We start from the raw sequence: 72,089 nt of genomic DNA on the forward strand, positions 1-72,089 counted from the left end.
TATAGAATCATGATATACAGAAATACATATACAAAATATAGAGTCATGACATACAGAATACAGAATATAGAATACAAAATTACAGTTACAGAATTACAGAATATACAAATATACAGTTACTATAGTCCCCCTTCGGGTCGTGATGACGTCAATCATGTTCATGTAAGGTTTCATAGCCCATTTATTAACATAGAAAAGGTAAAAAAAATGGATGCAAATTTCAGGTCGTTACAATTTTCATATTATTACTATTACTTCCATCATTACCATTTCAATACCACTATTTACTCTTCTACTTTAATATATTACTAGTGGTAGTTCTATCACTACTATTCATTATCATCTATTATGTTGCCAATTAACATTATATACTATTATATTATTACCTCATATTACCGTATTTATTATTATTTATCATTATTACCTCTAGTTTCCCCCTTAGTAGTTGAGAATCAAAACGCAAGTAAAAGGAGAAAACATAAATATATATATCTTCAAAATCTAGAAGATCATAAAGCAATAAGGATGAATAAATCAAGATTGAGATTTCCTTTTTCTTTCCTTTTTATCAACCAATGACATTCCCCAAAATGAAAATTTGACTACATTGACCAAATTGAATTTAATTCCAAAACCCCACATAAAAAAATCCCAAAGAATTTCAAACTTAATGCTATCCTTATCCTTTAGATATTCTTTTCAAATCATTTCCAAAAAAGTATGAAATTATATCGAAGTAGGAGTTGATCCTTCCGTCCTAAATTACATCATTAATAATTTGGGTGATCAAGGGATATAAAACTCCTCTAATAGTGGCCATTTTGAGCCCTTGGGATAACAAGGAAGGTCTTCGGACTACCCTATTTCGTTTCCAAGTCACATCATATGTGATGTTAGGTTTGGTCGTATAAGGGTGATATTCCATCCCTAACTCTATTAAAAATCCACTTTCTAAATAGATTGTCAATCTTGTTTTATTTCAATTACAACTTTTTTTCCCTTTTTTTTTTAATTTCAAATATTAAAAGTTTCAAAATTAAAGGTTGTCTTATCTTATGGGGATTCTGAGACCTCTTTTTCCAATCCTTTCCATTTGAAAATTTAATAAATAAGCTTGTTGTGAAATATAATTTGTTAACCCCCTTCCTTCCCATATCACATCATTAATTGATGTGGATTTAGATTATCAAGGAAGACCGACGCATTCAACTTTGGATAATTGCTTTTCAAGCCTTCAAGCTAACAAGGAAAGTCTTTGACTTCTCTCTTCCATCCCGAAATCATATCATCGGAGGCAACCATTTTAAGTGGATATCTTTGTTTGCCTTACTTGCAATCTTTGTATTATAATTGCTCCAATAAAATAATATGCATAACTTCATTCAATATATATATATATATATATATATATATATATATATATATATATATATATATGTTTATCTTTAATATCCTTAAAGATTGCAAGTTTTAGCATAAGTAAGGGATATATGCCACACACATACATCACACCCACATTTTCTCACACACTTAATCCTATACCCTAGTTTACCCTATTAGGTTAGATAGAGGGATGAGTAATGGTGCCCATGAGGTATCTTGCCCTCGATCATACTCACGAAAGCCTTTGCTCAAATTGGAACTTCCTTCACAAGGAATAGTGATCCTGTGGATTCTTCCTCCGTCATCGCTAGGACTATGAAGAAGGCTCGCTTACCCTCAATGGATGATTAGGGCAGATTTGGGAACAATTTTTATCCATTATATGTGGACATGTTAAACTATTGCTCTATCCAAACCATTAACACATGCTCTAATATCTTGTGTGTTGTGTCTTCTTCTTCGGTTTGCTTCGACCAATTTTATAAAGGATTAATCTAATAGCTTACACTACTACGATTGTTGAAGAAGGAAACTCCTAGCCGCTTGATTGATCTTTCTTGATTCTTATTTTGAAATTTGAACATCAAAGCTTTGACATGGAGGAATAGCAATTTGTTTGAGATATCAATAAATAAAATAAAAAATAATTCAAAATATATTAGCTTAGCAAATTGAATAAATATGCTTATTGAGAGTCAATAAAATTTAAATTGCAGCTGTAAATACATCTATGAAAGTGTCTACAATAGAGTCTGCATAAAAGCCTATGAAAGCGTCCATTTGTGAGTCTACAATAGAGTTTGTGAGTCTGTTCGTGAGTTTGTGACAAAGTCTATGAGAGAGTCTATTTGAGAGTCTATGATAAAGTTTATTTCTAAGTCTATGAGAAAGTTCATGAATCTATTACAAATCCTATTTGTGAGTTAGTGAATACTGAACACCACTTTTTTTATTCATCAAAACCTAACTTAAAGTGTGTTTGCCATATTTGCCCAATCTTGTATTGTTTTGCTTATGGTTTACACGAGTGGGTGGAAAATGGCTTTACTAATAAAGATGACCTTGATATTATAGTTAACATTGAATGTTTAATCAATAAGTCATATAAGAAATGACAAGGAGGAAACAACAAATTTACCCCTAAAGATGTTACAACTCCTAGAATTAGAAAACAAGCAAGAAACACCCCATTAAAATCCCCACTGAAACTATAAATATAGGGCAAAGATAGGGTAAGAGAGAAGTAAGGATACTGGAACTATTGTCTGTAGAAGAAAAGAAAAGGATAATTACTCTAACACAAGAGTATGCTTTATGAGTTCAAGTAAATTTAGGCTACATGAAGGTGATTTAATGATGCATTAAATTTAGTTTTTGACGTTGTGGACAAACAAATTTTGACCCAACATTGTGCCCATTTTCATACAAGTTCTAGAGCTCTAAAATATTCATGTCATCTACAAAATTAAAGTTAAAGAAGTGCTCTTTTTAGTGAGTTGAATAGAAGTTTTAATTGTTTGAATCTTAGAGTGCAGCCTGCTAGTTTAAGATTTTTGTGTATTTATATTCCATATGTAAGAAAACATGCTAAGCTCTTCTTTTGAGTCATCATTTTGTCAAAATCAAATATATTTAGCTAGAAAACGTGAAGTATCATTTTCCTAAGCTTGGAGGGTTTTTCCAAGTCTATAAAAGTATCTAAGGGCACGTATTAACATATGAGAGTGTGATTTTGAATGAAAAATGCATGACTTGGCCTTGCTTGTTTCTCTTCAATTTTGTATCTTTGTTTGGAGTGAACTTTAACTTTTAAATTTTGTATCTCTAAAGTGGTGAGTAATCAATATCTTTTGAGGGTGAGTTCTCTTACTTATACATATCTTTGGTGGATTCCAAAAAGTGATAAGCTACCAATTGTGTGTGTGTGCGCGCACGCGCGTAGATACGCCTAGGTTGAACACCGATATAATATCACATAGCTTGCCACACAATCCTTACTGTAGGCTAGTTAGGAAAAAGATAAAAATGAAGCTTGATATGTTATTAGAAAGCAAAGAAGAGGCTAGAAAGTAGCTTAAGGCAAGATTTTTGGAAGTAAATGCTCAGAGCAAATTGCAAATATAGTTCATATACCTAAAAAGGATACAAAGGATAGTATATGTGTGGATTACAGAGATCTGAATTACGTAAGACCAAAGGACAACTTTCAATTGCCACACATGGATGTTTTGGTTGATAACAAATCAAGAAACACAATATTCTCTATTATGGATGGTTTCTCCAATTACAATCATATAAAATTGGCTCCAAAAGATAGAGAGAAGAATACCTTTATTACCTTGTGAGGCACTTTTTGTCACAAAGCGATGTCATTCCCTAGTAAAGAATGCACCCAAGGGGGGCCAATGTATAGAGTCATGTTGAAGTTTTTCCATGATACAATTCACAAGGAAATAAAGATATATATGTGCATGATATAAGGGATCCCTGCACCTCGTAATAAATTAATGAACTTTTACGAAGGATAAATTACATTTCTTGTTCATTTTACAATTAACTATTATGTTGAAGCTTAGTTTCTAGCTTTTGCAAAAAATAAAAAATAAATAAATAAATAAACAAACAAACTAGGAGGATGGAGCAATAAATGTCGCAAAGATTTTGTGAAGATAAAGTAGTATCTCTTGAATCTACGAATGTCGGTACCATTCAAAATTGGGTGACCCCTAATCTCGTACTTAGCCATATCAAGTACTTCAATGGGTTGTGTTCTGAGACACCGGGATCACTTAGGACATAAAGAACAAGCCATCTACTACCTTAACAAAAAGTTTGAGAATTGTGCAGCCAAGTATTCAACCTTGGGAAAGCCTATTGTGCACTAATATGGGCCACCCACAAATTCAAGCAGTACGTCTTGTATTGCACCACATGATTGTTCTCCAAAATAAATATGATAAGATATATTTTTTAAATCTAGCATGGATAAGACTTGTGTACTCACAAAGTAGGATATAGCCTATGTCACTCAAAAATCTGTAAAAAGAAGTCCAACTACCGATTACTTGATGGATTGAGCCATAAAAGATTATAACCCAAGTTTGACATTCCTGATGAAGACAAAGATGTTGTGAGATAGGTTGAAGAAAATTCAAATAACAAAATGGATGATGCTATTCAATGGGCCATCCAATGCTTTGGGGCATGGTGTTGGGGCCATTTTGATATCTCCATAGGAAAAATACCATCAAGTTTCTAAGCTGTTGTTTCTTTGTACAAAAAATGTGGCAAAATGTAAGGCATCTAATTTGGGATTCCAGGTACCTAAGATAGTTCCTCAAGGATTCTTTGGGTTTTTGTTACATACCAATGTTTATTATTACTCATGAAATGCCCACAAATTGGGCAATGAAACTTCTAGAGGTCGAAATTTCACATGAATTCAACCCCAAATACCAATTTTGAACGAACTTCTTTAGTCTAGCCATAAGATCTGCATGTTGTCATAAGATTCAATGATTGGCATCTAGCCCCAAAGGCAAGTACTCCTCCATTATCTCCTTTATTTTAAAAAGTAATTTAAAAAAAAAAAAAAAAAAAAAGGGCAAATCATTGGAGCAAATCTTTCTGTCATCTTGCACTTCATGAATCAATTCACCACTTGACAAGTTCGCCACCTAAAAAAGTAAAAAGTAAATAAACAAAACAAAAAAGAAACAACGCAAACCTATAACGGCACCAAACGTCCATATGATTATCAACTTATATCTAATGTCCTCAAATCTACTGGAAACTATTAAAAATGGGTAGGAACAGTATTGCACAGCTAAAATAAAGAATGAAAAAATAAGAATCGACACCAAAATTTACATGGAAACCCCCAAATAAATTGTGGAAAAATCACGGGTAGGGTTAGAAGGAATTCACTATAAATAAGGGATGATACAACGTCTCTCTAATTACAAAAAGAGGACAATGATACCTCTTTCTTGAATTAGGAGTATACAAATCTCCAATTACAATAGGAGAAACTAGAAAAATAGAGATGCTTCGAGTTAGGGATTTTTTTTTTTTTCTTTTTTGAACTGCAAACATGCCCTTTCATAGGCATTCGGGCAGATTGTTCAAATAATGGAGACTGAGGATGTGCTAGTTGATATGTGAGACGACTGGCAGCATTCACACGGGTGGTATGGAGCGGCTGCAAGCTTCACATGGCTTTAGGCTTCTCAGTGTGATGAGCTGCATTTGGGCATGGGTGCAGGCAGCAGATGGGCATAGGCTCCTATGACTTCACATGGGTAGGCATACAGTCTCAATGCTGCACACATTCCAACAGTGCTACTCACATTTATTGAATAAAGACAAAAAGGGCTTTACATTTCACATTCTCTCACTTAAAGTCATTTTCAAACATTTTTTCATCCTTTCTAGTCTTACCAATTCCATTCTACTTACGTTTCTGTAAGGTCATAAGAGGATCTACACCATATGAACTTATCAGCATTGATTGGTTTTGTCATGACATCTGCAAGGTTGTCTTTGGTGTGAATCTTTTGCATGTTCACACTTCTTTCCTCACAACTTCTCGAACGAAGTGATACTATACTCCAATGTGTTTTGTCCTGAAATGAAAAGTCGAATTCCTTACAATATGTAAGGCACTCTAACTATCACAATACAAAAGAATCCTCTCTTGCGTGTGCCCGAGGTCTTCCATTAACCTTTTAATCTAGATTGCCTCCTTTCTGTCGTTGACAATGCCACAACAGTCTGCAACTTTGACACCCAGCTTATTGCTCCTCCTGCAAGAGTAAACACATAACCTATAGTGGATTTTTTTTTGTCAAGATCACCTGCAAAATCAGAATCAACATATCCCCTGACAATGAATTTCGATCATCCATAACATAATGTAGCATCTGAGGTCCCTTTGAAGTATCTTAGGACTCTCTTCACAGCTTTCTAATGCTCTCTACCTGGATTCGCCATGAACCGACTGATCGTATCGATTTCTTGAGCAATATCTAGTCTTGTACAAATCATAATGTACATTAGGCTTCCTACTGCTGATGCATACAACACTCGAGATATTTTCATCCTCTCTGCTTCATTTCTAGGACACATACTTGAGGATAATTTATAATTGACAGGAAGTGAAGTAAAAATTGGCTTACAATCTTGCATGTTGAAGCGTCACAAGACTTTCTTCAAATAATTATTTTGAGAAATTCAAATCTTCTTGTCTTTTCTATCTCGGTTAATTTTCATCCCTAAAATCTTGTTTGCTAGTCCCAAATCCTTCATATCAAACTCCCTAACTAATTGTGCCTGCAATTCTTGGACTCTTTATTTGTTGGGGCCTACAACCAACATATCATCCACATACAACGACAAAATAATGAAAACATTATTTACATTTTGCATTGTTTTCTTTATTTTGCATTTCATTTTGCAAAATAATGAAATCATTATTTACATTTTGCATTGTTTCCGAAGTGCTATTGTTTTCTTTATTTTGCATTTCATTTTCTACAAATATCACATCCCTTTTTACTACGACCTTACGAACAGTGGGATCCCACAAGCGATACCCCTTGACTCCGTCAGCATAACCCAAGAATATGCATTTCTTGGACTTTGGGTTCAGTTTAGTTCTTTCCTGGGTATTATACATTACATATGCAAGACAATTAAATATGTGAAGAGAAGAATATTGGGCTGGCTTACTGGTCCACATCTCTATCAGTGTCTTCAAACTAATCGCTATTGATGGTGACCGATTTATCACATAACAAGCAGTTTTAACTGCTTCAACCCATAATGACTTGGCTAAACCTGTAGTCTTCAACATGGCTTTGATCATCTCCAATAGGATTATGTTCATCCGCTTTGCTACGCCATTTGCTGAGGTGTATGTGCAACAGTGAACTATCTTTGAATGCCCTCTTGCTTGCAAAATGAAATAAATTGTCGTCTATATATTCTCCTCTATTATATATCCTTAAACACTTTATTCTTTTTTCAAATTCAAGTTCCACCTACGCTTTGAATTCTTTAAATACTTGAAACACATCAAACTTCTTTCTTAATTGGAAATAGCCATAATCTCCTGGAATAGTCATCAATAAATGGCACAAAATAATTTGCTCCTACTAGGGATGCAACTGATGATTCCCAAACATCTGAGTGAATTAAGTCTAAAATATGTTTGCTTCTGGCATTAAATCTATCAAATTTTAATATATGATGCTTACTTGTAACACAGTGCTCATAGGAAGGTAGACTTACTGATTTGAGCTCGGGAAGAAGATTACGTTCTGAAAGAATCTTCAAATCACGTTCAGACATGTAGCCAAGTCTACGATGCCACATTATTGTTGATTCTTCTTAAGTTGATGCAACTAATGTGTCTCCTTGTTGTACCGTATTTCCCAGCAGCATCTATAGATTTGCCATGATCTTTTCTGTCTTCATTACTACAAGTGCGCCTTTGATAACCTTCAAGATCCTTTTTTTAATATGGGTCTTGCAGCCAAGGTCATCCAACTATCCAAGAGACAGTAAATTTTTCTTTAATTCCTTCACATGTCGCACCCCTTGAATAGTGCGAATCGTACCATCATATATCTTCAGTTTGATAATACTAACACTAGCGATCTCTAAGGCATGATCATTACCCATGAACACAGATCTTCCTGAAACAGGTTTATATGAATGGAACCAGTCTCGACGAGAGGTTATGTGTTAGGTTACTCCTGAATCCATGATCCATACATCAGTGAGTTTTTTATCACCTTTAGAGATAGTTTCCGCTTTGTTGTACAGTATTTCGTCATCACTAAAGGTACTCGCAACGCATCCTTAAGAAGTTTTCTCCTTAGGAGCTTTTCTTGCATTCTTCTTCTTATGCCAATAATCCTTCAAGATGTACCCTCTTTTGCCATAATTGTAGCATTTGAAATTCTTCTTACTCCTTAACTTTGATCTACCATGACTATGACTCCCACTAGAACCACATTTTGTTATCTTCCTTGTTTTTGTGCCTAGACTCCTCTTCTAGAACAGTTGTTGCAACATCATCGAAGACTATATTATCCGACTGAATATTATTTGTTAAGTTGATGACATACAAATCAAATAGACTTTGGTGTAAAAGCTCCGCTAGTTCGGTTGGCTCAATTTTATGGTATAACGTTGTTAGTTAGGAGAACACCGTATTAAGGTTGATGTGATCCATAACCAATGTGAATTCACTCATTCGAAAAGTATAAAGTTGCCTCTTTAAGAAGATTTTATTGTGAAGTGACATAACCTCATAAAACTTTGTCTGTGCATTCCAAATTTCTTTTGCTGATTTCTTCTCCACACCAAATTTATCAATGCTAGATGAATATTGGTCACATCATTGTCATCTATCTCGATCCATTTTTCATTAGTTATCCTTGTTGGTTTGTCTCCAATTGCCGCTAAGCAATTATCTTTTCTCAAGACCGCCTTCATTTTAATTTCCAAAGGGAGAAATTAACTCCATTAAACTTCTTGATTTTGTACTTTGATGCCATTATAGTGGATAATATTTGTTCATCCACTAAACTAGCACTCACTTTTTCACTGTGATCAATACTGTATACGTAAATAGTATCGCAAATAAATGGAACTATATAGTTGAACAAATCTCGTATACCTTCACAATACTGTAAAAGTATCTGATGACACATGTTAATAGTAACCGTAAATAGTAACCCCAACCCAAAGATCATAATTCAAGGCTCTGATACCACTTAGAAAATTAAATGGGTATGAACAGTATTGCACCGCTAAAATAAGGAATGAGAAAATAGGAAGATTTACATGAAAAATCTCAAACAATTTGAAAAAAAAATCATGGGTAAGACTAGAAGAAATCCACTATAAATAAGGGATGATACAACTTCTCTCTAATTATAAGAAGAGAATAATGATATCTTTTTCTTGAATTAGAAGTATATAAATCTCTCTAATTACAATAAAAGAAACTAGAAAAATAGAAATGCTTCGAATTCTATTTTTTTTTTTTGGAACCGCAAACATGTCCTTTTATAGGCATTCGATGGATTGCTCAAATAATGGAGACTGGGGATGCGCTGGTCGATTTGTTAGACCACTGGCAACATTCACATGGGTGGCATGGAGCTGCTGCAAACTTCACATGGCTGCAAGCTTCTTAGCGAGATGGGCTACTACATTTGGGCATGGGAGCAAGCATAGGTGTAGGCAACAGATGGGCATGGGCTCCTGTGACTTCACGTGGTAGGCATGCAGTCCTATGCTGCACACACTCCAATAGGACTGCTCACATTTATTGAATAAAGACAAAAGGGCTTTACATTTCACAGAAACTTCTTTAAAACTCACATAGTAAGACTTCAAGAATGTGCAGACATATGCTATGAACATGTGAAGCCTCGGAAACATTTGTTATGGGCCATAAAAAACATTCCTAATATGCTAGGAACATATGAAGCCTTCGGAGTTTCATTTCTAAGATTTTCAAAAATAGAACGTACTTTTTTCATATGGAGTCAAACACTGACACGGACATCATATATATATATATATACATAGACTTGACAGCCATTCATTATTATATACTTGACATGTGAGTAACCAATATACATAAAGCATAGTTATATTTTCAACATAAAATCTACTAACACTTAACTAAATCCATGCCTTAAAATTTTTAATAATTACAAATTTTAAAAATTTAACACCTAGATAATCAAATAACCAAAATAGTGTAAGGGCATTATAGTATCTAAATATTAATTAATTATTATAACAAGAGAATAATATCATTTTTATTTTATTAATAATGTATTTTTTTAAATATAATAATAGAGTATTATGATATTATGTTATAGGGACATTTTTGTCCAATCCACTAAAATACTAGCTCAAATTTATCCAAATAATAGGATACTCAGGAGAATGAAATGCCCCTGAAACTTACCATAGGGGAGTGTGGGAACAAGATGCACATGTTTCATGTGAACCTTTTCACTCCAAATATTTTCACCACATCAGATTTTCGTATTCAAACCAAATGTGAAAATGCTCTCACGATCTTAGAAGATGCTGCAAGCGAACGCCTATGTACAGCAATCCTTTTGGTTGGTCTTTTAGCAATTCTTTTTTCACATGGGTGCATTGGTGCACCCCTTAAACAGCAACTTCAATGAATTTCTTCTTTTATTAGGAAAAAAAAAAGAGAGAAATAAAGCACACAGGCTGCTAAAAGCTTACTGCGCACAGGGATGCTGAACTTCAATATTGTATTTAGCACAATGAAATGTGAACAGAAGGTTCAAAAATTTTCAGGGCTGTCATCCAATTGTTGCTCATCTTCTATACTTACCTCCAAGATTTCCTACACGGAAAAAAAAAGAAAGGAAAAAAAAAAATTGGCATGCAATTACTAAAGAGGGGGAAATCTACATACCTTTGACAATTGATCTTCAACGCTGATAAACAGAAATATGAAAATTAAGACGTCACTTACAGGTATTCTGCTCTTCAAATAACTGCCAAGTCTGGCCAAAACTAGGGTACGTCTATGCCAAAAACGACCACGGAGACTGATCTTCACAAAGGGTCCATCCAGTTCAGCAAGCTCAGCTTGTCCTTCATTTATTTATTTGTTTCCAGCATTACAATGCATTACAAAATGAATATGAAAGGGGTAAAATCATAAGCATTTCAAGATTTACCAGTTATGCCAACTGAGGTGTCAAATATCTGTGCAAGCTGGAAGCATACAGAAGCAATAGGTCATGTGCGCACCAGAATATTACTAAACATCAGACATATAATGGCATCAAATTTTCTGTCAATTAAGTTCAGTTCAATATAAATAAAATGGTCACTGAATATTATTTCCAAATACTTCATTCATCCCTACATAACATAGGCCACATTTACATATTGTGAAAAATACTTGCATTTTTTAAATACACATGCCTTAAAAATGAGGATGAACTACTTATATTTTAATTCAGAAAGCTATATGGCTTTGAATTCTTAAAAAATGATAAAACATCTTAACATGAAAAGATTTTAAAATTTAGATTCATTTAAGTTAATTATTTGTAAATAAAAAAGAAAAAAAGATTAATTGTCTACTTCAGCCTTTAGGTGTGTGCGTTTTTTTTTTTTTAGGCTTTTTTTCTTAGTAGAAAATCACCAATAACAACAAAAAACCAAACTTTAAGTCCCACTAGGTGGGGTCGGTTATATAAATCATTTTTCGCAAATTTAATGCGATCATGTACAATTTCTTTGACAAATTCAAGACTATTAAATCCGTACTCAACATCTCATTTCAAGTTATTTTATATCTACCCCTACCCTTTCTACTACCTCTCACAGTAACTAATTCACTTTTTCTCATTAGCTACACTATGTAACCTATGTTACAAGTGTCCAAACCGTCTTAGTCATCCCTCTCTTAACGTATCTTTTACAGGAGTTATACCTAACTTATCACAAATATGTTCATTTCTTAATTTATCTTTTAACGTTATACCACACCTTCATCTAAGTATTCTTATTTCACTAAGTTTTACTTTTTGAATATGTTGTTTCTTAGTTGTATCCATATAACATAGTTGATCTTACAGTCGTCATATAAAACTTCGCTTTTAATTTAAAGGTATTCTACGATCAAAAAACACACTTGAAGCACTTATTCATTTTACCCAACCTGCTTTAATTCTAAGCAATGCATCTTTTTCAATTTCTCCTTCAATTTTCATAATAGATCCAAGGTATTGAAATCTACTAGTACTATTGATTTTTTCATCATCAAGTCTAACTTCGTCTCCAATATTCCTCCCACTATTATTGAAATTACATTTCATATATTCTATCTTATTTCTACTTATCCTAAAGTATCTAGATTCTAAAACTTCTCTCTATAATTTTAACTTAAATTCTACTCCATCCTAATTTCATCAATCAAGACAATATCATCTACAAATAACACACACCATGGAACCTCATTTTGGATACTTCTAATCAATTCATCCATCACTAAAGTAAAAAGATAATGGCTCAATGCAAATCCTTGATGTACACCTATTGTAATTGGAAATCTCTAATCTCTCCTCCTATAGTCTTATCACTAGTCATTATTTCATCATACATATCCTTAATGACATCATTATACTTGCTACATACACTTTCTTTTTTTTTCATTTTTTTTTTCTAAAACTCACCAAAGAATTTCCTTAGGTACCTTATCAAACGCTTTCTCTAAGTCAATAAATACAATATGCAAGTCCCTCTTTTTCCCTAAACTTTTCCATTAATTTTCTTAAAAGATATATAGCTTCTGTAGTAACTATCTCAAGCATAAAACCAAAATGATTTTCTAAGACCTTCGTATCTAGCCTTAATCTTTGTTCAACTACCATTTCTTGTAATATTACTGTATGACTCATAAGTTTAATTCCACAATAATTATTACAATTTTGAATATCTCCTTTATTTTTGTATGAGTATTAAAGTGTTTTTCTTCCATTCGTTTAGCATTTTCTTAGTTTTTATAATTGTGTTAAGTAAATTAGATAACCAAATAATTCAATTATCACCTAAGCATTTCCAAACTTCAATTAAGACGTTATCTAATCCTATAGCTTTTTCCAATTTTTCATTTTTTTAGTACAAATTTAACTTCGTTAAATATAATCTTTCGAATAAATCTCATATTTTTAGTCTTTTTCTCATTTGTCAATTTTAAGTTTAAGTTTTCTACTTGAATTTCATTAAATAGCTTACTCAAGTAACTTTGTCATCTTTCTTTTATGTCTTCTTCCTTAACTAAGACAATATCATCCTCACTTTATATATATTATATTATCTAAGTCCTTACTCTTTCTTTCTCTAACTCTAACAAATTTAAGTATGTCTATTTCCCCTTCTTTTGTATCTAATCTAGCATACAAATTATTAAATAATCTATGTTTATCTTTAGATTCTTTACTACAAGTTTTTTTTGCATCTTTTCTCATTTCTTTATGCTTTTCAAAATTTTCCATATTTCTATATTTTTGTCATATTTTATACCAAATTATTTTTGTCTTTACAACTTTTTTGGGCATCTTGATCCTACTACCAACTTTCTTTGCTATTCAATAATCTTTCTCTTGATTCATTTAAAATCTCTTTTGTTATCTTTTTAATAGAGCTAGCTATCATACTCCAAAGAGTGTTTGTGTCTACGCTATCCTCAATAGTCCAATCACTATCTTTGATCATTTTATCTTTAAATTTTGTTATATTTTCTCCTTTTAGGTTCCACCACTTAGTTCTCTTAAACTGGTTTAGTTTAACAGAACGTCACCACTTAACGAAAAATATTTTCCACAGAAATATCTTTCTTGATTGTTCAAATAGAATACTAAAAATTATTTCTAGTGTCAGTTTAACGCTGAATAAAGTGTTGAGCCTTAGACTGTTTTAGCTGATCAATTTGAGACATTGTTTCCTAGATCATTTCATTTAATTAGTTGTGGGAGTGAGATTCTCATTTCTTTGAACCAAAACAACACAGCATGAGAATTTATACTTAATATTGTATTTTTCTTACACAGCTTCATGTTATAAATGGATATCATTTCTTTTCCGTTTCTCATTCTCATACAACTAGCTCTATTTCTTTTCTAAGGAAATATTGGAAAAGAGGAAAAAGAATTGAGTATTGGGATCTTTTATTCTAGGATTCAAACTGATCGGTAATGGACATAATGGTTCTGTTAAAGCAGACATTACTTTCTGCTATTAACTAATCCAATTTCCTTGACCAGAATTCTTTTGTGCTATCAAAAATCAGAAAATACATAAAATATTTTCCAGTAATTAATGGGAAAAATCAAGGCCCTCATATGTCCTTTTTATTCTAAACGTGTGAAACATACTATATCAAGTATCACAGATGTTGAAGGAAAGATGGCAAATTTATCAACCAAAAGACCAGATTTTGTAAGGTGATCGAGCAGGATTGACTAGGGAGTTGAATTGAATTTTGAAGTTTACTGTTCACTCTATTGTATGACCCTAGGAAGCAGAGTCTTTCCAGGTAACAATCCACCCAACCTTTGCAAACAGAAAACATGTTACATGAGCATCCACCAATCAATTGACCAAAGCAAACCAAGTAACTAGATGTTAAAGAATGTCTCTAAACTCAAAATCCCTAATTAAATTATTAAAGAAATCTATTTGGATTTTATTATATCCACTCTAGGAAGTTATTAAGTGTTCTTCTCTTTATAAAGCAAGTATTCAATATAACCAAATCATAAGACATGACAAAATCTAAGATCGTATCACTAGCCTCATTTTTATCTCCATATCCATGGCCTCCATGTATCCTCTCATATCCTATATTATCCTTTTCCAATGTGACCATTCAAATTAGCTCCTATGAACGTCTTTTCAAGCCTTGGTATCCATTGTGAAATACTATCCATATCTTCCTTGTCTTTTAAGATTTTTTGCTAAGCCTATTTGGGAAGCATACGCACTAATAACGTTCACTATTTCCCAGCCTAAAGCTAGTATGATTTTAATGATCCTATCCACTATTCTTTTAACATCTACTACATTATCTTTTAGGTCTTTATCTACAATAATTTTCATCCCGTTTTTACGTTTCTCTTTACCAGTGTACCAAAGTTTAAATCCTGAAGTTTCAATTTCTGTAGTTTTCTCTCCTACCTATTTCATCTCTTGAAAGCAGATTAAGTTAATTTTCCTTCTAAACATTAATTTCATTATTTCCATACTTTTGTCCATAAAAGTCTCTATATTCCAAGTTGCTAATCTAATCTTAATTTCTTGTGCTAACTTGTTAACACTCTCCCTTCTATGCTAACCTATTGCCTTGACCTAGGTGAATTTGGTAAAAACTCATGATAATAAAATCTAACAAAGTTTTACACCAGTTGTCAACTACTTAACGCAATCCTATTCCTTTGATCCGAGCTTGAGATTGATTTTGTGTTGTAGTATGTGGCTCATATTGAGTGGAACACATCTACAAAGAAAGCAGGCGGATGTTGGAAGTGGAGCAAAATGATGGCATTAGGCTTTTGGGCTTGTAATTTATTGTTTTATTGGTTTGGACGATTGATGGGTTGGAGGTGTGGGGGCAACGCCCCCACGGTACGGTATAGGGGTATTTGAGGAATTTTTCTAATATCTCTGTACGACTAGGGTTAGTATAAATACATATGATGTAACTCTACTTTGATATAGTGAAATCCAGCTGCTGCTCGCTCCTATGGATGTAGGCATACTGCCAAATCATGTTAAATCTGTGTATTTTTGTTGCTTTATCTCTGTGTTTTTCCGTACTATTCATCATAATTGTCACACGTTTCACAACAATTGGTATTAGAGCACAGGTCATGATGTCTAAGATTTCTCCTACGAAGTTCGACATGGTAAAGTTTGACGGATCTAAAAATTTCGGATTATGGCAAAAAAGGGTCAAGGATTTGTCAGTGCAACAGGTCATGGTGAAGGCGTTACACGGAAAGTAGCCGGAAGGCATGGACGACATAAATTGGAAGGAACTGGAAGCGAAGGCTATGACAACTATCAGACTTTGTCTGGCCAATGACGTGATGTATCACATAATGGATGTGAAATCACCAACGACGGTTTGGTTGAAACTAGAAAGTTGGTATATGTCCAAGTCATTAACAAACAAGCTTTATCTTAAGTAGAAACTGTATGGTCTTAAGATGTCAAAGGGCTCAAATTTGAACCAGCATATCAAAGTGTTCAACTAAATCATCAGTGATTTGAAGCGAGTTGATGTGAAGTTCGAAGAAGACGTCAAGGCGTTGATGTTACTGAATTCCCTACTTGCTTCTCCTACGTACGAAAATTTTATTTATAACTCTCATGTGGGAAAAAGAAACTCTCGAATTGGAGGAGATCACAAGTGCTCTAGTAGGTTTTCATCAAAGGAAGAAACCAATGATGAGAATTTACAAGGTAAAGGGTTTGTCGTGAGGGATAACTAGGAACGTAGGAGAAACAAGTCCCAGAGCGAATCGAGTAACAATAAATCTCGGTCTAAATCCAAGAAGATGAAGGACATACAATGTTATAAGTGCGGGAAAAAGGGGCACATAAAACGAGATTGTCCAAAGAAAAAGAAGGAAAATACAAAGAATAAAGATGGTCCATCAAAGTTTGCAAATGTAGTGGAAAAAGAAGACTCTAAGAGCGGTGACAGGGATATGCTTTCTGTTTCATCTAGTTCAGATCATCTCACAGATTCCTAGATTCTAGATTTGGCATGCTCCTATGACATGACACCCAATAAAGATTGGTTTGACAACTACAGGTTAGTAAATTTTGGTTCTGTTCTGATGGGTAACAATACATCATGCAAAGTTGTTGGAATAGGGAATATCATAATTAAAATGTTTGATGGTATTGTTAGAACGTTGTGTGATGTTAGACATATACCGAATTTAAGGAAGAAGTTGATTTCATTAGACACTTTAGATTGTAATGGGTTTAATTACAAGTCTGCAAGTAAAGTAATGAAAGTAAATAAAGGTGTCTTAAATGTGATCAAGGGGCAGAAACTAGCAAGAAATATTTATACACTGCTAGACACCACAGTTGTAGGTGGAATTGCAGCTGCAAAGTCAGAGTTAGATAGTACAATTTTGTGGCAGCGGTTAGGTCATATGGGTGAGCATGGGATGATGAAGCTTCATAAGAGAAATCTATTGAAGGATGTCAAAACATGCAAGCTTAATTTCTGCAGGTATTGTGTTCTTGGAAAACAGATTAGGGTGCAATTCAGGACAGCCACACACAAGACAAAGGAAATTCTTGACTATGTTTATACAGATGTTTGGGGGCCAGTAAGGGCATCACAAGGAGGACATATGTATTTCGTGAGTTTTATTGATGACTACTCACAAAAGGTTTGGATGTACTTCATGCAGCACAAATCAGAAACGTTTGTCAAGTTCAAGCTATGGAAAGATGAAGTAGAAAACCAAACAGGAAGGAAGAGCAAATGCCTCAGGTCTGACAATGGTACTGAGTACACAGATTCAAAGCTCACGAAGTTGTGAGAGCAGCATGAGATTAAGAGACACTTCACAATACGCAAGACACCACAACAAAAAGGTTTAGCGAAAAGGATGAACAAAACAATAGCTGAAAAAGCTAAGTGTCTCAAGTTGAACGCAGGGCTTGCAAAGAACTTATGGGCAAAAGCAGTGAATATAACATGTTTCTGGATTAACAGGTCACCTAATGCAACACTAAATGGGAAAGTAAAAAAGGAGGTGTGGACAAGCAATGCGGTACACTACTCTGGTTTGAGAGTGTTTGGATGTCCAGCCTGCATGGATATTTCTAGTGAGGAGAGGTCAAAGCTTGATGCGAAGTCTAGACAATGTATCTTTCTGGAGTATCAGAAAGGGGTGAAAGGCTTCAAGCTCGGGGATCCGAAGGCAAACAAGGCAGTGATTAGTAGAGATGTGATTTTTTTATGAGAAAGTCATGTTGCAGCATACTTCAAGAAGAAGAAAAACACGTTCCAGAAAATTGCAGCAACAATGAGCATGTTGTGCAAGCGGAGCTAGAGACCCATAGTAGAGAAGAAAATATTCAGAATGCAGGGAGTTCTAGCTCAGGAGATCAGCAACATCATAGTGTAGCTATAGATAGGCCCAAACGCGCTATCAAGCCATCCACCAGGTATGATTTTGAAGATTTGGTTTCTTATGCACTCATTACTAGCAGCGGGGATCCTACTACTTTTCAAGAGGCAATACACAGCCAAGAGAAGAGTAGATGGATGGGTGCAATGGTGGAGGAGATGGAGTCTCTACATAAGAACCAGACATGAGAGTTGGTGGAGCTTCCAAAGGGAAAGAGAGCGATAGGCTGCAAATGAGTGTATAAGAAGAAATCATGATTTTAAATCACGGTAGCGGGTAGCGTAACATAATGTTAACGAGTGTAACAAGAAGCGGGAGTAGCAGATGTTACATAACGAGAAGCAGGTGTAACGGCTGTGAATTTTTTTGAAGCACGCACAATCTTGTGCATATTAACGTACTTGCATGTTTTAAGCTTTTAGCCCTTCTTTGAAAGAGTTATAATGTATTTTGGATCCTTTAGTTCGATTAACTAAGTTATTTGGCAACGGCAACAAGTTTACATTTGTTTTAAACCACCATTGATAGAAAAATTGCGTGTGTGAATATTTATACTTCTCATTGTTCTTATCTGTAATAAATTCTAATGCGTGCTAAATTAATTAATAAAAAAAATATATTATACACTCCACTAATCTATTTGACACATAAGACATATGAATAATACAAATATAAAATAGTTAGAAAAGAAGGAAGGTTGAAGTTGAAAAATATAGAACATAAATATCACATTACTAATATTATCAAAATAAAATATTTTCCTAACAAGTTAGTATTTTTAAATTGTTAATTAATGCATCCCTTGTGAGTATTTAAAGAAATAGTAAATTTTGTATCATTGTCATCATCATTATAATCTTTTCCCCCTCTTGCCACATGTTATATTGAGTATGATTTATAAAAGAGGGAAAAGGTGAGAAGAAAAAGTATAAAATAAAATAAAATGTTTGGCTTAACAGTCTTGTAGCGGTTACGTAACAGTCGTGGCGATCTTTACGTAACGGTCGCAGTCTATAATGGCCGCTATAGCCGTGATTTTATTCCCACCGATTTCGTAGTGTGTAATGGTATTGATAACCCAAAAAACCATTACGTAACGGTCGCGGCCGTTATTTAAAACCATGGAAGAAAGAAGCAGTATCAGAAAAAGAGGGAGAAAAGTTCAAGGCTCATAAAGGGTTACTCACAGAGGAAAGGAATTGACTATGATGAGATTCTCTCCCCTGTGGTCAGACACACTTCCATCAGAGCAGTGTTGGGTTTGGTAGCACATTTTGATATGCAATTGGAGCAGATAGATGTAAAGACAACTTTTCTTCATGGTGATTTGGAGGAGCTCATTTACATGGTACAGTCAAAAGGATTCAATCAGTCTAGACAGGAACACTTGGTCTATAAATTGAGGAAATTACTTTATGGGTTGAAGCAGTCTCTGAGACAGTGGTATAAGCAAATTGACTCCTGCATAATCCAGATTGGCTATAGCAGATGTGAGTATGATTGTTATGTTTATGTGAAGAGCCTTGATGATTCATGTACTTTTCTAATTACTTTATGTGCATGATATGTTGATTGTTACGAAGAGTAAGTGAGGTCAACAAGTTGAAGACTTCATTGAGCAAAGAATTTGACAAGAAGGATTTGGATGCGGCCAAGAAGATTCTTGGGATAGAGATTTGCAGGGACAGAGCTTCCAGGAGATTATGGCTATCTCGGTGTAGCTATGTTGAGAGGTTGTTGGAGAGGTTCAGCATGGATAATGCAAAACCAGTGAGCACACCTTTTGCAAATCATTTTAGATTGTCTACCGCTCAGTGCCCAAAGACAAATGATGAAGTTAAAGACATGTCAAAGGTTCCATATGTCAGTGCAGTGGGGTGCTTGATGTATACTATGGTTTGTACAAGACTAGATTTGGCACAAGCTGTTAGTGTGGTGAGCAAGTTTCTATCAAATCTGGGACGCCAGCATTAGGATGCAGTCAAGTGGATTTTCAAATACTTGAGGGGTACTACAGACTATGGCATCATGTTTGGTAGACAACAGGGTGATCCTTCAGTTGTGAGATATGTGGATGCAAACTATGCAGGGGACTTGGATGACAGGAGGTCTACCACAGGTTATATATTCACTTTTGTGTGGGGGCCTATTTGTTGGAGGTCCATGGTTCAGTCTCTAGTTGCACTATCTACTACTAAGTCAGAGTATATGATAGTGGCTGAGGTTGCCAAGGAAGTTCTGTGGCTTACTGGGTTGGTCAATGAGCTGGGTATCCAACAAGGTGGAGTTCAATTACATTGTGATAGTCAGAGTGTCATTTATTTGGCAAAGAATCAAGTGTATCATGCAAGAACCAAGCACATAGATGTGAGATTTCACAGGATCAAAGAATTGGTTTCTGGTGAACTATTGCTTAAGAAAATTCACACTTCTAAGAATGCAACAAACATGTTAACAAAGCATGTTACCACAGATAAGTTCAAGCACTGCTTGGACTTGATTAACGTCTCCAGATGCTAGATGGGAGGCGTCCCAACCTATTGTCCCAGATGAAGTTTCCAGGTTATGTTTTCTTTTTCTTCTAAGGGGAGAATATTCGCACAAGGTGGAGATTGTAGTAGTATGTGACTCATATCGAGTGGAACACATGTAAAGATAAAGCAGGCTTATATGGGAAGTGGAGCGGAACGACGGCATCAACCTTTTGGGCTTGTTATTTTTTATTTTTTATTTTATTGGCTGGGATGATTAATGGGTTGGGGTGCAGTATAGGGGGTATTTGAGGAATTTTTCTTATATATCTGTACAGCTAGGGTTAGTATAAATACATATGATGTAACCCTACTTTGATTTAATGAAATCCAGCTCGCTCGCTCCTGTGGATGTAGGCATACTGTCAAACCACATTAAATTCATGTGTTTTTGTTGCTTTATCTCTATGTTTTTCCGTACTATTCATCATAATTGCCGCACATTTTACAACAAATTGTGTATACAAAGAATTTGTGTAACACAGGCAAAGTACACGTTTAAGTTTTTTTTTTTTTTTTTTTACGAACTTATTTCACATGGACAATTTTCTAAATCACACCCTAAAATTAGTAGAAACCACACACAATACAATGCATCAAAAAAAAAAAATTAAGCATACAATTTTGGGTGAGTCCAAGCTAGACTAAAACCTTTAAAAAAAAAAATCATGCAATATTAAGCCTACAAATTTTTGAAAAATTTTGTATATTCCTAGACTTTTTGAATGAAAAACACAAAAATGTATATATTAAGCCAACAAATCATAAACACAAAATCTCCACTACTAACCAACTATTGGATATAATAATGATAGTAATAAGAAAAGAAATAACAAAAGAGGAGAAGATCTCACCAATGGCTTAAACTAAAAAGGTAATGGCAACCACCTAAAAAATACTACAATATGTACCCTTTGGTGCAGGAAATTTGATGCCGCTAACGACAATCAATCGAAGAATATTTAAACAACAAGGGATTGCAAGAATTCTTCAATCTAAATTCAAGATTCAAATCCAAGAATATTAAAGAAACAACATTCCTTAACACATAAAATCTTCATTACTTCATGATTTTAAGGCTGAATTGCAATGTGAAACATCTGACTCATGAACTATACAGATTAACACATTCAGAAGCGAAGAGCAATGGCGATATGGAGTTTCTGAGGGCGGGAATTCAGGCGTACAAAGAAGCTCAAGACTACAAGGAAGATAAAGAGACAAAGGAGTGGAGAATGACGAGAAGGATTAATGCCAAGAAGGGAGACTAGTGAAAGAATCAAAAAGGTTAATTATACTTTTCGTTGTGTATTCATAGTCTAGATTAGAATTGTATACTTTTCAAAATTAAAATCTGCTAGAATTTCTAAAATCAAATCTGTCTTGGAATTAGAATTGTTGATACATGATACTAGAAATCAAAATTTGTTCTGTATTTGTTCATGAAATCAGAATATGACTGAATGAGATACTTGTCATGCAATGTTAGTTCAACCGAGATGCATTTGTTGCTCTAAATCCCAATCCCAAATTCCATTCCCTCATCTCTATCTTAAAATTTAGTCAAAAAACAAAAAAAAAAAACAGTTTTGAACTTTTTTGAAAATTCCAGTCATATCCTCAATTTTGAACATCCTTTCCTTGGAATACTTTCCAGACACCATCAGTACATCAGAAAACCCCCCCAAAACCCCTTCCCCTAAAATTATGTCATCGTCTGACCAGTGGATAGCCCCACACACTAGCCAAATATCTCTAGCCTTTAGCCCCTCAAAATCTGTTTTTCATCACCACAACCACCAATACAATCCTCATCCCCTAATCTCCTTTCACCCAAAATTTCATTGCAAAAAAGTCACCACCAGAGACTCACGCGCCAGTGACACGCACTAGAAAACTTGCCAGAATCCCCTCCAATGGCCAATATGGTGCAAAATTGGTTCCATTCAGGAAATTTTGGTGTTTTCTACTGAGATTTTGATTTTTTGCATAATATTTTCATTGTGAACATGATATATTGCAAGCAAGCATGAAAATTTGATTTGAAAGTCTAGAAATTTGCTTGCGAACATCAAGAATTAGACCAAATTTCTGCCATTTGCTGCTATTTTAAGTTGTTTATGAGGGTCTGTTTTGCAGGAAAATTGTTATTAAGAAATTGAGAGGGAAGTTCGTGGCTTGCATGATTAGATTGAGAATTGGGTGCAAATTCTGTTAAGGGCTGTTGGTGATATAAAGTTGCAGTATATGTATATATAAATCCAACAATACGGTGACAAATTACTAGAAAAAGGAATGTCATTTGTCAAACTTTGGGCACAATTTCAAGCCTTTTCACACCTTTCTCAAGTGTGTAGGAAATGTTTGCAAATTCATCATTGATGGAAGATACCTTATGAATGTGATTTCTAGAAATGGAATCACTCGTGTGCAACATCATCCGAAACCACACTCAGAGCTATGAGACAGCTTGGGTTGATAACTCTACATGTTTGGAAAGATGTCCAGCTCCTATCCAAATAGGTGACTATTTTGATAACATTTGGTGTGATATCATACCTATGAATATTGGTCATGTACTCCTTGAGTCCTTGGTTCTCCTTGGTTGAATGATTTGGGTGTTACTCAAGGACTTGAGAACATATGTCTTCCACCATAATGGTAAAAAATATCATTTTGAAACCCGCACTACCAGAAATTTTAAGATTTTGAGTTAGTCACAACTTGAAGACACTACAAGGAAGGAAATGCATGTGTTTGAAGACATCCAAAGTCTTTCGAACATTCTTATCATAAAGTCTGCCATCCTTGATGAGTTCATTGTTGTCAATTCTCAATTCAAGTCTATCTTGCAGTCACTGGAGCATGGTTTCTTGCATCATTCAAGCGCCGACTTTCAAGGAGTACAAGTTTGCTTCTTACTACTAGTCCTCCAACATTTCAAAATTCAAGGTCAAATTTTTTTTTACTGGGGGAGATTTGATGTAGGACAAGAGGCACTACCTTGGGAATATCCTTGTTGAAGAATAATTAAGGAGAATTGGGTCATGGGATTCTTGGGTTTTTAGTGGTTAATTGTGTGTTTAGTTTAGGCTTATGTGTGTTTGGAGTCTTGTTTGAAATATTTGTGTATTTTAAGGGGTGTGTTAAAATGGCGAGAGTGAATCCCTCATCTTACACCCCTCAACACACTAAACAAAAATTTAGGTTCACCATTCACTATTCAAAAAAAAAAAAACACTGGACCCTCGTCCAAGAATGCCACCTCTGCCCAAACTCCATTCAAAGAAAAATCTTATATACGAAAAACCTCCTAACCTCCTCTACTACCTCATTGAACCAAAATAACATCCACGTTCTACCTACGCCTCCCACAAATGCACTTTGAGCCTTAGAAATAGTATCATCAAGCACCGCAACCTATTAGCTAGCACTTTATTAATAATCTTATACATACTAGAAAATAACCAGTAATAATCTTATACACACTAGAAACTAACCTAATAGGTCTAAAATCATCAGCAATAAAGTCTACTCTTCTTGAGAACCAAAGTGATGAAGGCGGAGTCAAAGCTCTTGCTCTGAATTCCATTCCAATAAAATTCATTAAAAATCTTGAGAAAATCCCCCTTAATCACATCAACAATCTTGAAAATATATATATATATATATATATATGTTAAACCCATCCAGACCCAAAGCCTTATCTCTATCCATCCCAAACATAGTAACCTTCACTCCCTTCTCAAAAGGTCTTTCCAATCAAGACATCCAATCCCCAAGAATGGGCCTCCAATCTAATCCCTCAATCATAGGCCTAAAAGCATCCTCCTTAGTTTAGAGATTAGAGAAACTTTAGTGAGCTAAGACACAATCAACAAGGATCCAAAATAACCTCACCCAAATCTAATTCTCTGATCATGTTCTTCCTCATCTTCTTGTTGGCTAACTTGTGAAAAAATTTTGAATTAAAATCAATCTTTTTGAATTACAATCAATCTTTTCGATTAACCTCCTCACTTTCCAAAAGACTAACATCTTCTTTTTCTTTATAGCCTAGGTAGTCCAACTCATCCAAAATGCTCGACTTCTTATGTAGAACAAAATGATACCTATACAAAAGGCTTTGTCGAGAGAGAACAAAATTATGCGTATACAAAAGGCCTTGCCAAGGGAAATGATGGGTCACCTAAGGTGTAACCTAGAGACTCAATTAAGGAGAGCAATAAAAGGGATGGGAGAGTGAATGAGCATAATCTTTGTAATTAAGGCCAAGTAACTCTTCCCACTTAAAGACACTAGACATTGAATGCAAAGGGATATCTTAGCTATAAAAGGGGAACTCTTGGAGGAGGAAGATCATCTAAAACACGTCTCTTCAACATCATTCCTTTATTGCTACTTCTTCCATCCCTAACTTAAGTGTGGGAGAAGGCCCCCAGAGGCTATCGGGGGTCTCCCAAGCTTTCTTGTCTCTCTTGGTTGTAAGGTGATCATCACAATTTGTAGGCGCCGAGATCAAGATACAATTTTGGCGTGAATTATAACCTTCAAAATTAAACCCATGTAACTATCTCCCACTTAAAGACACTTGAGATTAAATATGTAGGGATGCCTCACCCATAAAAGGGGAACTCTTGGAGAAGGTAGATCATCTAAAACTCTGTCTTTTTAACATTGTTGCTTTGCCATTGCTATGTCTTTCATCCCTTAGTTGAGCATCAGAGAAAACCCCTTGGTGGCCACCAAGGGTCTTCCAAGTTTTCTTTTTCTCTTAGTTGTAGGTAATTATCACAATCTGGGAATGCAAAGTTGGGGTACAATATTTGCATCAACAATTTGGTGTGCTAGGTAGGGGAAGGTTCCTTCACACATGATGATCCTTGTAAACAAAAAAATAAAATGAAGTGCATGACAAATTACTGGACAACCAACTATGACCATAATGGAACCAAGAACAAGAAGGTCCATTACCTCACTTGGATGGCCAATAGCTAGGTAATCTGCACACATATATTATGGATATATTTTTTATCTGGAATTTGATGATTTCAGTTATTCTAATCTCTCTAGACTTCTAACCATCAAGGAAAAGTACACATCTCCATTTAAAACTTAATTATCACACTTTAATAATAAAAACACACACCTCAGCCATATATATGAAATTTAAGAAAACAAACCATGAGACTCGTATACAAATTATCAGTTTGATAATTCAAAAAAATGAATCACGAGTCTAATGCTCATGCCATTTGACCATCTCAATTTAAAATATTTAGAGGATGAAATGTTTCCTTTTATTGACCCAAACTACATTTAATAACTTATTTTACTAAAATTATATCTAATTAAACACCCAAGGGGCAAGGTTCATGACTTCATACATTTCCTTTTCATTACAAAAGTTAGTTACTTTCGAAAAATCTTATTACAAGTATCTTTTTATTCCAATCAAAATTAACGTGTTGGGAAAAGTTTAATCAAAATGACTATAAATCCCATTTGACCATTTATGTATGCATGATACTCTTTCCTTCTAAATTTTTAAGATTCAGACTAAAATGTAAATTAGTGAAATTGAAAACTCAAAATTATCTCCTTTTTTTTCTGAAGAATAAGAGCAATTCGCTCCAACTCCTATGTTTGAACTATTTAAGTAGCAATCAAAATTTGAGAAGTTGTGACTTGCATTTAGAGAGCTTACTCAATTGAAGTATGTAAGACTACTTCACTTGCAGAGCATAAAATAAAATCTTAAAAATTAATCTAAATTTGTCTCAGAATCGTAACATTAGGATGCAGATCAATAGAAGAAGAACCACTTTCATAAATAAAATAAACAAGCGCACAACATGAACCTGATACAAAAAAAAGGTCAATAAATGGAACCACATGTCATGGTTTGCCCCCAAACTAATGACCAATTTATGGTACGCCGTAGCTACTCATAGCAACTTGTGCCTTGAATGGGGAACAAAAGCATAGAAGGGGCATGGATTTTGCCATCCTTACGCTTTCAAACTTAGGCGAGAGAGAGAGAGAGAGATGAACTTGCCTCCAGCCGAGCATCGGCCAAGACTTGCTTGACGTTGTCTTCAGTCAAATCCAGCGGGCCTTGAAGCGCTGCAGAAATCGAAAGAAAAGAGGGTGTGACAATGGCTGTTGATGATCTCCGGAACGACAGTTGCAGCCACACCATTGGCCTTCTCAAGCTTTTAATTCTGGCATTAAGATTCACCGCTGTCGGAGCCCAGCAGTTCGGAGCAAAATAAAGGGGAGCAGAAAACCAAGAACAGGGTGAAGAACAGATAAACGATGTCATCGACATTATTCTTCTGTAATTACCAATTGGATGCAGGGCAGCTACGCCCAGGACCCTCAATTATCTACTTCTCAAACTTTTGGGAGGACACTCCGTCTCCGGGTCCTGCTTACATGAACCCAGTCCAAACGCCACAAATTTTCGGTTCTTAATTTGTTTCGACTATACATATGAGTCAAATTTATGTCCCCTCCATTCCGCATCAACTTCCATGGTCTTGATCTGAAGGTCCACTCTGATTATCTCAATGGGTGTTTGGTTCAAGTGTGAGTAATTAGTACTCGCGCAAATTCACTATCAATTTCGGACCCTAGCCAATAAGTTTAGGTTGCAAAATAACTTGAGGAACACAAATCAATCCCTCCCATTTCCTAATTTATCGTTTTAATTTTGAAAAGTAGATCAGAACTTTATTTTAATAAAAAAGTAATTGATTATGTATGCAATTAACACTCGTTCTCAAACAATAATTTTTGAAATAATAACGGGCAATTCTAAAACAATAAACAAATTTTCAAATGAATCAAAGACCCTTGAACATAAAATAGAAAGTAATTTCAGAATGTGTAACTTGCATTATAGATTTTATTGTTGAGATCTAAAGAGGTCAATGATGTCCAAGGAGATCCTATATCCTCTTCTCTTCCTAAAAGTTTGATTTGATGGGAAATAATTCTGAACTATGATGAGGGCATGGCCTCTCGTTATTGCTCAAGTACCAATATTTTGAAACTCTATCCATCACTGAGTCTTTGTACAAATAAAACCTACACATACTAAAATTCCATGAATGGGTGCTTTAGGTCCATAACTTTAATATGGTGATCATTTACGATAAGGTCCATTAATTCTATGCTCCCAAAATGTCCAATATTCATTTAGTCTGGATTTTATAAAATAAGTTATGTAAGTCCGCAAAATTCTAACAATCTCCCACATGGATTACCTTGCTAAGGTTTTATAAGGAAAAAAAAAATCAGACTCTAATACAGAACATATGATCACAACAAAGAATATCAAATATGAGCAGGCATCATCCAATACAACGATCAAGAATGAGATCATGCATATTCATCTATGTATAAAGTCATATTTGATAGGGATATTAACATTATATAAATCAAACATACATAACCTCCTGACCATATACATAGGTCCATAATGAAGTCATACATATTCAACAACATAAGTATACAATACCCAAAGGGACGCTGACATTATACTATCAAAGCTTACACAATCTCGTGACAATATATGTAGCATGGTAGTTCGTCAAAACAACATGGCAGAATGTTATCAACACGCCTATTTTGTAAATGGTTCAAGCATTTGCCCAAGATGCTCCAGCTTCAAAGAAACTCATTAAGACTAAACAACAAAAATGTCTCGATATATTACATAATGAGAATGGGTTTAAAATGTTTCCAGTAGTTTCAACAAACATTAAAATGCGTATGCTTCTTAAAGAAGCCAATCAATAGTTAGAGAACTAATTTATACTGAACTACGAAGTGCTCTAGCCTCTAATTCTCTTTTAGTTTCTCTTTGTGCTTTATTTGCTTACCTTCTAGAAAAATAACTCTTGAGTTTTTATTTTTTTATTCTTTGAGAGTTTCTTATGCGAACATAAAAGTGTAAATCATTCCTTCTGAGGAATTTTATTTGTAATCTCTCTTATAAATTAGTGTCATTGCCTTTGTCAAAAAGGTGTTTTGGTTTCCTTGGTCTCCAAAAAACAAAGGGTGAAATTGGTGTCCTTGTCGTAGTTAAAGTAAGGGAAGTTAATGGAACATCAAGATTGTAATACCCCATGGAAGAAAGGCTTAAAAAGGATTGATGTTACTTCCCATATCAACAAGGTGCACATTTCTTTTCGGGAGTCTTCCCATAAGAACTCAACGGTTAAGCATGTTTGGCTTGGAGTAATCTTATGATGGGTGATTTTCTTAGAAGTTTTCTTAGAAAGTGTGTGAATGAGGACAAAACACACTGAAAAGAACATGTGTTGGTCTGTGGGGTCAGTCATTAGTCTGATGAGGCCCGCCCCCTATTTTCTGGTCTAAGTGGAGGAGGAGAGACACAGTGCTCCCAAGCAAACCCTGGTTAAAGCATTACAAAATGATATCAGAGCAATTACCCAGCCGGACGTGTGGTGAGATTCACATCACCTGGGTTTGGAAATGTGGGTTCGCAACGAGGACGTTGCGTTCTGTAAGTGGGGGAGAATGTAATACCCCGTGGAAGAAAGACTTAAAAAGGATTGATGTTATTACCCATATCAACAAGGAGCACCTTTCTTTTCGAAAATCTTCCCATAAGAACTCCACGATTAAGCGTGCTTGGCTTGGAGTAATCTTAGGATGGGTGACCTTCTTGGAAGTTTTCTCAAGAAGTGTGTGAGTGACGACAAAATACACTGAAAAGAATATGTGTTTGTCTGTGGGGTCAGTCATTAGTCAGATAAGACTCGCCCCTATTATCTGCTCGAGGTAGAGGAGGAGAGACGTAATGCTCCCTAGTAGACCCAGGTTGGGGCGTTACAAAGGTGGTTTGCCTTGAGAAAATGGATGTAGGTCAGTTGTCAAACCACTATAAAATGAGTTTACAAAATCTTTCTTCCCTTCTCTTTAATTTATTTGCTTTGATATTGTGTGTTTTGCTTGCTTCCTTGATTTGATTTAAAATTTTGTATCAAGTTCATTTAATTTTATTAAACCTAATTCACCCCCATTTTGGATTGTCTTTGGGCAAACAACTATTTCTTATGAAACTTATATCACTACTTTTAATGAAACTTCCATTATGTTATTTATTTTTTAATACGCAGGGTTTCCTGCACTTACACGCCAGACTAATCTCATGCCTACGCTAGCCATATCCTCAGCCAACAGGTAGGAGGTAAATCGCGGATTTGGTGAAGCTTATATCTTTGCTTCTAATGAAGCTTCTATTAATGCTTCTATTGAAACTTCTATTGAAACTTCTATTGATGCTTCTCATATTACTTCTCTTTCTTTGAAGTATTTCAGTGATGCACTACTCGACTAGATAATCATCACAATGAATGTTAGATTACCACTTTACCTAAAAGTTTAAGCTATTAGGTTGTGAGCCAACAATGTATATCAAGATTTTAACACTCTCTTGCACGTGCAGCTTGACAACACGTGGAGAGATAAACACATGATAAATAACACCCATAATAAGGAATGCAATATTTTATTTTTTTTTAAATTGCAAGCAACAAGACTAGAATCCAGGACCTCTTGGTAACCAGCTCTGATACTATGTTAGATTACCACTTTACCTAAAAGCTTAAGTTGTTAGGTTGTGGGCCAACAATGTATATCAAGCTTTTAACAATGAAGCACACAATATAAGATGTCTCAATCAACAGTATTACATTTCAATTCAAGTTTTTTCAATCATCAAAACCTAATACCAACAATACTAATACACTATTCTTGTCATCAACAAAAATAAAACTATTCCAAACCTTCCATTTCTCAACACTCCTCATCCTTAACCATGCATATTAGTAGAACTTGATGCACCTAACTTAGGATGTAGACGCATCCTTAAACAAAAGGAACAAAAACTCAAGGGCATTATGGTTAAGACTTGAATAAAATTGTTATATTATAAAAGAATGCATGGTACAAATACATTTTATTTTAAAAACTTTGACTACTCATGATTTTTCCATTTTAAAAATAACTTTTTAAAAAACTTTACTACTTTTTAAGAATGAAAACTTTAATTTGGACCAATAAAATAAGTATGACTCATATTAAGGGAAGATATGATGTGCATTGTAGGAAATATCAAAGTCAAAGATAATCTATCACCTACTTATGAATATTTATCAAACTTAGAGTTTCAAAGATGGTCTATTGAGATTGAGAACATGCTCAAAGTATTCCATGCATCCATCTTTAATTCACCGATTCAAGCTAAAAATGTATGAAATGGAAAGGCTTTTCTCAAATGCAACAAAGACATGGTTTCAAAAAATTTCTCAATTTTGAAATTTCAAAAGACTCAATTACAAATTTTAATCCTTAGAAAGTAAAATTTAATTAGCTCTTACTTCAACCTCTACAAAGACAAATATAGAAGACTATTGAACCACACTCTCTTAACTTCAGAGTGATTTAAATGACAACAACAATGTTGTCTGGTTAGGTTAGTCTCAAGATGATGAAGAATCTGATTTCTTTGGACACTTTAGATTGTAATGGGTTTAATTACAAGTCAGCAAGTAAAGTAATGAAAGTAAATAAAGGTGTCTTATATGTGATCAAGGGGCAGAAACTAGCATGAAATATTTATACACTGCTAGGTATCACAGTTGTAGGTGGAATTGCAGCTGCAAAGTCTAAGTTAGATAGTACAATTTTGTGGTATATGCGGTTAGGTCATATGGGTGAGCGTGGGATGATGAAGCTTCATAAGAGAAATCTATTGAAGGATGTCAAAACATGCAAGCTTAATTCCTGCAGGTATTGTGTTCTTGGAAAACAGATTAGGGTGCAGTTCAAGAAAGCCACACACAAGACAAAGGAAATTCTTGACTATGTTGATATAGATGTTTGGGGGCCAGTAAGGGTAGCATCACAAGGAGGACATATGTATTTCATGAGTTTTATTGATGACTACTCACGAAAGGTTTGGATGTACTTCGTGCGGCACAAGTCAAAAACGTTTGTCAATTTGTCAAGTTCAAGCTATGGAAAGATGAAGTAGAAAACCAAACAGGAAGGAAGAGCAAATGCCTCAGGTCTGACAATGGTACTGAGTACACAGATTCAAAGTTCACGAAGTTGTGTGAGCAACATGAAATTAAGAGACACTTCACAGTACACAAGACACCACAATAAAAAGGTTTAGCGAAAAGGATGAACAAAACAATAGCTAAAAGAACTTGGTGTCTCAAGTTGAACGCAGGGCTTGCAAAGAACTTATGGGCAGAAGTAGTGAATATGACATGTTTCTTGATTAACAGGTCACCTAATGCAACACTAAATGGGAAAGTAAAAAAGGCAGTGTGGACAAGCAGCGCGGTACACTACTCTGGTTTGAGAGTGTTTGGATGTCTAGCCTACATGGATGTTTCTAGTTAGGAGAGGTCAAAGCTTGATGCGAAGTCTAGACAATGTATCTTTCTAAAGTATCAGAAAGAGGTTAAAGGCTTCAAACTATGGGATCCAAAGGCAAACAAGGTAGTGATTAGTAGAGATGTGATTTTTTTCATGAGAAAGTCATGTTGCAGCATACTTAGGAAGAAGAGAAACAAGTTCTAGAAAATTGCAGCAACAATGAGCATGTGGTCCAAGTGGAGCTAGAGACCCATAGTAGAGAAGAAAATATTCAGAATGCAGGGAGTTCTAACTCGGGAGATTAGCAACATCACATTGTAGCTATAGATAGGCCCAGATGCGCTATCAGGCCACCCACGAGGTATGATTTTGAAGATTTGGTTTCTTATGCACTCATTACTAGTAGCGAGGATCCTACTACTTTTCAAGAGGCAATACACAGTCAAGAGAAAAGTAGATGGATGGATGCTACGGTGGAGGAGATGGAGTCTCTACATAAGAACCAGACATGAGAGTTGGTGGAGCTTCCAAAGGGGAAGAGAGCGATAGGATGCAAATGAGTGTATAAGAAGAAATCATGGTTTTAAATCACAGTAGCGGGCAGCGTAACGTAACAATAACAGGTGTAACAAGAAGCGGGAGTAGCAGATGTTACATAACGAGAAGCAGGTGTAACGGCTGTGAATTTTTTTGAAGCACGCACAATCTTGTGCATATTGACGTACTTGCATGTTTTAAGCTTTTAGCCCTTCTTTGAAAGAGTTATAATGTATTTTGGATCCTTTAGTTCGATTAACTAAGTTATTTGGTAACGGCAACAAGTTTACATTTGTTTTAAACCACCATTGATAGAAAAATTACATGTGTGTGCAAATTTATACTTCTCATTGTTCTTATCTGTGATAAATTCTTATGCGTGCTAAATTAATTAATAAAACAAAATATATTACACTCCACTAATTTATTCGACACATAAGACATACGAATAATACAAATATAAAATAGTTCAAAAAGAAGGAAGGTTGAAGTTGAAAAATATAGAACATAAAATATCACATTAGTAATATTATCAAAATAAAATATTTTCCTAACAAGTTAGTATTTTCAAATTGTTAATTAATGCATCCCTTGTGAGTATTTAAAGAAATAGTAAATTTTGTATCATTGTCATCATCATTATAATCTTTTCCCCCTCTTGCCACATGGTATATTGAGTATGATTTATAAAAGAGGGAAAAGGTGAGAAGAAAAAGTAAAAAATAAAATAAATGTTTGGCTTAACAGTCATGTAGCGGTTACGTAACGGCCATAGCGACCTTTACATAACGGTCACGGTCTATAATGGCCACTATAGCCGTGATTTTTATTCCCACCGATTTCGCAGTGTGTAACGGTATCGGTAACCTAAAAAACCGTTACATAACAGTCGCAGCCGTTATTTAAAACCATGGAAGAAAGAAGCAGTATCATAAAAAGAGGGTGAAAAGTTCAAGGCTCGTAAAGGGTTACTCATAGAGGAAAGGGGTTGACTATGATGAGATTCTCTCCCCTATGGTCAGACACACTTCCATCAGAGCAGTGTTGGGTTTAGTAGCACATTTTGACATGCAATTGAAGCAGATGGATGTAAAGACAACTTTTCTTCATGGCGATTTGGAGGAGCTCATTTACATGGTACAGCCAAAAGGATTCAGTCAACCTGGACAGGAACACTTGGTCTATAAATTGAGGAAATTACTTTATGGGCTGAAGCAATCTGCGAGGCAGTGGTATAAGCAAATTGACTCCTGCATAATCCGGATTGGCTACAGCAGACGTAAGTATGATTGTTATGTTTATGTGAAGAGCCTTGATGATGATTCATGTACTTTTCTATTACTTTATAAGGATAATATGTTGATTGTTGCGAAGAGTATGAGTGAGGTCAACAAGTTAAAGACTTCATTGAGCAAAGAATTTGACAAGAAGGATTTGGGTGCGGCCAAGAAGATTCTTGGGATAGAGATTCGCAGGGACAGAGTTTCCAAGAGATTATGGTTATCTCAGCATAGCTATGTTGAGAGGGTGTTGGAGAGGTTTAGCATAGATAATGCAAAACCAGTGAGTACACCTTTTGCGAATCATTTTAGATTGTCTACCGCTCAGTGCCCAAAGACAAATGATGAAGTTCAAGATATGTCAAAGGTTCCATATGTCAGTGCAGTGGGGTACTTGATGTACTATGGTTTGTACAAGACTAGATTTGGCACAAGCTATCAGTGTGGTGAGCAAGTTTCTATCAAATCTAGGACGACAGCATTAGGATGCAGTCAAGTGGATTTTCAAATATTTGAGGGGTACTACAAACTATGGCATCATATTTGGCGGACAACAGGGTGATCCTTCAGTTGTGAGATATGTGGATGCAAACTATGCAAGGGACTTGGATGACAGGAGGTCTACCACAGGTTATGTATTCACTTTTGTTTTTTTTTGGGGGGGGGGGGGGGGGGGGGGGGGGGCCTATTTGTTGGAGGTCCATGGTTCAGTCTCTAGTTGCATTATCTACTACTAAGTCAGAGTATATGACAGTGGCTGAGGCTGCCAAGGAAGTTTTGTGGCTTACTGGGTTGGTCAATAAGCTAGGTTACCAGCAAGGTGGAGTTCAATTACATTGTGATAGTCAGAGTGTCATTTATTTGGCAAAGAATTAGGTGTATCATGCAAGAACCAAGCACATAGATGTGAGGTTTCACAAGATCAGAGAATTGGTTTCTTCTGGTGAACTATTGCTTGAGAAAATTCACACTTCTGAGAATGCAGCAGACATGTTAACAAAGCATGTTACCACAGATAAGTTCAAGCACTGCTTGGACTTGATTAACGTCTCAAGATGCTAGATGGGAGGCGTCCCAACCTATTGTCCCAGATGGAGTTTCCAGGTTATGTTTTATTTTTCTCCTAAAGGGAGAATATTTGCACAAGGTGGAGATTGTAGTATGTGACTCATATCGAGTGGAACACGTGTAAAGATAAAGCAAGCTTATGTGGGAAGTGGAGCGGAACAACGGCATCAACCTTTTGGGCTTGTTATTTTTATTTTTTTTTATTGGCTGGGATGATTAATGAATTGGGGATCAGTATAGGGGTATTTGAGGAATTTTTCTAATATATATGTACAGCTAGGATTAGTATAAATACATATGATGTAACCCTACTTTGATATAAAGAAATCCAGCTGCAGCTCGCTCCTGTGGATGTAGGTATACTGTCGAACCACATTAAATTCGTGTGTTTTTGTTGCTTTATCTTTGTGTTTTTTCGTACTATTTATCATAATTGCCGCACATTTCACAACAAAATGTGTATACAAAGAATTTGTGTAACACAAGCAAAGTACACGTTTCAGTTTTTTCTTTTTTTACAAACTTATTTCACATGGACAATTTTCTAGATCACACCCTACAATTAGTAGAAACCACAAACACAATACAATGCATTAAAAAAAAAAAATGAAGCATACAATTTTGGGTGTGAGTCCAAAATAGACTAAAACCTTTAAAAAAAAATCATGCAATATTAAGCCTACAAATTTTTGAAAAATTTTGTATATTCCTAGACTTGCGAATGAAAAACACAAAAATGTATATATTAAGCCTACAAATCATAAACACAAAATCTCCACTACTAACCAACTATTGGAAATAATAATGATAGTAATAAGAAAAGAAATAACAAAAGAGGAGAAGATCTCACCAATGGCTTAAACTAAAAAGGTAATGGCAACCACCTAAAAAATACTACAATATGTACCCTTTGGTGCAGGAAATTTGATGCTGCTAACAAAAATCAATCGAAGAATATTTAAACAACGAGGGATTGCAAGAACTCTTCAATCTAAATTCAAGATTCAAATCCAAGAATACTAAAGAAACAACATTCCTTAACACAAAACCTTCATTACTTCATGATTTTAAGGCTGAATCACAATGTGAAACATCTGACTCATGAACTATATAGATCAACACATTCAGAAGCGAAGAGCAATGCGGATATGGAGTTTCTGAGGGGCGGGAATTCAAGCGTACAAAGAAGCTCAAGACTACAAGGAAGACAAAGGAGTGGAGAATGACGAGAAGGATTAATGCCAAGAAGGGAGACTAGTGAAAGAATCAAAAAGGTTAATTCTACTTTTCGTTGTATATTCATAGTCTAGATTAGAATTGTATACTTTTCAAAATTAAAATCTGCTAGAATTTCTAAAATCAAATCTGTCTTGGAATTAGAATTGTTGATACATGATACTAAAAATCAAAATTTGTTCAGTATTTGTTCATGAAATCAGAATATGACTGCATGATAGTGTTCATGCAATGTTAGTTCAACCGAGATGCATTTGTTGCTCTAAATCCCAATCCCAAATTTCATTCCCTCATCTCTATCTTGAAATTTAGTCAAAAAACAAAAAAAAAAAAAAAAACAGTTTTGAACTTTTTCGAAAATTCCAGTCATATCCTCAATTTTGAACATCTTTTCCTTGGAATACTTTCAATACACCTTCAGTACATCAGAAAACCCCCCGAAAACCCCTTCCCCTAAAATTATGTGGTCATCTGACTGGTGGATAGCCCCCCACACACTAGCCAAATATCTCTAGCCTTTAGCCCCTCAAAATCTTTTTTTTAATCACCACAACCAACAATACAATCCTCATCCCCTAATCTCCCTTCACCCAAAATTTCATTGCAAAAAAGTCACCACCAGAGACTCACGCGCCAGAGACACGCACTAGAAAACTTGCCAGAATCCCCTGCAATGGCCAATATGGTGCAAAATTGGTTCCATCCATGAAATTTTGGTGTTTTCTACTGAGATTTTGATTTTTTGCATAATATTTTCATTGTAAACATGATATATTGCAAGCAAGCATGAAAATTTGATTTGAAAGTCTAGAAATTTGCTTGCGAACATCAAGAATTAGACAAAATTTCTGCCATTTGCTGCCATTTTAAGTTGTTTATGAGGGTCCGTTTTGCAGGAAAATTGTTATTGAGAAAAACGAGAGTGAAGTTCGTGGCTTGCATGATTAGATTGAGAATTGGGTGCAAATTCTGTTAAGGGCTGTTGGTGATATAAAGTTGCAGTATATGTATATATAAATCCAACAATACGGTGACAAATTACAAGAAAAAGTAATGTCATTTGTCAAACTTTGGGCACAATTTCAAGCCTTTTCACACCTTTCTCAAATGTGTAGGAAATGTTTGCAAAATCATCATTGATGGAAGATACCTTATGAATGTGATTTCTAGAAATGGAATCACTCACGTGCAACTTCATTTGAAACCTCGCTCAGAGCTATGAGACATCTTGGGTTGATAACTCTACATGTTTGGAAAGATGTCCAGCTCCAATCCAAATAGGTGACTCTTTTGATAACATTTGGTGTGATATCATACCTATGAATATTGGTCATGTACTCCTTGAGTCCTTGGTTCTCCTTGGTTGAATGATTTGGGTGTTACTCAAGGACTTGAGAACATATGTCTTCCACCATAATGGTAAAAAATATCATTTTGAAACCCGCACTACCATCCAACCAAGACAAATAATTTTTAAGACTTTGAGTTAGTCACAACTTGAAGACACTACAAGGAAGGAAATGCATGTGTTTGAAGACATCCAAAGTCTTTCGAACATTCTTATCATAAAGTCTGCCATCCTTGATGAGTTCATTGTTGTCAATTCTCAATTCAAGTCTATCTTGCAGTCAGTGGAGCATGGTTTCTTGCATCATTCAAGCGCCGACTTTCAAGGAGTACAAGTTTGCTTCTTACTACTAGTCCTCCAACATTTCAAAATTCAAGGCCAAATTTTCCTTTACTGGGGGAGATTTGATGTAGGACAAGAGGCACTACCTTGGGAATATCCTCGTTGAAGAATAATTAAGGAGAATTGGGTCAAGGGATTCTTGGGGTTTTAGTGGTTAATTGTGTGTTTAGTTTAGGCATTTGTGTTTGGGGTCTTGTTTGAAATATTTGTGTATTTTAAGGGTGTGTTAAAATGGGGAGAGTGAATCCCTCATCTTACACCCCTCAACACACTAAACAAAAATTTAGGTTCACCAATCACTATACAAAAAAAAGAAAACACTGAACCCTCGTCCAAGAATGCCACCTCTGCCCAAACTCCATTCAGAGAAAAATCTAATATACAAAAAACCTCCTAACCTCCTCTACTACCTCATTGAACCAACATTACATCCACGTTCTGCCTACGCCTCCCACAAATGCACTTTGAGCCTTAGAAATAGTATCATCAAGCACCGCAACCTATTAGCTAGCACTTTATTAATAATCTTATACACACTAGAAACTAACCTAATAGGTCTAAAATCATTAGTAATAAAGTCTACTCTTCTTAAGAACCAAAGTGATGAAGGCGGAGTCAAAGCTCTTGCTCAGAATCCCATTCCAATAAAATTCATTAAAAATCTTGAGAAAATCCCCCTTAATCACATCTCAACAATCTTGAAAAAAAAAATATATATATATATATATATATATATATATATGTTAAACCCATCCAAACCCAAAGCCTTATCTCTATCCATCTCAAACATAGTAACCTTCACTCCCTTCTCAAAAGGTCTTTCCAATCAAGACATCCAGTCCCCAAGAATGAGCCTCCAATCTAATCCCTCAATCATAGGCCTAAAAGCATCCTCCTTAGTTTAGAGATTAGAGAAACTTTAGTGAGCTAAGACACAATCAACAAGGATCCAAAATAACCTCACCCAAATCTAATTCTCTGATCATGTTCTTCCTCATCTTCTTGTTGGCTAACTTGTGAAAAAAAATCGAATTACAATCAATCTTTTTGATAAATTTTAATTTAGTCTTTAGTCTCCAAATTCTCACTTCCTTAAAAAACAAACTCTATCCCATTCTTCAACAAAATTCAATTAACCTCCTCACTTTCCAAAAGACTAACATCTTCTTTTTCTTTATAACCTAGGTAGTCCAACTCATCCAAAATGTTGGACTTCATATGTAGAAGAAAATGATACCTATACAAAAGGCTTTGTCAAGAGAGAACAAAATTATACGTATACAAAAGGCTTTGCCAAGGGAAATGATGGGTCACCTAAGATCTAAACTAGAGACTCAATTAAGAAGAGCAATAAAAGGGATGGGAGAGTGAATGAGCATAACCCTTGTAATTAAGGCCAGGTAACTCTTCCCACTTAAAGACACTAGACATTGAATGCAAAGGGATATCTTAGTTATAAAAGGGGAACTCTTGGAGGAGGAAGATCATCTAAAACACGTCTCTTCAACATCGTTCCTATTTTATTGCTACTTCTTCCATCCCTAACTTAAGTGTGGGAGAAGGCCCCCAGAGGCTATCGGGGGTCTCCCAAGCTTTCTTGTCTCTCTTGGTTGTAAGGTGATCATCACAATTTGTAGGCGCCGAGATCAGGATACAATTTTGATGTGAATAATAACCCTTAAAATTAAACCCATGTAACTCTCTCCCACTTAAAGACACTTGAGATTAAATATGTAGGGATGTCTCACCCATAAAAGGGGAACTCTTGGAGAAGGTAGATCATCTAAAACTCATTTTTTAACACTATTGCTTTGCCATTGCTATGTCTTTCATCCCTTAGTTGAGCATCAAAAAAAGCCCCTTGGTGGCCACCAAGGGTCTTCCAAGTTTTCTTTTTCACTTAGTTGTAGTAATTATCACAATCTGGGAATGCAAAGTTGGGGTACAATATTTGCATCAACAATTTGGTGTGCTAGGTAGGGGAAGGTTCCTTCACACATGATGATCCTTGTAAACAAAAAAATAAAATGAAGTGCATGACAAATTATTGGACAACCAACTATGACCATAATGGAACCAAGAACAAGAAGGTCCATTACCTCACTTGGATGGCCAATAGCTAGGTAATTCGCACACATATATTATGGGTATATTTTTTATCTGGAATTTGATGATTTCAGTTATTCTAATCTCTCTAGACTTCTAACCATCAAGGAAAAGTACACATTATCCATTTAAAACTTAATTATCACACTTTAATAATAAAAACACACACCTCAGCCATATAAATGAAATTTAAGAAAACAAACCATGAGACTCGTATACAAATTATCAGTTTGATAATTCAAAAAAATGAATCACGAGTCTAATGCTCATGCCATTTGACCATCTCAATTTAAAATATTTAGAGGATGAAATGTTTCCTTTTATTGACCCAAACTACATTTAATAACTTATTTTACTAAAATTATATCTAATTAAACACCCAAGGGGCAAGGTTCATGACTTCATACATTTCCTTTTCATTACAAAAGTTAGTTACTTTCGAAAAATCTTATTACACGTATCTTTTTATTCCAATCAAAATTAACTTCTTGGGAAAAGTTTAATCAAAATGACTATAAATCCCATTTGACCATTTATGTATGCATGATACTCTTTCCTTCTAAATTTTTAAGATTCAGACTAAAATGTAAATTAGTGAAATTGAAAACTCAAAATTATCTCCTTTTTTTTCTGAAGAATAAGAGCAATTCGCTCCAACTCCTGTGTTTGAACTATTTAAGTAGCAATCAAAATTTGAGAAGTTGTGACTTGCATTTAGAGAGCTTACTCAATTGAAGTATGTAAGACTACTTCACTTGCAGAGCATAAAATAAAATCTTAAAAATTAATCTAAATTTGTATCAGAATCGTAACATTAGGATGCAGATCAACAGAAGAAGAACCACTTTCATAAATAAAATAAACAAGCGCACAATATGAACCTGATACCAAAAAAAAAGGTCAATAAATGGAACCACATGTCATGGTTTGCCCCCAAACTAAAGACCAATTTATGGTACGCCGTAGCTACTCATAGCAACTTGTGCCTTGAATGGGGAACAAAAGCATAGAAGGGGCATGGATTTTGCCATCCTTACGCTTTCAAACTTAGGCGAGAGAGAGAGAGAGAGAGAGATGAACTTGCCTCCAGCCGAGCATCGGCCAAGACTTGCTTGACGTTGTCTTCGGTCAAATCCAGCGGGCCTTGAAGCGCTGCAGAAATCGAAAGAAAAGAGGGTGTGACAATGGCTGTTGATGATCTCCGGAACGACAGTTGCAGCCACACCATTGGCCTTCCCAAGCCTTTAATTCCGGCATTAAGATTCACCGCTGTCGGAGCCCGGCAGTTCGGAGCAAAATAAAGGGGAGCAGAAAACCAAGAACAGGGTGAAGAACAGATAAACGATGTCATCGACATTATTCTTCTGTAATTATCAATTGGATGCAGGGCAGCTACGCCCAGGACCCTCAATTATCTACTTCTCAAACTTTTGGGAGGACACTCCGTCTCCGGGTCCCGCTTACATGAACCCATTCCAAACGCCACAAATTTTCGGTTCTTAATTTGTTTCGACTATACGTATGAGTCAAATTTATGTCCCCTCCATTCCGCATCAACTTCCATGATCTTGATCTGAAGGTCCACCCTGATTATCTCAATGGGTGTTTCGTTCAAGGGTGAGTAATTAGTACTCGCGCAAATTCACTATCAATATCGGACCCTAGCCAATAAGTTTAGGTTGCAAAATAACTTGAGGAACACAAATCAATCCCTCCCATTTCCTAATTTATCTTTTTTATTTTGAAAAGTAGAACATAACTTTATTTTAATAAAAAACTAATTGATTATGTATGCAATTAACGCTCGTTCTCGATCAATAATTTTTGAAATAATAACAAGCAATTCTAAAACAATAAACAAATTTTCAAATGAATCAAAGGCACTTGAACATAAAATAGAAAGTAATTTCAGAATGTGTAACTTGCATTATAGATTTTATTGTTGAGATCTAAAGAGGTCAATGATGTCCAAGGAGATCTTATATCCTCTTCTCTTCCTAAAAGTTTGATTTGATGGGAAATCATTCTAAACTATGATGAGGGCATGGCCTCTCGTTATCGCTCAAGTAACAACATTTTGAAACTCTATCCATCATTGAGTTTTTGTACAAATAAAACCTACACATACCCTCTAATTCTCTTTTAGTTTCTCTTTATGCTTTATTTGCTTACCTTCAAGAAAAAAAACTCTTGAGTTTTCGTTTGTTTATTCTTTGAGAATTTCTTATGCGAACATAAAAGTGTAAATCATTCCTTCTGAGGAATTTTATTTGTAATCTCTCTTATAAATTAGTGTCATTGCCTTTGTAAAAGTAAGGTGTTTTGGTTTCCTTGGTCTCCAAAAAACAAAGGGTGAAATTGGTGTCCTTGTCATAGTTAAAGTAAGGGAAGTTAATGGAACATCAAAGTTGTAATACCCCGTGGAAGAAAGGCTTAAAAAGGATTGATGTTACTACACATATCAACAAGGTGCATCTTTTTTTTCAGGAGTCTTCCTATAAGAACTTCACGGTTAAGCATGTTTGTCTTGGAGTAATCTTAGGATGGGTGACCTTCTTGGAAATTTTCTTAGAAAGTGTGTGAGTGAGGACAAAACACACTGAAAAGAACATGCGTTGGTCTGTGGGGTCAGTCATTAGTCTGATAAGGTCCGCCCCCTATTGTCTGGTCTAGGTGGAGGAGGAGAGACGCAGTGCTCCCTGACAAACCCTGGTTGGGACGTTACAAAATGGTATTAGAGCAATTACCCAGCCGGAAGTGTGTTGAGATTCACATCGCCTGAGTTTGGAAATGAGGGTTCGCAATGAGGACGTTGCGTTCCGTAAGTGGGGGAGAATGTAATACCCTATGGAAGAAAGACTTAAAAAGGATTGATGTTATTACCCATATCAATAAGGTGCACATTTTTTTTCGAGAATCTTCCCATAAGAACTCCATGATTAAGCGTGCTTGACTTGGAGCAATCTTAGGATGGGTGACCTTCTGGGAAGTTTTCTCAAGAAGTGCGTGAGTCAGGAAAAAATACACTGAAAAAAATATGTGTTGGTCTGTGGGATCAGTCATTAGTCTGATAAGGCCCACCCCCTATTGTCTGCTCCAGATGGAGGAGGAGAGACGCAGTGTTCCCTAGTAGACCCAGGTTGGGGCGTTACAAAGGTGGTTTGCCTTGAGAAAGTGGATGTAGGCTAGTTGTCAAACCACTATAAAAAGAGTTTACAAAATCTTTCTTCCCTTCTCTTTAATTTATTTGCTTTGATATTGTGTGTTTTGCTTGCTTCCTTAATTTGATTTAAAATTTTGTATCAAGTTCATTTAATTTTATTAAACCTAATTCACCCCCATTTTGGATTGTCTTTGGGCAAACAACTATTTCTTATGAAACTTATATCACTACTTTTAATGAAACTTCCATTATGTTATTTATTTTTTGATACGCAGGGTTTCCTGCACTTACGCGCCAGACTAATCTCATGCCTACGCTAGCCATGTCCTCAGCCAACTGGTAGGAGGTAAATCGTGGATTTGGTGAAACTTATATCTTTGCTTCTAATGAAGCTTCTATTAATGCTTCTATTGATGCTTCTCATATTACTTTTCTTTCTTTGAAGTATTTCAGTGATGCACTACTTGACTAGATAATCATCACAATGAATGTTAGATTACCACTTTACCTAAAAGTTCAAGCTGTTAGGTTGTGAGCCAACAATGTATATCAAGTTTTTAACACTCTCTCGCACGTGCAGCTTGACAACACGTGGAAGGATAAACACATGATATATAACACCCATAATAAGGAATGCAATATTTTATTTTATTTTTTAAAATTGCTAGCAACAAGACTAGAATCCAGGATCTCTTGGTAACCAGCTCCGATGCCATGTTAGATTACCACCTTACCTAAAAGCTTAAATTGTTAGGTTGTGGGCCAACAATATATATCAAGCTTTTAACAATGAAGCACATGATATAAGATGTCTCAATCATCAGTATTACATTTCAATTCAAGTTTTGTCAATCATCAAAACCTAATACCAACAATAATATTACACTATTCTTGTCATCAACAAAAATAAAACTATTCCAAACCTTCCATTTCTCAACACTCCTCATCCTTAACCATGCATATTAGTAGAACTCCATGCACCTGACTTGGGATGTAGACGCATCCTTAAACAAAAGGAACACAAACTCAAGGGCATTATGGTTAAGACTTGAATAAAATTGTTATATTATAAAAGAATGCATGGTACAAATACATTTTATTTTAAAAACTTTGACTACTCATGATTTTTCCATTTTAAAAATAACTTTTTAAAAAACTTTACTACTTTTTAAGAATGAAAACTTTAATTTGGACCAATAAAAGAAGTCTGACGCATATTAAGGGAAGACATGATGTGCATTGTAGGAAATATCAAAGTCAAAGATAATCTATCACCTGCTTATGAATATTTATCAAACTTAAAGTTTCAAAGATGGTTTATTGGGATTGAGAACATGCTCAAAGTATTCCATGTATCCATCTTTAATTCACTGATTCAAGCTAAAAATGTATGAAAGGGAAAGGCTTTTCTAAAATGCAACAAAGACATGGTTTCAAAAATTTTCTCAATTTTGAAATTTCAAAAGACTCAATTACAAATTTTAATCCTTAGAAAGTAAAATTTAATTAGCTCTTACTTCAACTTCTACAAAGACAAATATAGAAGACTATTGAACCACACTCTCTTAACTTCAGAGTTATTTAAATGACAACAACAATGTTGTCTTGTTAGGTTAGTCTCAAGGTGATGAAGATAGTACAGAGAATTCTAAGGTTATTTTTTAGAGAATGGGTTTCCAAGCATTAATTTGGATTTTTCTTTTGTCGAGCAAGAAAAAATGTCACCTCAAAAAACACAAATTAACTAAATCCAAATTCAATCCTTAAAATTTGTACTCCTAAACATTACTCAAAGCTCTCTTCAAGTTTTTGAGATCAACATTCAAAGATAGGTATAAACACCTCAAAGATTGAGCATCTGCCTTGAAGCTTGTTACGAGCACATTATTTATGGTGATAAAAGAACAGAGGATAGCAAGGAATCTCTATGCACTATAAGGTAATACAGTTGTAGGTGGAGCTATATGTGAGAGTTCTGAGTCTGGTAATACCGTTTTGTGTAACGTAACCACACACAAAATGGTGGATTTTCTTAACTACATTGGTATGGATGTTTGGGGACTGGTGAGGGCAGCATCACGAGTAGGACATGGGTTTTTTGTGAGGTTATCATGAAAGGTCTGGGGGTATCTCATGCGGCACAAGTTGGAGTTGTTTTCCAGGTGTAACTTGTGGCCGAAGTGGAGTGCCAGTCTGGGAGAGAGTTCCTCAAGTCAGATATTGTTACTCAGTACACTAGCATTCAAGGAGTTTTGTGAGCAGAGCATAGTGTATGCAGGGCTTGCAAGGGACTTCTTGGTGAAGTTGGCGAGTATGGCGTGTTTCTTGGATAATCGAACTCCAAAGGATTCGCTAGATACAAGAGCTACAGAAGAGGCTTGAACTGGTTATGTAGTAGACTTTGGAGGTCCAGCCATGCACGTTTCTAGTGAGGTGGGATCAAGGCCTCATGTGATGTCCGGGTAGTGTATCTTTTGGGTATACAAGAAAGATAGGTTCAAACTGGGTGATCCAATGGAAAATAGGGTGGCGATTGGTGGAGACATGACTTTGAGTGTTAAAGCCATGGAGCAGTGTACTCAGGTAAATGAAGAGAAATGGGTGCCAGAAAGTTGTAGTAGCAACAATGAGCATTTTGTGTAGGGCCTCGAGACTTAGGGCAGGAGTGTAGGGAGTTCTAACCCAAAAGACTTGCAGTATCAAAGGATAAACTGAATCAGAAAGGAGATTGTGATACTAGTGGAGTTTCAAACTCAGGGCAGAAATGTAGGGAGTTCAAACTCAAGAGACCAGTAGGATCATAATGGACTCAGAGGCACTATTAGGCCACCACCCAAGTGTGATCTAATGTCTTATGCAACCATTACTACCATAAAGGATCTTACAACCTTTCAAGAGGCAGTGCATGGCCAGGAGAAGGGTAGGTGAACAGGTGTCATGGTGGAGGCGATGGAGGTAATGTATAAGAATCAGATAAGGGGGTTGGTGGAGCTCCTAGAAGGGGAGAGGGAGATAGGCTGCAAGTGGGTAAATATTTTGTTGTTTTATGTAAGTGACGTGCCGATTGTTGGAAAGGTTCTAGATGAGGTAAATTAGTCGGTGACTATGTTGAGAATGAAAGTTGACATGAAGGTTTTGAGTATTTCCAAGAGTGTTCTTGGGTTGGAGATTCACAAGATTAAAGTTACAGGGAGATTAGGATTATCTCAGGGTGACTTTGTAGCTATGGGGAGATTGGTGTTATATATCTCAGGGCGACTGTATGGACAAAACTACTTGGAGATTGTGGTTATCTTAGGGTAGTTTTATGGATCAGGTGTTGGTGAGATTTAACATGGTTGATGTTAAACCAGACACTGATACACCATTGAAAAATCTAAGTAAACAGTCTACCACTGAGTACTCAAGGATGAATGGTGATGTTCGGGTTGTGTCAAAGGGTTCCTACGTCAATGCAGTTGGGTACTTTGGCGGGCAACAAAGGGTTTCATCAGTTTTTGAGGTTTGCAGATGGATGCTACACAAGGGACTTAGATCATAAGAGGCTTGCAATGGGGTACGTTGTGGGAAGGCCTAATTATTGGAAGTTTGGGCTACAGTCTCAGGGTGCGTTGGTTACAATGAGATTGGAGTTTTTGGTAGAAGCTGAGGCTGCCAAGATAGCATTGTGGTTCAAAGGATCGTTCAAGGAGCTGAGTGTTCAGCTAGGTGAAGTTCCTGTTACAATGGTCAAATTCAAGTGTGGCTTGGACTTGGTTCATATCTCTAAGTGCTAGAGGGAAGGGAGGTCCTAGTCTATAGGCCCGGGTGGACTAGCGTTTATGCTTTCAGATTTCCAAGGTGGAGAATATTCGCCAAGGTGAAGATTGTTAGGGATGTGGCTCATATTCAGAGCGGATCACATGTACCGAAGAGAGCTTAGTGAAGCGAGGGAAAATTGCATGAGAAGATGTTTCAATATGCAAGAGGACCTTTGCTCAGTACAAATCTGTCAACGGTTTGGTCAAACCGTTGACGATTTTCATCGGTGCAAATCACGTAAATTCAAATCAAAGACTTGTAGATTAGGCTTATCTGGAGGATTTTCCTTCGGGGGATTGCTACAAATGTAGTTTAGTTATACTAGAACACTTCTGCATGCATTAGATGTTATATAAACATAATTATGTAACCCTATTGGGGTAAGACATTGATCATAGTGAAAACTCAAGTGCTGCTCCTGTGGACATAGCCTATTGCTGAACCACGTAAACATTGTGTTCTAGTTGCATTTTTTATTCTTCTTATCACTGTTTGATTGCTTCTTGAGTATATTTCATTGTCAAGTGCTTGCATTAGGATGCTAATTAATTTGTGTGTGATTGTGTGCTTCTACTACACGTGTTCAAGTTGAACGAACGTCGACAACTTTTTACCTTGTATTTTTGAGATAAATAACCTAGGTCTTCTTCTCTTCAATAAAATCTTAGAACTGTGTTTTATAAAATCCACTTCCAATGGACAAAGGTGTCTTCCTTAGTTATATAATTCTTAATGTTTTATGTATGCATAAATATGAACATCTAAAGTATGGCATATCTTGTCGATTGCACAAGAATTGAGCTTAAAGGGAGTTAATCATAACAACGTAAGTACAATGTACCATCCAACTGTAAACTCATCTTGGAACTTTAATGCTTAATCAAAATTCAAAGACACTCAAAAATGAAAAATCAATCATCACTTATAATTCAGCGTGTCAAACATTAAATAAACAGAAGACTCATCTTATCAATATCTCAAAGATGAAATGGGTTCTCAAAATGAACATTCATGCTTATCTAAGAAACCCACACTCAACCATGAACGTCAAAGTATTAGTGCAATCCAATTTGGTTTTGAGCATTCACAACATATGGTTAATTCAAAAAGAAAAATCTCTTTTGAATACTCCTCTGAATTTATTATAAAGGTATTCTTTGTATAAGAGTATTTATCCATACTCTCTTATAAGCTCTTAACCCTTGATCAATAAATTAGAGTTTCGTATTATTATAATGGCATTGTTGGTTGCAACAAATCTAGGTTGGTTGCACAAGGTTGAATCAAGATGAAAGTATCGATTTTGAAGAAACCTATACACTAGTAGCTAAATTGGAAAGTCATTCAGACTTTAGTCATTTGCATGTTGCTCTTCATAAGTAAAATGGATTTATTATATGGAGTTTTGAAAAATGAATGATCTTAAATCAAAAAGGGGAAATTTTGAAGCAAATTAGGCCAACAAAACTAGTATAAAAGGCTAAATCTAAGAATATTTAGCAATTCGTGCGACTGAATAACTGAGTCAGACGACAGAAAACAACACTGACTTGGTTGCTAGAAGTGTCACATGATCCAAGCGATTGATTGCAGTAAAAAAAAAAAAGATAAAGCAAAAAAGTTAAATTAGAGGAAGTAGATATCACCCAAGTTGTGAAGAGGTTTACAACTTTATAAACACCCTCTTAGTGATTAGAAAAATACTTTGATGAAACCAAATGTTCCTAGGCAATGATGCCAAAAACTTGACGTGGTCTTAAATGTGCTTCCAAGTGTAGAGTTGTATCAAGGATAAGTCTAGGGTTGTATTCCACAAGAACAAAAATGATTATCAAAGTATTTGTGAAGGTTTATTGTAAAAAATGTTGATGTATGAGAAATATGATGAAGTAAAATGCTATGTAAAATTCTTTTTGGATTTTTATGTTTATGAAAACAATGAGAAAAATGGAAAGGATTATGTTCACAGTGAAAGATTTATTAAAAATGGAATGTATGGTTGAGCTTGGAGGGTCTCGGGTTTGTGATTATGTTTTAAAGAGTAAGCTAAATCATGAACTATTTGTTTTCTAAAAATTAAATGATGCAAAAGATGTTAAAATGAGATTTAAATTTTATCAAGACTCAAAAATATAATTCCAACACAGTAGCCAAAATAAAACAGGTTCACAGAATCAAATTATCAAACACTTGGGTTACGGGTCCAAATATCTATTGCTTCCACCATTTACTAGTTTTCTGGGCATTAATCCTCTCTTATTAATCCAATCAAGGTATTAATAAAACAAAATACGTAAATCTAAGTTCAAGTAAACTTGTCAGGTCCTAATAGAAAGAAAATACCCTCACTAAACATCAACAAAAATTCATGTAACACTTAGTTGATGAAAATCCTTGATTAATTCAAGGTTCTAATATGTATAGTGTCGACAACAAAAAAAGAAGTAAAAGCAAGAGATTTATCAAATTATCCTCTTTAATTTTCGGTCTCGGCCAAATAAATGCTTAAAATCAACATTATAGAAAGTCTAGAAAATCATGTAAAGCAATAGAAATTGTACCGCAACCTAAGCTATAGAAGTTAGCCAAACATCATAATCTCTAAAAATGTGTGAAAATTGCGTCTACAAAGCAGGAAATTGCAGAAATAAAATGAAAAACTGGATCTCTATTTTTCAAAATTTCCCTCTAATTTTACACTCCCATTTCCCCAATTTTTCTCTTTTCTTGTTACAGTTTCCCCCTTCTCCATCGTGTGTAACCGCCTCTCTTCCTCTGCTTCTCGTGGTCCCCCAAGTTTCCAAAATAATCGCATCTCAGTTACTCCTCTATTAGGTTGTAGTAGGTCACGATTTGCATTTCGCTTTAATCATCTCCTTTGTGATAATTTCTTTCTCGGCTCTAAGACATAATCAATCATAGAACACCATAAGCAACATGAGCCCACATGAATTCAATTAGGGATAAAAAAAATATCATTTCACAGGCCAGAAATAGTTAATCGCATTGTCAAATTAATACCCTTCATTTAACAAATAAAGTTCCCTTAACCCATTATATTAAGAGTATTAAAAACAACATAATTATCCATTTATCGGGGGGAAGGAAATTAGGAGAGATCATTGAGAGGGTGAGTGTAAGAGTTTTTCACCAAAAAAAATATCTTCGAGTGAAGAAGGAACTAAAGGAAACAAATTGAAGGTTGAAGGAAAATTAATGCAAAATTTAAAGTGGAAATCAGAAGAATGGAGTTGATTTAGAGAATTGCAGAGAGAAGCTTAGTGAGGAGAGGTAGTGGAGAAGGATTTAGAGATGACCTAAGAGTAAGTAACCCCCCCCCCCCCCCACTTTTTGCTAGTCTTATTTTAGTGAGTGCATAAAGTATTCTGGTTGTTTAAATTGAATGGCAGTGTTTTGATAGAGGGTTTTATAATTCTAAAAATTTTGGTCTGCCAAGAATTGTTTAGGTTTCAAAAATTAAAATCATAACTCAAATTTCCCATTAGAACTGAAATCTAAATAAGGATACCCCTTTCAAAATTTTGAGCTGAATCCCCAAAAATTTGAATCAAATAAGTTCCCAATCAAAGTCCCAAGAATTCAACTAACTAGAACCCTTAAATCCCACAATCAAAACCCAAAAGCAGACCCACAAATTTTGCTTGAAGTACCCAATATCTAAACCACAAAATCCCAAATCAAAACCCCAAAATTTGAATCAAAACCCCCACCAAAAATCTTGCAAAATCCCCAAACATTCAAGTCAAACTTACCCAAACTCAAGTCAACCTAACCTAGATTCAAGCCAACCTACCCAAGACTCGACCCAAGTCAATGTGGCTCGAGTCAAATGGCCCTGCTGTAGTAACTAAGCTAAAAAACTTAAATTAAATTAAATAAGTAATTTAATTAATTAAGAATAATTAATGATATACTATAATATAATATAATATAATAATATATTAATATAACATAATATTATATTATAATATTATAAGGTTATAATATAATATTAATATATTATACGGTAACTTAATTCTTAAGGAAAGATTTCCTTTCCCGAGATTTGGATTTCAACCAAATTGAAATCACAGAGGAGGCGCTCACCGTTTCACTTTCTCTCTCCTTCACCTCCACTCTCTCTCTCCTCATTTTCTCAGCAAATACTCAACCGATCGAAAAACAAAAAATATCGCTGGGTTCCATTCTCTGCCATTGTCAATTTAAGCGGAGTGGATTTTTCGTAGGAGTGTTCTAGGAACTACTCCTGGGGTAAGGTAAACCCACTATATCTCCTTAATTTCTCTCAAATCTTCAGCCTAATTGACGATCAGACGCCATTTCTAGGGCCTAGCATCAATCCTCGTCAATTTAACCAGAGCGAATTTTTGAATTGGGCTTTGTAGGCACCCCCCTAAGGCTAGGGTAAGACTTAGAAAATTAAGCAAATATGATGATTTTGGTAGTTTAATTATTTATTTGGAGTTTATGAGCTTAGGAAATGTTAAAATAGTATTTTACCTGGGGTTGAGTTGATTAAATTAGGATTTATGAATTCATGGTTCATGTGAGCGCCGCAGGCACAGTGTTAGGATCCCTGCAAGCGTGACTTCAGGAAATCAAGTAAGAGGAATAGATTAAGCCAGTTATTTTGTAAATTCTACTGGTTAAAATGGGAATAATATGTGTATATATATGATTATCACGCAAGTTTTGAAAGCCATTCGTTTAAACTGAGGTTTTTGAGCCTAGGGTTGTGTTAATAGCTATTATTTTTGAAAATGAACCGATTAAAATAAAGAAAAAGGCTACAGGATTTAAGTAATGGATTTTCTGGATTAATTGACTGGTTGAAATGATTGGTCGGAATTGTTTTATATTTTTAAAAATTGGTCAAGGTGAGTAGGGTTAATTATCTTCGTTTTGCTTATTAACGCTTATTTTGAGTATATGATAAATTATGGAGATAATTTAACCTATATTTTTTGTAAAACAGATAATGAATATGGATTGACTTATTATTTCAGTAATTTTATAAATATGTGTGTTGATTAAGGTGTAATTCCAAGTGGGGGGGGGGGGGGGTGAATTGGAAATTAAAAAAAAATTAATTCACTTAATTTTCTTTTACACACTTCTTATAAGTTTGCCAACTACTTCTAGTTGCTCAATTATGTGTGAGTGTGACAATCCTATCTATGCATGCAATATACTCAATTTAAATATCATGCAGAAAATAAAGAGTAAAAGGAAGAGAGATGACAAACGCGATTTTACAAGGTTCAGCCGACTTGGCCTACGTCCTCGCCTTGAGCAACCACTCAAGGATTCACTAATAACAATGCTCCTTAAAGTGGGACGGAGCTTCCCTTACAAACCGCTGCTTACAAGAGGTACAACTCCCTCCTTATCTGCTGCTCACAAGAGGTACAACTTCCTCCTCACACCCGGTTCACAACCCGAACCGTGTTTACAATGAAATCTGAGAAATAACACTCAAAAAAACGCTTCCAAGAAAAGCTTGTTAGTACAATTCAATTTCCTAGTACATTATCATATGATGTAACTTGAAGCTCAAGAATGTATGAAAAACGATACAATCGTTCGATGTATGATATGTGTCAACACACAAATTCGTATTTAATCAAAAACTCCCAAGTGAAAATATATTTGGAATGTTTTGGAGTCCACTAGGGTTCTTGATTAACTTTGTAAAGATGCTCAAGTATATTTGAAGTGAGTTATTTAACAAAAATTTGACTTGAATACAACTCAATCAAAAATCACAAAGTTTTCCTTCAAGTTCCTATATTTTAATCAAAGTAGGTTTTTCAATAAGAAGCCCAATGAACAATATATATATGCATATGTGTTTATCTACTTCTTGAAGTTCAAATCAATCAACCACGCTAACAAGTTTTTCTCAAAACATGATCTTCCCAAAATTCAGTTTTTATATGTGAATACACACTCAAGATCAAAACCTCTTTCTAACGATAAACAAGTAAAGAGATGACATATTTTTGAAAAATGATAACTTGACAGATCAAACCTTAATATTGGATCAAAGTTTAGTTGGATGAATGAATGCTCTTTTGATTTCAGTAGAGATTTTCCCAAACGAAGATGGATGAAGATTGAAGTGCAGAAATACCAGCTCTAGGGTTCAAATCTTGTAATGAGAAGTATATCTTTCTTGGTTTGTCCTTGTGCATATGTTCTAGGGTTTAGATATTCATAATATATATTATATTACCCTTAGAATTAATCTCAGCCGTTGGATCAATAAGATACTTCGCGTGTCTTTTTAATAAAGAGCTGATTTTTGGGCTTTCCCATGAGTTCAGGCAACCGAACTCGACTTCAGGCTCCTGAAGTGTCAACTTCAGGCGCCTGAGGTTCCAAGGTCAAGTGACCGAAGAGCCTCGGCCAGGTTCTGTCTTCTCCATTTAATTCTTCAGGTGACTGAACTTAATCTTCAAGCAACCGAAAAAATTCTTCAGGCTACTTAGGTTTGAGTTTAGGCGACCGAACTACCCATTCTCTCAAATTTTTATTTTTAACTAAAAATCTGCTTGGCTTCTTTTCTTGGATCTTTCATAAAATATATTTTTCATGATTTTGAAAACATTTCAAGGTCCATGAGAGTTTCCTAATGATGTACATGAAATGCATGAATCCTAAAACCATTCTAAGTTATAATAAGCTTCAAAATAAATCATATGCCAATGTAAATACATAAGCTCTAAATACCCATTCCCAAGAGTTTCTTGAACTTTACCGCTTGCATCTTGATTCTCGTACTCTTTAAGTTCCAAGATGCTTTCCACGATTTGTAGGCTTTACTTGAAGGCATCCATGACTTGTTATCTTTTCGTGCATGGTTAATATAGGTCCTGTACACAAACTCAATGCACAGATCAAATACCAAGTGATTTGTCATTATCAAAACAAGATTGGACTCGTAGAGTCAACAATGTGTATTATTCAAATTGTGTGGCATGAGGAAAAACAAAAATACTGTGCTGAGTTATGAAATATGTATAACATGTTGAAATACAGAAATGTGTTGGGATTATACTGTATTTCGAATTATTTATTTAGAAAAGAATATTAATGATAAATTGCAATGTATGGTTTGAGAACTCCAGTAGACCATAGTATGCACGGTATTGTTGTGAGAGTTTTCGAAAGCTTAGTGCAACCATATGTCTTAGAGAGAGTGTTGGTATGGGATAGTCGATTGAGCTGTGAAAGGTAGTGTTCTCCCTGGAGTCTAGACTAGCATGAGAAAGCCAATCGAACTAGCAAACTAAAGAGTTGGGAATTGATTTAACTTTGGGGGCCAACCAGGGTTAAGTCCAGCCTACGCCGCACAACCCATTATGGGGGGAAGCATGTCGGTTTTTTCCCATCTGACAGTGAGTTCTAAATTCATAGTTGTAGATTTAACCAGAGTATAATAGAACAGTGCATGTAAATACAAAACAATGTATGTGAATACAGAATATATGAAAATAGAGGATGTGAAATGTGAAAACAGAGTATGTGATAAGAGAACAAAGTAGAGTATATGAAAAGAAAGCATATGAAGAGCCGAGTAATATATAAAAGATAGAGATTATGAAGAGTTGGGGTTTTATAAAGATAACATCATACAGAGTAAAGTAACAAAGTATTGAATGTATTAAATATAGTAATATTATACGTGTTTGGGGTGAAGTAAACTCTCCACCCGAGGGCATGTTGAGAAAGGTGAGTGCCTTGGTAATTATAGTCTGGTACTAGAGCAGAGGGAAGTTACATGTATGGGCATGTAATATTCCCTATTCTCGGAGACTTTGCTTATAAACATAACCCCGAGGGCTTACTAAGTAAGGTGAGTGCCTTGGTAGTTGTAATGGTATTAGAGCAGAGGGTGTTTGGGCATGTAATCTTTCCTATCCTTGGGAACTTTCACTTATAAATAATTGTGTGTGTGTGTGTGTGTGTGTGTGTGTGTGTGTGTTTGTGTGTGTGTGAGTATGGGCTAAGAATGATTTTATAATTGTGGTTAGATAACAACTGATGATATTTTGTATACACTAAACTTATGATAGCCACACACTGGTATTAATATATTCCGTTTTACTGAGATGTGTCTCACCCGTTATATAATTCATCCTTTTCAGGACCTCTGCGTGATCGAGTTTAGCGAGCTTGAGGTTGGGTTTATTGGCATAGCACTTTTGTGAAAGGGTACAGATCTTAGATGTATTTTTGGGTTTACTTATTTTTTTTATTTTCTGATATGTATATATGGATACTGGATGTTGGGAAGTTCCTTTTGGGGATATTTATATAGAACTCTAGTATATTATTGAGGATGTTTATTTATTTTTCTGCTTCGTGATTGAGGTTATGGTATTAGACACAGGTGATTGGATCACATCACACCCCAGGCCCCTCTTGGCGGGTTCAGGGTGTGATAGAGTGGTATCAGAGCTTTAGGTTGTTAGGTTTTGTAGACTTTAGGATTGATTAATACCAGAGTATAGGATCGAGTTAAGATGAGGATAGGAATGGGTAGATTAAGATACTATTAGGAATTCTGAGTTGTTTTTTGTAGCATGGAGGCAGAAATCCCTTAACGAACTTCTGTGATTTTTTGATTCAGTCGCGAGTTTCAGAAAACGATGGTAAATCCATCGACGGTGATGTTTCTGAGCAAAGAGACAGGAACTTGAAATTTGAACTCAAATGTTAGGTTGGTTGATTTGTGGACAAAAATATTTGAAGGAGAATCTTGGTAATTTAGGTGTTGTCATTTGATGGTTTGAGGTCAAGTTGGGTATTTGATGTTTAAATTGAGGATTTGAAGGTTAGGTAAAAGGATTGATTAGCAAAATCTTGAGGAAGAAATTTTTATAAGGAGGGGAGAATGTAGTAACTCGGTTAAAAAAAATATTAAATTAAATAATTAATGATATACTATAATATAATATAATAATATATTAATATAACATAATATTATATTATAATGTTATAAGGTTATAATATAATATTAATATATTATAAGGTAACTTAATTCTTAAGGAAAGATTTCCTTTCCTGAGATTTGGATTTCAACCAAATTGAAATCACAGAGGAGACGCTCACCATTTCACTTTCTCTCTCCTTCACCTCCACTCTCTCTCCTCATTTTACGAAAAACGAAAAATACCCCTGGGTTCCACTTTCCACCATCGTCAATTTAACCGGAGTGGATTTTTCATAGGAGCGTTCTAGACACCACTCCTGAGGTAAGGTGAACCCACACTTTATCCTCAATTTTTTTCTCAAATCTTCATCCTAATTGTCGATCAAACGCCATTTCTAGGGCCTAGCATTGATCCTCGTCAATTTAACCGTACCAGATTTTTGAATTGGGCATTCTAGACATCACACCAAGGCTAGGGTAAGATTTAGGAAATTAAGCAAATTTGATGATTTTGGTAGTTTAATTATTTATTTGTGTTGGCCTTATAAGGCTTAAAATCTTGTTTTGATGATAACAAACAAAAGGAACTTAATACATTTTGTTAAGTGATGATATCTGAGGATTCAAGTATGTGAACACTGTTGCGACATCCTGGACCCGCCAAAACCACCTGGCACGGGTGCGGCTGCGAACTGGGAAAGATGTGGTTATTTTTTAAAAGGTAATGGTCTCAGCATCCCCAGTGGAGTTGCTAAGCTGTTGCGACATCCCGAACCCGCCAAAACACTGGCATGAGTGCGGCTGCGAACTGGGAAAAATATGGTGTGGATTTTGAAAAGAATTTTTATATGGAAAACGTGGTGTATGGAGTCGCCACTAACCTTTTGAAGTGTGGTTAAAACACTTTATTACTACCTAATTAAGGATGTAATCGATTTGAGCTACAAAAGTCGGGTCCGAGAGTACAATTACGCGAGGGGAAGGTATTAGCACCCCTTACGCACCCATTCTTACGAACGATACTAGATTAATCGACAATTATCCCAAAATAAATTTAATAAGCTTTAGAAAATTACTCCCTATCAAAAGTGTAAATAAAATGCACACAACAAATACTATATAGGTATTCGCTCAAAACTGGGGCATATCGTGCTCTGAAGAGCTCATGCCTCCCTTTTAAATCATAGGGATCAAAAAATCAAGAAAGTAGAGTACAAAAATACTCTCTCGGGGTTTTGAAATCTTTATAGAATTTTCTAAATGAAAAGTAATATTCCGAGAGGTTTTCAAACTTGTTTGGGATGAAAATAATTTTTTAAAAATGTTTTTATGATTTTTCAATATTATTCCCAAAATTAGAAATAGCACAAATAAAATTAAGACAAAAACCATGAAAGAAAGTAAGAAAAAAAAAGCATTTTTTTTTTTGGAAATTTTCTGAATTTTTTTGGATTTTTTGTGAATTTTCTGGATGTTTAAATAATAAACAAGTGAAGTGAAGAAAACTGGTGTGAACCGGTTCGAGGAATGATGAACCGGTCAAATGTTTTCGGGGAAAAACCAGTTTAAGGTCTTGGTCAAGACCAATGGGCTTAGAGTAGGTCCTCTAACCTGAGCACGGATGTCGAAGACATGGATGTGTGTGCTTGTGAATGAAGTGGTTGCATGCATGTATGTGCATGGGTATGTGAGTGTGTGTACTGCATGCATGTGCATGAGTATATGAGCGTGTGTATTGCATGCATGTGCATGAGTATATGAGTGTGTGTATTGCATGCATGTACATGCATGAGTATGTGAGTGTGTGTATAAGTATGCTTTAGTGTGTGTGGGTGATTTTAAATTAGTGTGTGTTAGTGGTGTGTGGGTGATTTTAAATTAGTGTGTTAGTGGTGTGTGTATCAGTGTATGTGCAAGTGTGTGTGGAGGTGTGGGTTAGTGGTGTGTGTATCGGTGTGTGTGGTAGTAGGTGTTTGGGTGCGTGTTGTGTATGTAGTGTGCCAATGTTTATGTGGCTGTGAGTGGTGTGTGCTTTAGTGCATGAAACAGTGTGTGTATATGGATATATTTTGTGTTTGTAGGCAGTGTACGTTAGTGGGTGAGTGTTGAGTGTACAGTGCGAGTGGGTGAGTGTTGTGTGCATATTTTTTTGTTTGAGTGCGTGAAACAATGTGTGTGTAGTGTGAGTTTTCTATATGTGTAGTTTAGTGAGTGTAGCAGTGTGTGTTACAGGTGCTTGCGAGGTGCATACAGGTGAGGGCCGCTAGAGCTGTAATTAGAGCGTGAGGAGGCCGGCTATGATCCCCTACCATGATGTTCAAAGGTTGGGCGTGCGTTGCAGGCAGTGGGTGAATGGTGTATTTTAGAGTGTGTAAATATGTGTGTGGTTGTGTACCTGAGAATGGTGTAGCCGTGAGTGGTGGGGGATGTGAGGGTGAGTGTAGGGTTATGCCGTGAAGGGTGTTGTGGTGTGTGTTTTTAGTGAGTGAAGGAGTGTGTGTTTTGGGAGAGTGCTCTGAGGACGGAGACATCGTAGCCACCGACAAAGCAGTCGTGGAAAAATATCCAGAGTATTTCGGCTGTCGCAGATGCGTGAGATGGATGGTGGTGGCTCGGCCGTTTGTGGGTTGGGAGAAGGTGATGGGTAGAGAAGAGAGATGAAGGGAGAGTGAAAGTTGGAGGAGAGTTGTGATGGGTCGTGTTGATGCTGGGGTCGGATTTATAGAGGGTGGTTGGAGTTCGGTGCGGCGACTGCTGCAGTTGTATAGCAGCCGTTTGTTGGCTGCCGTGGTGATGGTGAATGGTGGCGGTGGTGCATGGGTAAGTTGAGTGTGTCGTGGATGGGTGCGTATGTGCATGGGTGCATGAATTGGTGTGTGTTGTGCATGGGGTTGTGTGGGTAACTATGTGTAAGAGTTGTATGTGTAGTGTGTGCATAGAGTGAAGGGAGCCATGAGAGGGGGTTGGGTGAAGGATAAGAGGGTGGTGGCTGGAAGAGGATGATGGAGACGAGTGGTGAACGTGGTTGTGCGTGCAGTGCATGAGTTTGTGTGTGTGTGGGTGTGTATGAGTGGGTGAAATGGCGTGCGTATATGTGTGTATGGCAGTAGGTGTTAGTGTGTGTGTGAGTGGTGCATGCATGGGTTTGTGAAACGGTGTGTGTGTGTGTGTGTGTGTTGCAGGAGGTGTTAGTGCGTTCCTGAGTGATGCGTACATGGGTGTGCGAAACGGTGTGTTTGTGTATGCGTGTGTTGTAGGAGACGGGTACGGGGAAGTCTTGGGTTCGGGTCATGCAGGTGGGCGAAGAACATGCAACAGGCAAGTAAGAGGATTGGGTCGGGTCGACCCTAGGCCGTGAGGTGTCATTTTTGACACAGAGGAACCATGGGAGCTCACTGTCGATGTCGATGACCATGGTCATATTCTGCGGCGGAGTTTCGATGGCGAAGGACAACAGCAAGAATCCATGCAGATTCTGGAAAAATTGTAGCCTCTATACTTGAGACACCTCAGGCCATTGAAGAGAACTTCCAAAATGTACCGTCTCTCTCTTCTTTTCTGAACAACAAAATAAATACCCTCTCCCCTATCCTAGATCCTCTGCCAAAATTTCTCTCAATATAAGATCCAACGTAGAGGAAACAGAGATTGTACCAAGAAATTTTAATAAAATATTGAGAAAAGGATGCAGGTTATAGGGAGGGAGGAGGAAGGAGAGTGAGGTAAAGGGAAGAACCTAATTATCAACCAAAGAAACAGACAACCACACAGAAACGAAATCCATACAATCAAACAAGAACACAACCCTGGATAGAAAAGAAAACACAGAAGCACCAACAAAAATAGATCTAAACACAAAACAGGAGAAGAAGACAAAAAAAGAAATGAAAGAAAAGTTACTCGACCAGAGATCTAGATAAAAAAGGTCGTAGAGGTCCAACCGATGGTCCGAACCTCTGTTTTACTTTGAGATGGGAGAGAAACCGAACCCAGCACATAAAGGATGTGTAGAGTTGGGTAACAGGGACAACGAAGGCTCCCTCGGCGAAAGGGATAGGGACGAAGTGCTCGCCCCGACTGGGTGGAAATGGTGTTGTTGGGCTTGGTGGCAATGCGGTGTTCGGCTGCTGGCTTTAGGGGTGTGAAATGGATGAAGGTGAGGGAGAGTGGGCACGATCGTGAGATAGAGGATAGAGATGGAGGTTGAGAGCATAAAGAGAGGCGAGTGGGTTTATGAGGGAATAGTTGTGGGGAAAAGGATGGACAGTGCAGCTGGTGCGTGGGTGATGCCCGACGAAAGGGTCGGAGAGATGAGGCATTCACGGGGTGCTCTAGTTTGGCCATGAAAATGAGAGAGATGGTTCCGTCATGGTGATAGATGAATAGCATCCAGGCCTCCCTTGTGTGCGTGAAAAAAATGATTTCCTTATCCCAAGATGACGAGTGAACAGTGGCCTTTATAGGAGTTGGGTGGTGCGATTTGGCGCAAAAATGCCCGTGGGAAAGCGAGGAAATATCCCAACAGAAATATATTCTCTCCCCCTGCTGCACGTGAACAATGCCCCCACAACCCTTGATTGGTTTTTTTTCACTTTTTACATGTACCCCCAACTTGCATTGGGTGACCCATTGTTTGTAGTGTAAATTTTTTTTTCTTTTTTCTAAAATACATACATACCTAACACAAATATATACATATACACACATTTACCTTCTTCTTTATATATATTACATTATCTTTTGCTTTTTGTTTGTCAAATGTTATTCCTCCCAAAATGAAAATTAAAACTTGGTCCCCAAACATTGACGGATCCTGACTTGACTACTTTAAAAAAAATACAGGACTCAATTTAAAACACTAGGACTTGATTTAAAACACCGGGACTCTATTTAAAATATCGGGACCCAATTTAAAATACTAGGACTCAATTTAAGACATCGGGCTTTTCAACAGGGTGTTCCAATTTTTGGGATAAGAAGTCAACTTTTATTGCATAAGGTCTCCTCAAAGTAGCCTAGTTAAAATTGGGGTGTCGACAGCTACCCCTCTTTGTAGGCTTTGTTGTTATAATGTAACAGTAGGAACTCTCATACGTTATTTGTAGCAACAAGCCTATAAAGATAAAAGACACCAATTTTAACCAGACCGCATAACCATTCAGTGCCCTTGGGTCGATCAGGGATGCTTGCCTATTAGGAATGGGGAAATGAAAGTGTCACACGACGCTAGAAAGTTTGTAGTTAGCAGTTTTTGGTTAGAGGTTAGTGGGGGTTAACGGGTAATGGGTAGTACAGAATCACAAAGGATCAATAAGGTGGAGACAGTGGAGGGTCAATAAGGTGGGATCGCGATGGGTTAATAAGAGTGGGCCCAAGAAGGGTCAATAAGAGTGGGACCGCAAAGGGTCAATAAGGTGGGATCACGATGGGTCAATAAAAGCGGGACTGCGAAGGGTCAATAAGGTGGGACCGTGATGGGTCAATAAGAGTGAAACCGCGAAGGGTCATTAAGGTGGGACCGCAATGGGTTAATAAGAGTTGGACCGCAAAGGGTCAATAAGAGTGAGATTGTGATAGGTCAATAAGGTGGGATTGCGATGGGTTAATATGAGCGGGACTGCGGAGGGTCAATAAAAGTGAGACCGCGAATGGTCAATAAGAGTGGGACCGTGAAGGGTCAATAAGGTGGGACCACGAATGGTCACCACAAATGGTCAATAAGGTGCGACTGCAATGGGTGAATAAGAGCAAACTGCGAAGGGTCAATAAAAGTGGGACCGCGAAGGGTCAATAAAGTGAGATCGCAAAGGATCAATAAGAGTGGGACTGCAAAAGGTCAATAAGGTGGGACTGCGATGGGTTAATAAGAGTGGGACTGTGGAGGGTCAGTAAGAGTGGGACCGCGAAGGGTCAATAAGGTGGGACCATGATGGGTCAATAAGAGCGGGACCACGATGGGTCAATAAGAGCGGGACCATGATGGGTCAATAAAAGTGGACCGCAGAGGGTCAATAAGGTGGGACCGCGAAGGGTCAATAAGAGTGGGACCGCAAAGGGTCAATAAGGTGGGACCACGATGGGTCAATAAGAGTGGGACTACAGAGGGTCAATAAGAGTGGGACCGCGAAGGGTCAATAAGGTGAGACCATAATGGATCAATAAGAGCGGATCACGAAGGGTCAATAAGAGTGAGACCGCGAAGGGTCAACAAAAGTGGACCGTGAAGGATCACTAAGGGTGGGACAATGAATGGTCAATAAAAGTGGGACCGCGAAGGGTCAATAAGGTGGTACCGCAATGGGTCAATAAGGTGGCACCGTGAGGGTCAATAAGGTGGGACTACGATGGGTTAATAAGGTAGGACCGTGGTGGGTCACTAAGAGCGGACCACCAAGGGTCAATAAGAATGAATAAGATAATCAAAACAATTTGGATGAAACTACTCACATGAATGAGATAATCAAGAAGTCTTTGAGGTGATCCAATGCCTCGGTTTTGTCTTAAACAACATAATTTTTGGATGTGAGAGCCAATGCCCTAATTTCAAGGTAGATGACTCAATTTGGACCAGTGGGATGGTTACTCTGTATGGGGATGATCAATCGGGTACGAGGTCTCGAGATCTTTTGGGAAATGTCCTCAAGTATAGGGTTCTAAGTCCTGAAGAATTGCTCCACTGAGGATGATCGATCGAGTGCAAGATCCCAAGAATCTTTGGAGAATAAGCTCAGGTGCAGGGTTCTAAGTCCAGAAAAATTGTTCCACTAAGGATGATCAATTAGGTGCAAGATCCCGAAACTCTTTGGAAAATAAGCTCATGTGCAAGGTTCTAAGTCCTAAAAAATTGCTCCGCTGGGGATGATTAATCGGGTGTCAGATCTCGAGATCTTTCCCTAAACCAATTTTCCCTAGTTATGGACATTAAACATGACTCGCTTCTTAACAAGGGATGCAAAGAATATGATTGAATGATGCTACATGATGCGTGTTGCTACTTATGTTGCCAAAATGCAAGGCTAAGTATGCATGTTGCATGACATGATGAGTTTGCATTTCTATTTTCTTTTTTATGCAATGCATGAAATGCATGGTGATGCATGGACTTTCTTTCTTTCCAATGCACCTGTAATCAACAACCCAATCTCTGATCTTGGGCACGACTTTAACACGAGAACTGCCCCAATTTCATTCATCTGTTCACCGGTCATGACCCTGTTTTCAACTTCTATTCTGCCATGAAAGCTCCCGATTTTGCTCCAATGGAACTCGAAAACTGCCCCAGTTTCAGTCTTCGGCCACTGATCTTGGCTATGTGTTCATCTTGTGCTCTAATATGAAGGCGTCGGAATTAGTTCAGACAAAATTCAACCCAAAATTTGCCCCAGTTACCATTGTTTATCACTAATCTAGGCTTCAAATTTGGCTGTGACATAAAGGCATCTGAATTGGCTTCATTGGAACTCAACACAGATTTTGCCTCATTTAAGTGCATCTATAACTATTCCTGACCATTTTACCCGCCTTTCACAAGGATTGTAACGACCTGCTCATTTTTCATATATTTTTTTTTCTTTTATAATAATATCATCATAAAATCAATACCACACATCCCACATTCCAGCTCAGTAGGTCACAATCCACCTGGACCCATGAGTACCAGGGATACATCAGAATATATATAGCAAAAGCTTTAGCAGCAGGAAACATACAATCTCATGCATCTCATCATTTTATATATCACAATACCAGAGATACTACATTCACTGTATTTCCATATATACATCCTAAAAATGTAATCCAGGGCCAATCCCCACAAAAACCTAACTGTCCCTACCAAAAACTTACCCTTCAAAAAGGGCAGATAAACCACACTATGTCAGCGGGGCTTTTCCCGCTCTTCTATCCGGAACTCTTGAAAAATTGTAAAGTTTAGGGGTGAGACACCTCTCAGTAAGGAAAATAAACTAATACTAGTGTGTGGCAACATGAGTATTCTGTATTCTACATATACCATACATAACATATTCAATACTGTTGATCAAATTTAGGAAAACATAAGTACATCGAAACATGGCAGAACATATTGCATTTCATAAACATATCTCATCTCATATCATAATAATAATATCATAAAACAATCCTGATAGGTTAGATGACTGTTGTCATGTATTACCCCCACATGACTAGGTTGTGTGACTTGAAGGTGGGACCTGACAATGGTTGGCTGACCACTGCCAAGTCAATAGTCTAGTCTGTAGGTCTGATGGGTCTACCCAGACTGGCCTGTACACCAGGGGCGATAACAGCACACTTCTTGAAAATAACCACATCAACCATCCAATCTCACATCACTCCGTACAGCGGCGTTAACACAGATATCATGATCACGAGGACCATGGACACAGCAACGGTACCGTGCAAGTGCTAGCCTAAACCAAGCCAACCAAGTTCTGATATCATATACATATACTAAAATTGTGATACATAGATATCTCATATCATTCATTTTCGCATCAATCATATCATTTGCATATATATATATATATATATATATATATATATATACGTATATCAAGAAAATCATCAGCCCGTACGCCAGTATTACACATTTTATCATAGCTCGGCCCGTACGCCAGCAAATCACATAGCACAGCCTGTACGCTGGCAAATCACATAGCTCGACCCGTATGCCGGAAAATCACATAGCACAGCCCGTACACTGGAAAATCACATAGTTCGGCCTGTACGTCGGCAAATCATATAGCACAGCCCGTACGCTAGCAAATCACATAGCTCGGCCCGTACGCCGGCAAATCACATAGCTCGGCACGTACACCGGCAACCATATCCACATAGCACGGCCCATACGTCGGCAAATCATATATATATAAAAATATCTCAGCTCGTACGCCGGTTTTCCCATCATAAAAAACTCATATCATCCACATTCCCAGAAAACAGTATTTCACAACATTTTATACTCATGCCACACAAACGGATTTTCACATATTCAATCATACAATCATTTTCACAGTATTTTGCAAATGTAAAACATATATATAAATATATATACATTTTCCGCAAATAAGATGCTAAGTACATATACATACATTTTCTCAAAGCAAATTAGCTTAGTTTATCCCCTTACTTGATTCCTGAATAGCCCCTAAGAAACTCTTCCATACACCCGCAGGGTTTCCGACTCAATACCCTAAAAATGAAATTCACCAGAACTAAAGTTCAGTATTTTTGTACGTACAACATTTTCTATAACTATCACTAAGTAAAATTAGGCTTAAAAGCCTTACCTCAACTTAGAGAGGATTCCCAACGTTCCCAATCAACACCCCTGGAAACAAAAACTCCCAGTATTAAACTTTAATATTTTAACGCGTACAACACTTCTCTCAACTGTCACAAATCCAAAAATTGAGTAAAAAGCCTTATCCTGGATTTGGAATGGAATCCAACTTCGTTTCCTTGACAATCTGCCCCAGCAGACTTGTAGAGAACTCCGCCAAGATCGTCGTGGTAGCTTCGGATCGTTGATCCGATGACTGGTGGGGCTGAAAATGAAGAGAGAAGGGAGAGAGAGTCGTAGAGAGAGAGAGAGAGAGAGAGAGAGGAGAGAGAGAGATTTCTTAAAAATGAAGAAATTCCCAGATTTTATATATTTATAAATAGCAAAATTCATTGATGAGCCCGTCCTTCGTCGACGAGTTCTTCACAAATTTCATCGACGAAATCCACCCCTCGTCGACGAAATTCAATCGGCTCAAAAACCCCTCTCAGTATTTTTTCGTCGACAAAGCCCTATGTTCGTCGACGAAATCTTTAAAGCCATCGTCGACGAATACCCTGTATTCATCGACGAAGCCTTGCTGACCCCCTTTCCTTTAGTCCTTCCAAAGTTCAATGTCATCGACGAAGTCGACATTCTCCTTCTGTTTCCGGTTTTCTTATCCCTTTTCTTTTATTATTTAACTATCATTTTATTCAGGTCATTTCAAGGATCCTCTTTTGGAAAACGTGTCAGTGATTAAGCCCTTTTGACTATCCGTCCTCCTTTGGAGCTTTTGAAGAATGGAAAAGGGATTTTTTCTTTTTTTCTTCTTTTCTCTCTCCCCCTTTTTTGTCTTTTTGTTTCTTTGTTTTTTCATTTTTTTGTTTTTTAGAATGATGAATGATCATGCATTTAGGACATCAATTTGCTGAATCAGAAGGTTATATGCACAAAATAAATGTTTTAGTGTGTTCACATGTTATTTCAATGGAAAAACTTCATACCGATATTCGAGAGCCATATGATGATGGTGCTAACTTTTCAAACCAAATAAATGATTTTCTTCTTTCACTAACAGCCCCAATTTTATCGAAGGACTATTCTTTTCTTCTATCTTGTTTTGCCGTGAAATCATTGGGAACCTCTTGTTTAATTGTCGTCCGAAGTTTAGCCATGTTCAACCCATGTTTTGATCTCAAGATGGTCTTTAAGACTCGGGACGAAACGAAGGCTTAAGGATACGGGTTTTTAGAAAAAAAAAGGAAACCAGGGCTCAAAAATCCCATCCCTTGATAACGTTTGCCCATGTTTGGGGCTTCTGCAAGGTATTGACCGAACTTGTCACTTGAACAAGCTGCCTATGTACCTTTTCAGGATCAGGTCATTATGTAGTTTAGACTCAACACTGAATCTGAAAATTCATTTGAGACAACAATGTATGCTAATATGGTCAGGAATTTCATTTGGACCGTAATGCAGGCTGGGGTTATTGGTTAGAGAAGAAAAGGGTACAATACTGCTCAAACTTTGCTGAACTTAGAAAGGGTAATCCTTGGTCAAAGATCACATCTTAAGCATGTCACTTTTCATTTTCTTTCTTTTTCTGCATTTTCTTCTTTTTTGTTTTCCCTTTTATGGAGGATTTTTTAGCATCATGTTCATTGGAAGTTCAATTGGGATTGATCTTTTAAAAACTGCCCCAGTGTGGGGTGTGATCCGAGTCGATCAAGAATTGAATTTTTTTAGGCTCAAAAGGGCTTGCAAGGGGTTTTTCTTTTTCTCAACTTTTCTTTCTTGGTAGCCAAAAAATGGCCTGCCGTCACTTTGGGTAACCAATTGCTGTCTCATATGATCTGTCAGACCTTTTAAACCCCGAACCTAATTAAGTTTTTGGAAAATGACTTTTGAAGAAAATGGCTTAACATTCAAGCTCAAACAGGTTAGCAAATGGTAAATCCACATTTGGGTTCATTTTGAGAGGACTAGTCGGCCAAAGATGGCTCTATCATTTAATCAAAATGAGAGTAATGAACTGACATGAAATTGTTGGAACAACACAGTCATTTTGTTGAGTTCCTTCCAGAGTAAAATACTCTTTCAGAACATTCGAATTCAATAGGGTAAGGATAATTATTCCATCATCCTTTTCTGGCTTTGGGCTAAATTTTCAAAATCAACATCTTTTCCAGGCTCGTGAATGCTGGCAATATGTTATTTTCCCTATTCCAGCATAAAATGCGAGCAAAAAACATTTTGCAATTGAACTTATGATGCAAATGATATACGAAAGTGCATGACTTCATTTCATTGATGGGGAAAAAATTCTCTGAGACGGAAATGTCACGGAATTACAAAGAGAAAATGAAAATAAAGAATTAAAGAAGACAAAAGTACCATATGAAGTGGATTGGATAGTCAAAATTTTTCCAATTTGTATTTCTGTTTTGGTAGCAAAAAGGTAAGGTGGTTCATTCAGGCCACATCTGATGCACTACTTTGCCTAACCTTGGTTCCCCGGTCTACATGCTAACCACTTCCTTCCTCATGATTGGGGAGGGACCGCCCCAAATTCCTAGTTGTTTGCCTTTAAACACTATCCATCTTGCACCCCTTAGTGATTGAACTTTATACTTGAAGGCCCAACAGCGCTTAATGGTGTGCCTGGGAGAGTTAGCATGGTACTCACAATGTGCCTCTGGATCATACCACCATGGGGAGGGTTAGTGACAGGAATCCCGGGAATAGCAGATTTCATTCCTTTTTCCAACAACTGAGAAAACAACTCAGCATAGGCTATAGGGATAGGATCCACCCTTCGGAGGTTTCTAGGGACATTTCTTGCATGCATCTGTAGATTCGACTGGGCTGGCATGGTCATGTCTTTCCCTTGACGAGAGCACTTGCTTGTCTTCTCCTCCATGCTCTTTGAAGTTAAAGTTGCATTACGACTGTGATGAGTGATAAAAGTGTGAGCTAATTCCTTCCATGCATGAATTTTTTCTCGGCTATACCAGCTTAAGGCATCCCTAGACAAACTATATTTGAAATAGTAGGTGAGCAAATCATCGTTGTCGACATGTGTTGCCATTTTCTAGAAATACATCCCTAGGTGAGCTAAAGCGCATTCGGACCCACTGAACTTTTCAAAGTACGGGATGTTGATCTTCAAGGGGAGAATAGAGTCTGATACCAATTCGGGGTTACTAGTGGCTGATGAATCAGAAACGCTTGCTCCCTCCAAAGTTAGTAGTTGCTTTTTCTCCATTCCCCTTTCATGACTCATTCCTAAGATGGGAGCTTGTCCTTTGCTTGCTTCTACAACTACTTTTTCCTCTGTGGTATCAACATTAATGACTGGCAATGCATGGACATCTCTCTTTAGCTGGGAACCCAAGTCCTTGGTTATTAAGACAAATGTGCGCAAGCTGAGGCCCAAGCCAGCTAATGATTCTACCAGTTGTGATGATGGATGCTCACCACACTACAAAAAATAAGGTTATTAGTGAAGGATCAAAATCGTCATTAATACTTAGAAATTCGTCACTAATAATAGAGTATTAGTGACGGATTATAAACGTCACTAAAACCCCAATCCCATCACTATAAATTTTATAGAGGCTTTGCACAAATTTATCACTAATAGTAGGGTATTAGTGACGAATTTAAAAACTGTCACTAATAGTGTAGTTTTAGTGAAGGATCAAAATTGTCACAAATAGTTGGGTATTAGTGGCGAATTTTAAAATCGTCACCAATAGTGTAGTATTAGTGAAGGATTAAAATCGACACTAATACTTATTGGCCTCTAGTGAAGGATCATAATTCATCACTAATAGTGTAGTATTAGTGACGGTTTTAAATTCGTCACTAATAGTGGAGTATTAGTGAAAGATTATAATTCGTCTCTAATAGTTGGCTTTAGTGAAGGATCAAAACCATCACTAATACTTGACCTTTAGTGAAGGATTAATATTTGTCATTAATAGTATAGTATTAGTGATTGTTTTGATCATTCACTAATATTTATAGAAACCGTCACTAATTAATTAAAAATTAATATTTTTTAAATCATTAATTCTTGTGAAAATTTGTAATTACATTTTTTGCATAGATAACATTAAACCATAAATATTAAAAAAATTCATAAATTATTAAAAATTATAATTCAAAATCAAATACAACATTATACAAATTTCGAATGTTTTATACATGAATCTCATATGTTCAGATAACAAAAAAAAAAAAAAAAAATACAAAAAAAAAATCAAAAGCTGCATCCTTTTGTAGCATAGGATGGAGTGACAGCCGCAAACCCTACAAATTAAGAAATAAAAAAAAATTAGTATACGATTTTTGACCATATACATACTCTAAGTATCAATGATTTGATAAAAAAATAAACAGACATTTGGACAAAGTTAAAAAAAAATGATACTATTTTAAATTGCTAAATTTTATCAGTTTTGAGAAATTTTAGAAGCATTTATCCTATAAATAGGACATTTTCCATAGAGATATGTTTGAAACTTGGGTGTTTACACAAACAGTTCACAATAATCTAACCAGTAATTAATGAATTTTATTAGTGCACAAGATTTTCATATAATCAGCATTAAATAATGTAATGTGTTTATGCATCCCACAAACAATTTATATCAAACTATAGTTCTATGAAAAAATAAAATGTGATGTTGAAGTTTACATGGCTTCTTTAGGACTCAAAAACAACTATAATAATCAAACAATGCAAATGAGTTCATTATTGATAGAATTTTCACTTAGCATATGCAAACGTAAATTTAGAGATGAAGTTCACAATTCATTTGAACTTCACTCATCCTTTCAAAAATGTTTTTATTATTCAGCACACTATAATCATTTTCACAAATATGGTATATGACTTTGATTATTATGCATTGGAATTTAACAAATTTTCGGCAGCATGCCGTCTCTAAATAGAATATTTCCCAAACCTGCAAGTCACAAACTTTAGTAGCTGACAATATTTAAGCATATTTCTTACATGATTAGTTTTCCCAAGTATACCCATTCATGAATCTCTTTATCATGCTCACGTGTATTAAACTTAAAAGTGTGAGATATAGATGCTGAATTTTCTATGCATAAGAATAAAACAATTATATACTAGGATTTGATAGCTTACCTTAAAAAAAATCATTATCATAATGTAAATGACTCTAAAATTGTAACCTGCCATCCTCTTAACCACTTGGCAGTGAACCATTTACTACCAGGCCACTAACCCCAACAATGATACAAGGTTTTACATGGGAAAAAAATCTACCAAATATTTGGTAGCATGCCATCTGTAAATTGGATGTTTTTCCATTAAATTTGTACCTAATAGGGTCAAATAAGCAATTTATGATTTAGTTCAAGGCACATGAGAACCTATATCCACTACTAGCATGCAATTCACATCCACTCCATTTGCCATGCAAGAGGCATTCTAGACTACCCATGCAATCAGATAGCACAATTAAACAAGCAATAAAACATATAGATTTTATGGAAATTTAATCAATTTATTTGTTATGTTTAAATTTTAAATCCGACTCACTCAATGTTTGAATTTAAGTTTTTGGAATTCAAACTATATTCTTAAAAATGAAGTTCTTAGAAATCAGGTATCTTCAGGCATTTCAACTATCAATAGAATGTGTCTGTTAGACAATTACTCAGGGCAGCTATTGTTTGAATAATGAGCTTGGTGATACTATATATAGTTGTCATTGATCAATTTGAAGTGGAATCGAGATACGTACATACATTATCAAAGCATATATTGTCCTCTCACTCAAGAGATTTACTTTCTATTGTATTTCTTATTCAATTATTCTTATTGTAACATCTTGCAAATAGGTTAAGACTAAATCACGTATCTCTAGTTTTGGTAATTATGAATAAGAATAACTTTGAGTGAGTTAGAAAAGATCCTTTGGACTAAAATTTTGTATACTTCTGTAAATGGAGAGTCTTCTTGCAAGGCTAGGGATCTTAAGTGCAGTTGCACTATTTTTGGCTTGCGAGCCAAGAGAAAGTTGTGTTGAAAAGGATGGTAGTCCTAGTTGAGGGGTCTCAGTGTAACAACCTCAAAATTCTAACCATTTATATATATATATATATATATTTGCATATCTATATCCATACCTAAGCAGCGGAAACACATGTCATATAACCATTCACATATTTACTATACAATACCAGAATCCAGTATATACAGACCATAGCTATACAAAATACCTTTCCAGCATCATCTACCCAAAAATATACACAACTCTGTCAAAAACTCACCCTATAACCAGGGTAATCAAAACACTCTCTATCCGCGAGCCTGATCTGCTTGCCTAATTGGCTCACCTGAAAAATGTTAAAGTAATGGGGTGAGTCAACGCTCAGTAAGTGGAAATGTGCTATTACTAGTGTGTGGCAACTAAGTTAAGGATACTTTTAAAAATTAACTGAACTGTAATGTAACAAATAATATGTAAAGCATATCTTTCTTTCACAATTTAAAATATATTGTATCGTCTGTATTTTCTATTTTTCATACTGATAGTATCATACTATACTCATTATATACTGTAAAACTGTATACATATACATAATTGTGTTTTATCCCTGGGACTGTGTACATCATGATTTGACCCCTCATGACAGGGTTGTGCAGCCCGTAGGCGGGACTTCATCTAATCGGCCCTCCAGATAAGTCAATATACTCTACACTACCTCAGCCCGGCCAAACTGCATCCTCTCCTAAGCTCGGGACTGTCTACTACCTCGTTAAACCGACCCCCGCCACCTAGTGAACTAGGGAGCTGCATACTCTCCGAGCACGGTCGATGGTACCCACACACTATCT

The 72,089-nt window shown here is 36.2% G+C and overlaps 1 protein-coding gene across 8 annotated transcripts; it reads right to left on the bottom strand.

Moving 5' to 3' along the window:
* Positions 1-9,311: 9,311 nt before the first annotated feature.
* Positions 9,312-41,702, bottom strand: LOC131148898 (uncharacterized). 8 transcript variants are annotated; one of them, XR_009135085.1, is made up of 5 exons: positions 41,085-41,702; positions 11,136-11,172; positions 10,928-11,049; positions 10,672-10,795; positions 9,312-9,714 (listed from the first exon to the last, which is right to left on the bottom strand). XR_009135085.1 is itself a non-coding variant. In XM_058098860.1 (4 exons), exons 1-4 carry the CDS (start codon positions 41,355-41,357, stop codon positions 10,733-10,735), a joined length of 495 nt encoding a protein of 164 aa, XP_057954843.1. In that variant the 5' UTR covers positions 41,358-41,702; the 3' UTR covers positions 10,600-10,732. The 8 variants fall into 8 exon arrangements, 4 of the variants coding, with proteins under 4 accessions (XP_057954843.1, XP_057954844.1, XP_057954842.1 ...); XR_009135084.1 differs by having other exon boundaries at positions 9,312-9,694; positions 41,085-41,592; XR_009135083.1 differs by having other exon boundaries at positions 9,312-9,694; positions 10,672-11,049; positions 41,085-41,667.
* Between the last annotated feature and the right edge of the window lie 30,387 nt (positions 41,703-72,089).

The sequence above is a fragment of the Malania oleifera genome, chromosome 2 (genome assembly GCF_029873635.1).
Source record: "Malania oleifera isolate guangnan ecotype guangnan chromosome 2, ASM2987363v1, whole genome shotgun sequence".
In the NCBI taxonomy this organism is placed as follows: domain Eukaryota; kingdom Viridiplantae; phylum Streptophyta; class Magnoliopsida; order Santalales; family Ximeniaceae; genus Malania; species Malania oleifera.

Coding starts and splice junctions, on each gene's coding strand:
- LOC131148898 (XM_058098859.1), bottom strand. CDS start 41,357: ATGTCGATGACATCGTTTATCTGTTCTTCACCCTGTTCTTGGTTTTCT. Junction 11,173..41,084: donor TGGCCGATGCTCGGCTGGAG/GCAAGTTCATCT, acceptor GTATGCTTCCAG/CTTGCACAGATATTTGACAC. Junction 11,050..11,135: donor CACCTCAGTTGGCATAACTG/GTAAATCTTGAA, acceptor AAATAAATGAAG/GACAAGCTGAGCTTGCTGAA.